Raw genomic sequence first — 72,089 nt, forward strand, 5'->3', positions numbered from 1 at the left:
CTCTGACTGATTCAAAAAGAAGATGACAAAAACAGAGCCTCAGGCACAACTTCTCTGGACTCCTTGTCTCTTCTACAGCTAAATGGATAAAACTGCCTCCAATGAGTGTGCTTCTTTTTTTTTTAATCTTTCCCCACTTCCTTTGGTTACAACATCAAAAATAAAAACAGCTCTCCCTATAGAATTGAAGCAGGAAAAAATAGGTAGGGCAAGCTCTAATTTCTGCAGTTCATCCAAGTGTTTAACAATTAACTTACAGATCTTTGGAAAACAGTGTTGGCTGCAAATAAAATTGAAAGTGGAAAAACTCATGATCTGCCACCTAAACTGCACACGAAAATATCTAAATTGTATTATTATCTCAGTTTAATACCTAACTTTTATATTTAATCACACATGTTTGGGTGCTGTGTGTATCTATGAAATCAAGTTTCCAAGGAAAATAGCCCTTCTTGTGTGTCCCAATTTGTTTGTTAACCACTACTTTTCCAAAACTTTATTCAGGAGTAGAGATTTCTATAGATATAATCAAATTTAATATTCAAGTATTGCCACACATTCTCAATTTAATGTCATGTATTTCAACATAAAAGGAACTAGATGTAAGTCTTCCCATTAGAGCTCCGATTTTATGTTAAGGGTTGTTGTCTTGTTGGAAGATGGACCTCCACTCAAGTCACCATTGTTTGGCCTAGAATAGGTTTTCTTATAGGATTGTCCTGCAGTTTATTTAGCTCCATCTTCCTAACTATGTTTAGATTCCCTGTTCCTGCTGAAGATAGCCAACTCAGCAAAATAATGCTGCCATTATTATTGTTCACTGTGCAAAAAAAAATGTGTGGGGGAGGTTTATTGCCACACATTCAATTTTGCATACTGACGGATGGGTTCTGCTTTATCTCAACAGGCCAGAGCACCTTAACATCTTGCTGTGCACCCTACACATTCTCTAGCAGATTGGAACAAGAGGGTATGCTTTGTCTTACCGCTGATCAGGTTTGGATTGTTTGATACTTTTGTAATTCCTGGACACAATTTAGAGACCCAATAATTCAGCCAACACAAGATGTGTTTAAAAAGTGCATTGAAAGTTAAACTTCTGTTTGACTGGAACCATTGTTGGAAAGAGAAAATGTGTTAATGGCAGAGAACCACTCAGTGATGTTGAAGGTACTCTGAATGAAAGCCATGAAGCTTCTCTGGAGCCAGGAGGTTGCGCCTGCTCTCATGATTGATCCCAGTTGCTCTGTTTAGATGATTTGGATTGACCTATCAAACTCTTGATGGTGCTAGAGAGTACTAAAGCTAGCAGGGGGAGTTGTGGTCAGTGTGGGCAGGAGTCATGCACAGGGAAGCAGTTCACGGGGCAGAGGCTTTGAAGAAGGGCTAGTTAAATAGATAATCTTGGATCCAGGCTAGCAAATCAGTAACAGGAGGCACATTACCTGGGCTGAGGTTTCCAGAGGGATGGAGGCAGGAATGCAGATCATACATGATTTGACAGACAGGAGATTAAAACAAGGACTGCTGGGGGGTCTGCTCACATAAACAGCTTTCAAGAATCTGGCAGGTACCCACTGGGGGAGCCAGGAATATATAGTGCTCCTCCCAGGTGCACCAACTCCAGGTAATAGAAGCTGCCGCATGTGTAACTGCTCAGACCTGGTTGCCAGAGCAGCAGAGGGTGCAGGGAGTGACATCAAGGGACCGCACACAGCAGCTTCTTAGTACTGAACAGACTAGAATTTGTAGTAAAAAACATTTCTTTTATCAATTATAGCTATGTGTGTTTATTTAATGATAAAGTTTAAAGCTTTTAATTGATGTATAAAGGTTGTTAAACAAGCAGTTTAGCATAAAAGGTAAAGAAAATATTTAGGAATAGAAACTCTGTGTGTGATCCTGTAACGTCTGGACTGGGAGCAGAATCAGTCCTGCTGTAAGCTACAGTACGCATGTGCAGTGCGTGCATTTCAAAACGCTTTTTTTAAAGTAAAGTTTATGTAGTATTTTTAGGTTTATTTACAACTGCTATTAAACATTAAATAGTACGGTATAAGGAAATCTAAGTTACTTACTCTATCCCCAAAATCCATGTATTACATAAAAAAAGGTTTAATTATACATCAGAAACTCTAGTTTCTGATGTATAAGTATAAATTATGAAAAATACTAGAGTTTACTGCACCAAAAAGTCACTTTTTTCAGTGTGTGTCAAATGTTTTGCAAGAAGCTGTATCATACTTTATTGTGTGAGATAGATTTGCCAGTTTGATCACTACATGGGACCCAGAGGTCCCCAGGGGTGCCTGGGCTGGACCTTCACGGTGGAGAGGGAAGCCCAGGGGACAGGCCTGTGTGAACAGCTGTGCCCTGTTTTAGATCGCTGTTCTCAGTTACCTCTTACTCTTTGAAGGAGTCTTTTCTTACACACTTTCACACATGCAGCATGCATTAGTGAAGCAAGGCTTGAAAATGACTGCACAATGAAAGCTTGAAATGCCTTAACTTTGATGTCTCAATTTACAAAAAAAGTAAAATTCAATGTGCTTAGAATAAATCAAGTTGTGGATGCATCTGGATACTCAATGTTTAATGTAAAGCTTTAAAATATGAGTCTGCTCAAGATTACTTTTTTTAATTGTACTGTATTACAAGAATATGTTACATTACCTTCATGTGGTCCTGTTGCAGAATATTCTAGTAGGCATGTAATTTTAAACCCTGCCTTTTCCTTAGAAAATCTGCCTGCTTAACATAATTCAACGTAAATTACACATACTGGAATTATGGTTAAAAGTCAAAGTATATTATGCAGCATTACGCAAAAAAAATTATGATTATATTCTTAAATATAAAAGTGTAACTTGTACCCAGAACTTTTTTCCTTTTTTAATTTTATATTAAAAACCAAGCAGAGGAATAGCTGATTTAGGTGAATGAACACTTTATAACATTTTATGAGAAACATATGTTTCAGTTTTTAAATATTTTTTGATTGACAATTATGAAGATAAACTTTATAAAATGTATTCAGATGATATTAATATTGTCAGCCAGGAAAGTACAACCTAACACGCAATTGCATGCCCATCAGCAACTCAATACACAGTGGACTGTCAAACAGCTGATACTTAAACAGACGTCCAAATGAGGTTATTGATTCACAGCCATTACTGACAACAGCTCCAGCTGTCGGCTTTTGCACCAGGGTTTACAATAATGAATGTGCATAATGGGTCTTTATGATTGTCAGATAAAAGATGCATAAACAAATTGTGTATCAAAATGCTGAGTAGCTCAGCCTTCAGCCTTTACATTCTTTACGTCAGAATGCAAAAGACAATAAGGAATAGTTGTTAGAAAATAAAGCTTTAAGAACCTTTATCAGATTTTTTTTTCTCCCCAATTACAGTAGTTGCATTAATAAAACCTGCAGTCTAAGACAAATGGACCAGACCATCACACCACTAATTTACTAACTGCAGACCTCATTCACTAGTGACTTATTTTAGAAAAAAAAAATTGTGTTTACAGCTTTTTAACCAAATCTGTTCCATATTACCATGCAATATTTATACTTATTAATCCTTAAATATTTTTCATTTATTTTTAACAATATTTTCTACAAATAGATATTACTATGTCTCAATGTTTTATGCTAGATTTTGAGAACAATTTACTTTAAAAAAAATGAAAAGAACATTCTTATATTAGGTAAGGAGAAAGGAGGTTATTTTGAGCCAAACTTACTTGTAGTTTCAATCTTTCTTCTATTTTCTAGTTGCTATGTTTTTAAGGCAAAAATCTTATCTGTAAATTACATTATATTACTCACTTTAGTCTAAAATAGAAAAGTATTATTTAATACTTATATATGAAAAGCAAAAAGTACAAACAACATCTTTCTGTATATTTCAGTTAATCCCTTCCTGTTATCATCGCAGCCCCACCCCCTGCACAGGAGAGTGGAAGACCTTGTCTAGTCAGCCACTTTGACAATCCCCTTTAACGACGGACCTTTCAGACACTTGGGTATGGGGTATTGCAGTCTAACAAAAGAAGCCAAACGACCTCCATACTAAATGGGTGGACCCCTTCGTCTGTTCCAATTTGCATGTTTTCCAAACAAAAACAAGCCTTGGTTGGGCTACTGTATAAAACTTCGAACTCAACGCTATACCTGACATTTTGAATAGAAAAAGCTTCCTGGATGGGAAGCGAAACGTCTTCAAACTCCAAAACCATGTCCAGTGGATTGCTTTTAAATTTTTTTGAATGACTATGACCTGGATGACTGATAACCTTCACCAGCATGTTTCTGTATATATTATTTCTATTACACAAAATATTTTATTTTTAGTTCCCCCTCACTCACATTACTAAGCTTATTTGGTTTTGAATCAATTAGGCTAAAAAATATTTTTAGTTTATTAAATGTCAGAATAATGAATCAAACTTATTTCAGAATTTTTTTTCAACTTTTTCAATTTCAGTTTTTTTAAACATTTTTCTAGTATACGTAGAATTGCCCGAGGATTAAAAATTGTGTTTAAATGCCTCCCAACTATAGTTTGAAAAAAACTAAGTAATTATTCATGACAGATCAGGTGGAGCTAAATCGGGTTTGTAGGCTTCCTTACTCTCACACACTTTTGCAGCTCCCTAATATTACTTTTATTTTACACTAAGAGGACCTGCTTGATCATAAATCTTAACACTCAGAAGATTTTTGAGGTTGCTGACTTAAAATATATTTTTCCTTTTTATCTCAATATGCAATCTATCCAAATATAAATGTACCAGAATCCCCTGCACCATAAATAACCCCTCCAAAAATGATGCTGTTGTAAACCACTGACCAGATAGTGTTCCCGGGTTTGCAATCTACCCTCTTTTTCCCCCAAATCTAAAGAAGATCATTGTAGCTAAACACTTGAAAAAGCATTTCACCGTCAGAAAAAAAGAAGTTGTCTCCAAATTGAAATATTAACTTTAAATTTAGCTTCTGAAGTACTGACTTCTTTCTCACTGAGTGGCCTTTCAGTCCACTGTCAATGGGCTGAAAGGCCATAACTATATAAAGAAATAAATATTACAAATTCAGGCATCTGGAAATTTTACCAAAGGATAAACCAGACTTCTGGAGGTCCACAAGGATGTTTTCTTTATCTTGTTTTAAATGTCACAAAGTTTTTCAGTTTTTTTTTGTTTTGTTTTGAAATAAATCCACACTTGTGCATCTAGTTATGTTAACTCATATTTTGTTAATTAAGCTATAGAATATATGTAAATATCTGATCACATATGCAGAATTCTGTCAGTAAACCAGGACATTACTGTAATATAATTTAGGTATTTCCTTGAAAACATAAAAAAAAAACTAACATTGGTTATAGACAAATGAAGAAGTAAAAGTTGATTAGGTAGCTTCAGCAATTACAACAAGCAAATCTGTCAGTATTTAAAAAAAACCTTTCTTCTTTTTAGAAGAGTGACTGCTAGGAATGGTCATGTCTTAGAGTTAGACAAACTTTATTGTGATTTTGTATGAGTTTATGCAAAATTACATTTTGTTTCATACAGCTTACAACAGTGCAGTAAGATTGCAGTTGGAGTTGGATAAACATTACCAATATAAAGTGCAGCAGTGTTGAGAAGGTAACAATGAAGGAGAAAAAAGTAACCACTTTAAATAATGCAAAAGGGCATTAATGTGAAAAAGTTGGTGCAAAATGGAGTAGAATATTGAGTTGTATCCTATTAAAAAGGATTATAAAAAGTTCAGCATGTTGGTTGTGCAAAATAATGATGCAAGTGTGATGCAGAGCGAGTAAGGTGCAGAGTCCAGTCATAATCATAGAACCGGAAAAGACAAAGAGGTGGATTACTAATCAATGGTTCTTAGCAGCACTGGTCATATTTATTTAACAGTGCCTGACTGTTTTGTTTAAAATTCTGAACTAAGTGTAGGATGTTTGCTTATTACACAATAAATTTCCTTAAATTAAAAGTTTAAGTTTTCATTGTGAGGTTGATCTATTGCAATCAACAGTGTATGATATCACTATGAAAGCAATGGCTCTTTGACTTGGTTGCAGAAACATCCACCAGCAACTTATGTTGTTCCAAATGTAAAGCATCCAATACATCCGCATGCTGCTGATACTGTCAGACATTCATTTCACCCGAATCAGTTCCAGCAGCAGTGCAGTTGGCCTTTTACTACTTTTAAGTCGGTAGCATTTGTCAATCATGTTAATTAAAAACTGCATGATTAAATGAAGCAATTCTCTTTTCCAACAGTTTATTTTCCCTATCTGACATGTGACTGAGTTACAAAGGGGAATGTGTTTGCAACAGGTGCCTGTAACACAGAGCAGGCATGAGGGCATTCATGCTCACCCTCAGTAACCTCCCTCTGCCCCAAAAGTCCTGAGCCTGCCAGGGAAACCCGATTCCAGTTCAGACACTGGCACACTCTGCTACTGCAGCCGTTTCCCTGATGCCACACTGAAAACTACAGGTTCTTATAAAAACTGCCTTAGAGTTATATAGATTTGACGTATTGGGATGCGAATGATGACTATTTAAATGTCTTCATGTTTGAAAACTCGAAATTCAGTCTTGTTTTACATAAATGAACATTATCTATAAAATAACGCTTTCTACCTAAAGAAATGCCAGATTTTTTGGGAGAATGTGTAAAAATTTAAGTTTAAACTTTTTCTTCAGCCAGTAATGTACTGACATTATTCTGCAGGAGATGCGAAGCTGTAGTATGAAAACAGAACAGAAAGGAAGCATCAGTCTAAAGCACCCATAAGCAAGGACATGATGCAGAGTGTACAGTTTTATAAGTTTTGTTTTGTTTGTGGAGAGTGGTGGAAGTCTCCTTGATGACTTTTATTAAAGTCACAGAAGAAAAATAATAGTCATGACTTTAAACAATGATTAATCAATCAAGTTACAACTTCTATGTGTATCATGTGACTAAAACAAAAGAGAAACACTTCCATGCACAAAAACATTATTTTTGGCAGTTAAATGCCAGAGCTATTGATTGGAAAACTTTAATGATTCAGTGATTTTGTAAAAAGAAAAAACAGTGAAATGGGTAGAAATCAGCACCCAAATTAACTATGAGCTATTTATGTTGTTATTGGTGCATTTGCTCAAACAAATGTAACTTATTTTTACAGAATATTAACGAGGAATCAAAGAGAACCAGGCTGGTCTATGTTCCTCCACATTGAAAATACTTAACTGGGGAACTATATGCTGCCTAGGTGCTTCCAATTAAAACACCTGGTTTCTTGAACATATTCCACACTGGGAATGACACAGGACATGTTACAGGAACCATGTCGCTTCTGGAGACAGGAGCTATATTTGGGAAGCCTAAAGTGTGCTGATTGGGAGAAGAATGTCTGGTTTTACCTATGAGGATGTAAAACTCTTTCCTAGTTTTCAGAAAATTGAAACTGAAGCCAAAAAGATAACCTTACTCCTAAGTCCCTGTATTTTTAAACATTGATTTAGCTGTGTAACAGAAGAATGTTGTCTGATACTATTTAGTTTGAAATAAGGTAATTAGAGTTTTTAAGTTTGTCCATTGTTTTCAAGTGTTTTCTACAGTTAGTGAATTTATGCCACTGTGTTTTAGAGGACTTTAAACAGACAATTTCTTGACATTATAGTTCATTTATAGTTAGGACGTGTTTATATTATGCTCAATCTGTCAACTGAACTTGGACTGCATCACCCATATGAAGTAACAAATAATTTTATGCAAGCAAATACAAGAAATGAAAAAATTTATTCAAAACTTAACATTTGAAGAACTGTTAATTTTGTAAGGCCGAAAAGATTTTTTAAGAGGTTTGCATGTGGGGCACTTCTTTTTTTTTTTTTTTACTCGTTCAACTCAGCGACGACAAGTTAAAATCCAGTCACTGATTACCTTTGATAATCAGTGACTGGATGAACTCAACAGAAACAGCAGGTCCATGTTATTCATTGTCTGCCTTGACCAGACAAGAAACTTGAGATAAGGTGGAGACACATATATGTAGATGTCAGTGAGCAAGAATTCACCTGATGTGCATCCAGTCAGTGGGGGAATGGCTGTTTAAAAGTAGGGAAGGTCTCAACTAACGCTTCCATACAAGAAACGCTATGAAATCATTTGAATTTTCCTAAAATATCAGTTATTGTTTGTAGTTGTAGCTCAATATTGTGTATATCTATGTTCTATTCAGACAGCTCCATGATAAATTCCTGGTTTAATAAGAAAATATCTCGGAAAGAAGAAATAACTGACTGGATAGGGACCTAGGAACCTAACAATTATTATTATTTTTTTTATTTGTTGGTTTTCAGAGCAGGTTTCTGGTGAAAGGATCCAGAGACTAAATCATGCACATACCTGAAAGTCTTCAGAGCTTAAGATTTGATATTAATGTTGATATTTCAATGTTTTTGACTCCAATTTTACAGATTTTAAGGTGTATGCCTTTGTGACCATACACTCGTGCTGCAATTAATACTTGGGCCATCCATCTAATCACTGAATTTTAGAAATTCCAACCACTGTTGTGACCTTATAAAATCCAGGCAGTCTGCTTTGATAAAGTAGGTCTCACTCAAGAACTCAGTGATTTCTAGGGTAGTAAATGTTAGGACATATGAACTCCTGTCATTGTGTTGTCTTGCTACTTAAGTGGAATTATATTAATAGAAGTGATTGAGAACATCTTCAAGTCAGTGAGGTGGTGTTGGTCCATTATAACCCCTGTGAGCACATGCTGAAGTGCATAGATTGCAGAGGGCTCCAACTTCCTGCAATGATAGATGCTGCAAAACTGCAGACCTTCCCATGGCTTTCAGATTAAAATGGTAAATGGTGAATGGCCTGTACTTATATAGGGCTTTTTGAAGTCAGGAGACTTGACCAAAGCGCATTACACTACATTCAGTCATTCACCCATTCACGCATACACTCACACACTGATGTTGGTAAGCTACAATGTAGCCACAGCTGCCATAGAGCTCACTGTCAGAAGCGGGGCTGCCGTACACTGGCGCCACCAGGCCCTCTGACAGCCATCAGTAGACAATGCAGGTGAAGTGTCTTGCCCAAGGACACTTCACCTGTTGAAAGTCGGAGCAGGGGCTTGACTAGCTAGGGAAAGGTGGATAGAGAACAGGTTTTCGTGATCATCGCCATATACACAACGTTTTCCTAGAATATAAGAATCCTCTGTATCATAATCTGACAGGGTCAAGGTTTGGCAGGAGCCAGCAAAACCAGACCTACATGATCACATTATGTGAAATTCAACATTTTATACTGCGAGTGTTATGTGGGGCTGATTTTAAGAATTTGTGATTGGTCTTTTAGTTGCAGAGAAAATAAATCTAAATGCTTCAGCGTATCAGGACATTTTGGCTAATTTCATGTTCTTAATATTTTTGGAACGGTAATTGGTATGGTGCCCTGCGATGAACTGGCCACCTGTCCAGGGTGTACCCCGGCACCAGAACCCCTCTCGGCCCCGCTTGGGATAAGCATGACAGAAAATGGATGGATGGATGGATGGATGGATGGATGGATGGTGCTCTAAAATTACTGTGCATCAGCTAACAAAGCAAGGCCAGTCAAGACATAGATGATTAATTTGATGTAGATTGGCCTCAAAAGCGTCAGGAGCCAAGCTTCGTCATCCATCATCATAGTCCGACCTCACAACTACATCTCTGAGCGATTGGTCAGAAATGATCATATACACTGACCTAAACTTAGTGGAAAGCTCTTCCTAAAGAATATTCATATTAAGAAAGCGTGTTTTTATGTGTGAAAGTGGATGAAAGAATACTTTTGGCAACAAAGTATAGAATAATGCCTGCTATGCAGTTTGCAGCACTTTTTTTCTTGAGTAAAAAAAATAATAAATAATAATCAGGATATAAAATAAGAATTAATATTAAACTTGTAGGACTTAACAAATTAATGTAATAAACAATAGATACATTAATTATTTTAAATATTATAAATGACAAATAATTGTTCATTGATTAACAATTTATTATTTATTAATTAGCTGCTAATCAGTAGAAAACTGAGAGGAAAGAAAATTCACTGAAGGATAAGCTGTATAAAACTTCCATAATGCCTTCCTTTCCCTGATTATTTTATGACATATAAAAACATAATGCGGCTCAAATGTAAATTAGTTTCAGTAACTTTAACTTAAAAAAGCGAGAGGTGAGTGTTTCGCCTTTAAGAGTTAAGAAACTTGAAACCTTGTTTGCGCAACAATCAGTGCGGCTCATAGCCGCCAAAGTGTCTAGACTAGCACATGATGGTAGTCAGCCAATGGCTCCACCGCTCTCCTCGGGGGCCCCGCGTGTATGTGTGAGTGTGCGTGTGTGTGTTCGAGTGAGGAAGACTGGGGGAGAAGAGAAAAAGAGCGAGAAACGGAGAAAGAAAACGATCCAGGCTGCAGTTTGGTTTAGATCTGAGCAGAGACGCAGGAGAACTGGTCAGACGCGGATCGAGCCTCTTCGCGTAAAGCTGGAAACTCGCTTGGATGTTTTCTTTCAGATCATTTAGTTTTTGTCTGGATTTAACAAAACATAACCCCATCAAAAAGACGGCGAGGATTGTGGACTTGTGGTGCATTTCCCTGGGATTTTAATCACACCGAAGTGGGCTACCTCACACTCTGCGTGCCGCTGTAGAAAGTCGATCCTAGGCTCTTTAAAGTGTTTCGGGTTGTGACTTTAAAGCGTCTCTGGTTGAAGGGTACATGCTTGGATTATGTTACAGCTCATGTTTATGTTTTATTCGTTCATTTCAAACACATAAACAGTCCATTCCACAGCTAACCGCAACAGTTATTGGTTATTTATTGTAAAATCCGGCAAATGCATGCATTTAAACGGAATGCTGCAGTGCAATTGTTGCATGGTTTTCTTGTTGTAAATGCAACAAAACAACCGTCAGTCTAATGTTGCGGTTTTGCCCCCGATGCTCTCCGGTTGGCTGTGCATGCGACTGCACGGCATTTCAGTGTCATTGATGTTTTGCAAAGACAGGAGTAGTATATCCGTTTAAGAATAAAGCCTCCCCTTCATAATATTCAAGTTGTCGTATGTTCAGGACGAAACGCTCAGGTCTTGTGCGGCGACTCTGGAGAAGCCGTTTGATCCCAGATAAAGAAGGGGAGGATGGAAATGGCAGAATTGGTGAGGGCTGTAGGGACGATCTTTTTGGCAACAACCCAGAGAAAATTCCCAAAACGGAGTTCAGACCGATGACCCTCAGCGGGTCTTTTTTCGGGGACATAGGGGGGGTGTGCGCCGTGGAGAGCGGCGGCGGAGAAGGTGGAGGCATCGGCGACTTGGGGATCACGTCGGACCAAGATGCGGGCGCAGTGTGCGTCCCGGAGCAAGGGAGCCCCCGCTCAGCGCAGGACAGCGAGTGCAGGACGGTGACGTGCTGCTTGTTTAAAGAGCGGGACCACTCCGAGACGGCCCAGAGCACCACGGATCCAGGGCCGTGCCACTTTATGCTGAGGAGCCTCGGACCTGGAGACGGTGGCAGCTCTCCTGAGGCGCAGGAGGCGATGCCGCGCACCGTGTTGGAGCAGGAGCTGAAGACAGCCACATACTCCCTGCTGAAGCGGCTAAAGGAGAAGGGGCTGGATACCTTGCTGGAGGCGGTAGAATCCAGGGGAGGGATGCCCACTGACTGTGTGATGATTTCCAGGACAGAACTCATCCTGGGTGGGCATGTGGCATCCCCTCAGCTGCTTGTGTGCAAAGTGTACCGATGGGCTGACCTGCAGCACACAGCCCAGCTCAAACCGCTCTGTGAGTGCAAGAGCTTTGGGGCCCAGGACAGTCCAACAGTATGCTGCAATCCTTATCACTACAGTCGGCTCTGTGGGCCAGGTAAGGACATATTTTCACTCCAACCGCTTGTCTTAAGCTTCTCTTCCTATCCAAAGCTCCTTAGTACCTTTTTTTTGCAATCAAAACCAAGTTAATTAGAGCCAACCAAAGGTATAAGCGAAACAAGCGGGGCCTTAAGTGTAAGTTGTTTGCAGTTATCCCCATAATTAACTCTGGGTCACTTCCCCTATTTGCCAGTGATTACCTTTACGCTATTTTATCCTCATTAAACTATTTCATTTTGAGTTTATTTCTCCTTTCTACTGAATGTAGATTTTAAAATACATTTTAGGGATAGCTTTTTATAAATGTGCAAATGATAATTTGAGTTGAAGTTTAATGGGGTTGTAAATTGATTAAAAATAGAAAAAAGTATTTTATATTATTCTGTTCTCATTCATTTTGGCCCTGATTCATTTTTCCCACGTAGATTATTATATATGGCAGAAATAACTTTACCCAAACTTATACTTTTGCAGTTCATTCCAATTGTACATTTTTTTTGGTATTTTCATACACTGTATGGTGTTTCTTACTATAGCTCCAAGGCAGGGGTTCTGGTCTGCAGTTTGGGCATCAGAACATTACATTTTTTTTTTAAACGAACAGCTTGTGATCCTTAATTAAAAAACACAATTGATTGAACTCTGCCTGGTAGATATTGTTTACTCAAGTCATACAAAGAAAACTATCCTTAGAACACTTGTCAAACTAGGTATGACCCCAATCAATGGTCTGAAACAGCACATGGTCAGCACAAAACATCAAGCAGGGAAAAAAAATGAAAGCATATGAAATGACTAGCAAACCTTTAAAATGGCATATTTGTTGATCCAACCAATCAGTTGGGTTGTAATGAGATTTAGTGCTAATAGAGATTCCAATAAAAATGGAGTCTGTTGTGCCCCACCCCATCCAGTTGCTGCATGGCCCACCATGACTTTCTCTGTCTTAGGTATTATTTTCAGCCCTGGATATGGAGGGAAGTGCTTAATGCTTGAAACCCCAATTCCCGTTGTAGACTCTTATTTTAAGGTGGAAATGGTTCTTGAGTTTCCTTTTTGTGTTGATGGAGTCGGATAATAAGGACGTCTTTCTGGGTGACGACACTGGCCAATCTTAGCATCAGTGAGGCCCTCATCATCTATAATAGATTCATAAACTGTAACTATTGCTACATTGTAAAAAATGTGAAACAGTGATAAATATACAAAAGTTGAACGCTGTTCAAAGACTGGCTAACTGTTGGCAGCAGATGATGCCTAATTTGGCTTCACAGCTTTCTGTCATTAAAGGGTGACATCAGGTTTCTGAAGGTATCCTGACCACTTCTGTTGATTCCACACCAAATACACAATTAAGTCGTATTTATATGTTGTCTAATTAAATATTCTCCTGTTCTCATTATCTGAATATCATGCATCGTCTTGCCTTTTGGGCTGGATGTATCGTCACACTCTTATGTTTAACATTCCTTAAAATGCCCTAGTAGATAGTTTTAGAATAGCTTATTGTTGAGCAAGATAAAGATTATCCTCATAGATTAACGATTACATGTCTACATTATCATATTCATCACTTAATTTCTATCGGTTGTATCTTTTTTGCTGTCCTCTAACTCCAAATACCAAATACTCAACAAATATTGGCCAGTTTTTTCAGCGTTTCTCAGAAATACAACCAATTTAACTCCACCAGTAGGGAGTTGATATGCAGATAGTGAGGGCTTGTGGCATTAACAGAAAGTCATCCTCTAAAGCTAGATCTGTTTGAGACCCATTTCAACAAAAGGCCTCCTCTAATGTGAAGTAAGACATACTATAAATGCCACAATGCAGCTAAGAGATTAGTCAGTTTATCTCTTTCAAATATTCTCTTGGCTCCAGTCAGCCTTTTGGTTTGGCCTACTTTGATGTACAGAAAAAAAGCAGAGAAAGGCTGGTTTGATTAGATAGGTTTCAATGACCGACATTATCCACCCTGTCACGTGACAATTTAAATCCTTCTTGAAATAAGACATTCAAGTATCATAACGCTGATATGGGAAGGTTTTGATTTTCTCCATTTATGGATTGTTTTGGTATTTCTAAGGAAAAATATACCTAATCTATCTTATCTAGCTGAGATTTTGCTGTCGTGTTGTCTTTTAAGTCACATTTATGGGACAACGTATTAATTTATAGCTCAGAATTGGTGTGTTTAACACAAACATCTGAGGCTAATATGTACAACATGATTTAATTGCTTTTATATTTAACCAGAAAAGCAGCAATTATCATTATAGATGCATCTGACTCAGAATTTAGAATTAGACAGTTCTCATTAATCGATTCTAAATTGTGTTTATAAAGTCAAACACTGAAAAGTCTTCTGTAAAGTGCATCAAAACTAACAGCTACCATTTTCACCCCTAAACACATCAATTAAAAGCATTTGTGTTGATACACTTTCTGAGTTCTAATTCCTCCTTTTCTGTTAAAGCAAATACATCTATAAAATTAAAGAGATAGTCACATTTCTGCCACTCTTTCTATTGTAGTTCTCAGAAATATAAATTCAGTGTTGAGCATCTTCAGACCAAACCTCAAAGGAGAAGATTACAATTCAGGAAAAAAAAAAAAAATAATATTTATGATAATTTTATCTATAGGATGTATTTTTATTATTTTGTTTTCAGTGCAAAGATTACACTTTACAAAAAAATTGTACATTACATATTAGCCTTCAAGTGCTTATCACACAGATTATACTGTACTCTATTACCAAACTTCTCTTTGTGGAGTAACACAAGTATATAAAATTGATATTAACTGATTATTTAGTTAAGCTATCTGATCTTTTAGAGCCTGTAAGCAGCTGAATAACAGATATGCCCAGCATAGTTGGCCAACAGTACTTTTAAAAATGATTACCTTTATAAGAGCTTCTCCATTCTTCAGGATGACTGCTCATGTCTTTTGCAAAAAAATATATATATTCAAAAAGCCCATACTGCATTCATTGTGAGTGTTTTAAACGTGTCTTCAGGTGGAGCACTGTTACTATTATTCTATAGTATATGCATCAAATCAGAATGTATTTAAACTGTAGAAAGTGCTAGACTTTTTTACTTTGGTATATCTTGATACCGCCAACCACCTCATATCTAGTTAGGAGTCTTGATTATGTTTAAAGTTTCAGCATAATCCTTGTTAGTAACCTTTTTAAAAGCATATTGTATGTGTTTTGCTGTTTAGTCTCAGCCGCTGATTTGGACCTGCTGCTCCACAGGTCACTTTCAGTTGGTGTGTGGGTGTGTGTGTTGGTTGTGAGCTCTCCATGGCAGAGCCTCTCTGACCTATATTAAACAGATTAAATTTTGGCAGGGGGAGGCTTGTGATTTGGAAAACCTTAAACGCTGGGCCACTCAACCCCAGTGACCCGATGACAAGGCCTGGTATCGTGTGTAGAGATGCGAGCGTCAGTATTTCTGTCTCCTCACTGGCACATGGGGCGGATTTTCCATAACATCTACATTTATTAGAGCCAGCTGGCTATGACAAGCACTTTGAAAGTCACATGGGCAACAATATTAAAATTTGTAATGAGGCAAAGTTGAGGAACTGACGTAGCATTTGCACACTTGTCCTCACATGCTATTTATTGGAATTAATAAATGCATGAATTAAATGTCTAAATTAAAAGTTTTTTGTTTAGTATCCATCTAGTTATGTAGATGTGTAAGCTTCCTTGCTAGTAAACCATCCAAGATGAGTTGGAAGCAGAGTGAGCGAGGAACATACCCCATATTGGGACTAAAGCTTGTAGTAGACATAGCTCACATGCGCTCATGCGTGGCCCAATAGAACTGGTATTTCTTTCATGCTATTCAAGAAGACCTGCTTTGAATCCTGGCTTTAATCATTACTTTTGACATCATTTGTAAAACAAGAAAAGATAGAAATAGGGAGTGGGAGCTAATGCCATTCAGGAAATTAACTTTGATTTAATAATAATTTCTGGAACTGTCAAACATTCCCAAATTAGCTTGAACCTCAGTTTAATCTACGTTTATAGGATCTCAAAACTAACTAGTTATCAAGGTTTTTTATGTAACCTGGAGGTTTTCTAAGGAATGCAATGCCAGACAGAGGGCTTATTTTACTCCAAGTGAGCAGAAATATTTTCCCTTTTAATTCGACAGGCATTATACTTTTGGAATGAGATCGGTTTCAAGTTGCACTTTAAAAGCTCTTTTTGTCCTGAGGAGGTCCCCTCATGCTATTTAGGTGAAGGAGTGGTGATAATATACAGTTTGCATACTGTTGGCGCCAGACTGACTAGCTGTGTATCTGAGTGACTGAGTTCAGATCCTGGCAATTACTGCCGCCACTCTTAAAGGACCCGCTGCTATTATGCTTTCCTCCTTCCCATTTTCCCTGTAGGCGAGGTCACAGCATGCTCACAAAGTTTTCTTTCCTTTGTGCTCTCCCTCTTGTGCAAGCTGTTCTCTTTGTTTCTTTGCTTTTATTAGATAGGGGCAGGATCTTTGGGTGGAATGACATTAAAAAGCAGATTTGCTCATGTTTAATAAACTTCAAACTTCAGGTTATGGGCAGACAGTGGTCTGCAACTATTTAATAATACAAGATTAAACAACAGCAACAAACGTTTTCTGTTGAGTTTATTAGTATTTTAACTAGCTTGTGAAATAAAAGATTTGTTTTTATATCGTGCAGATGCAGTCTGTTGCTCTGAATTTGATATGTTGTCTTTTTTATAGCCTTTGATGTGAATTGAATTCAGTTGTGCATTTGTTGCCTTTTTCTTTGCTCTTATGAAAGAGAAACAGAACTAATGTAATGTTATTCGGTAAAAACTGCTATAAATGCTAATTGTTATGATTCCTCTTAAAACTTCAATCTTTTAAATCTTTAAAAATCTGTTATTTGTGTTTATTAAACATGCATCTTATTAGCTTATTGAGATCTTTATTATGTGTTGCAGAGTCACCTCCTCCTCCTTATTCGAGGCTTTCCCCTAATGAAGAACACAAGCCACTGGGTAAGACCCAAATACTCGGATAAACTTTTTAGAAATGTCTTTATTTAAATCATATTAGTGTGTTGTTTTTAACCAGTGTAGGAAAAAAACAACAGATTTTAGAAACTTACATTTATAGAAGCTATAAATGGGGCTGCTTCTTCACTTTCTTAATAGTTACTCATATATTGCTGCAGAACAAGTACAAACTATTCCCACAGTGTTGGTAATATTACAAAGTCCTTAATATGATTACAAAATTACATTTTTGTATTGATTTAAATGTAGGCTACTTGTTCACGTGTTTTTTTATCTGGCTTTAAAAAAAGTAAGTTCTAAATACACAAAACGTGGAAGCTTTAAAAAAAACTGCTATAACAGGATAAGGCAAAATACATGATTAGGTTTACACAGAAACAGAGCTGAAACAATTAATCGATTATTGTAACAATCGTCAACTAATTCAGTAAACGATTAATCGTTAACTGGAGTTTAGAGACTCTAGAACATGCCTTTAGTTGACGGGGTGACACACTTAGAGCACAAGTTGAGTCAATTTTTTACCGAGCACTGAAGAACAGTAAACGTGAAGCTCACCCCTGATTTATTCTCTGCAGATCTCTCAGACTCCACATTGTCATACACTGAAAGCGAAGCAGCCAGCTCACCAAACATCACACCAGGAGAGTTTTCAGGTGGGTTTGTTTTTACATTTCCAAATAGATCAAAAAAGATCCACACGTCCAAAAGCTCCAAATGGTGTTTTGATCTAAACTGTTTTTACACAAGGAAGTCATTTCAGAACTTTAAAAATTATAGGAAGTACATTTACAGTACATCGTACTATTCGGGATATGATGAGATAACAATCAAGGCACAGAAATAAGCTTTGTGGCGTTCATATTTTCTCTAGAAGTTCAAAATTATACAGAACCTAAAAGTTGAAATTGTTTTTAAATTGAAATTGTTTTAAAGGTGAAGTTTCTGAGTACTTCTTAGAAGGGTATTTTCTTTCATCACGATAACAGGCAGAGAGTATCTTTTTGCAAACTTTAAACACATAGAGAGGAAATCTTGGTCCAGTCATTCTGTGTGCAGTCAATACTTATAAATGTACCGCATCTTTTCAGTGGTTACCTGTAGTCTGTGATGGTCAGTGTGTTTCTGTTTTTTATGGAAGGGTTGGGGCTGTTTATTTATATTTAGTGGGGCTTTTTGGAGGGGGTTTCATATTTTTTAGTGCGTTTTCTAAGGATTGTACTTTTCCTATGATTCCTTTAATTTAATCTGCATTCTCTATGTCCATTCTGAGCCACAAAATGTCCTTATGGTATCGTGATTTTTTTTGTGGATACATTCTTATTCTTAATTTACTTCTTAAAGTAAATTCAGGTTCTCACAATGTAGTTATTTGTTTATGCTGTCAGCTTTAGCCATATCTGTGTCTTCATGAGTGGGAATAGGTTTATACTAAGGCCTGTTTAATCTAAGAATGGTTGTAAAACCATGTATCCTCAAGCAATTGCATGGTTTAAAAGACAGTTTTATTGGCAATCAGTATGAGTATACTTATTCTTTGTTCTTTACCCTGAGCTAAAATTTTATTTCAAGTTATAACCACAGTTAACTTGTAAAACAGAGTCCATATGTGAATAACAGTATGATCCCTGTTTAAAAGTTGGGCTTTGGTTTTCCTTATGACTTGAGAAGTGCTGATGGAAGTAGAGCAGATTTAAGAGTGTCCTTGAAAGTTCTGGAGTGTAATTTAGCATTTGGGTTATTTATGTGTATTGCTGTAGTTTCAATTTTAAGATATACTTTTTATAATTAAAGGACATTCGCTTTAAAGAGAAAGGTTTCATTTTGGAGGGGTTTGAAGGGGCATGTGCTCTGCCTTTAGCACATGTCCTCCTTTCTTTCCTTTTTCCTTACCGAAATATTGAGGGATCAAACTGTAATAAGATGCAAGACTGCTCTGAAACTGACACACACACTCAAATAGTTTTCCATGTGCATGTGGGCAGACTTACTACTATGTGTAGCTCAGTGTAACCTTGCTGAGACTGGGCCATGGGGAGGGGGTTGGAAATGGAGGTCCTTCTGTGAATGTAACCACACCAAAAGAGAGGAGTGGAAATGTTCCTGTCCTCCTGATTTGAAATAAAACACTCCCTTTCCTGGTATACATACCTTTCATTCGGTAATTCATGAAAGGGTCGTGTCCACCAAGCACAGTACTATAAGATCAGGCAGTAAGAGCCCTTGTTTTGGAGCCGGCAAGGACGGGTATTTCCTGCTAAAGGGTCGTCACGGCATAAGGAGAAGTTGACATGGCTACCTTGCAGAGATGTATTCAGTCAGCAAAACGTCCCCCTCCTCCGCAGCACGCACAGGCTGTCACCACCTCAGCATGGCCCGGCGACACTCCCTGAGTCAACAAATGAGGGGCTTGTCAGAGCGCGCACCACAATTCCTCAGAGGCTCTGGTAAAGGAGGATCAAGACATGCAGAGCTTTGGTTTCTTCCAGCTGTATTGCTGTTTGCAGAGGCCAGTTTAGATCACACTGCATTGACACACTCAGCTACAACGGCTTGAGAAAGGGAATGACCACTTTAATGTTGTCTTTGATGTTCTTTGGTTTAGAATAGAAATGAGATTTGCATTTTGCATTGAAAAGTGCACATCTACTGTAGTTAATGAAAGCATAGTATATTTTTGAAAAAAAAAATGTATCCATGTAAAACCCAGATTGAGAGGTCTGCAAAGCACACAATTCTTTGCAATAGTCTCTTTATATTTGTCAAACTCAGTGGGCTAACCTATTAATAACTTCTATTTTAGTCTATTCAAAATAAAGCATAATTGGGAATTGAAATAAAACCTTTTTTTTTAAAAAAAAAAACCTTTTTTTTTAAGACTATAGACTGAATTTGTTCTTTGTAAAATAACTTAAGCTCAGTCAGCTTTAAAGCATCATTTTAACATCTGTCAGGTCCTGCTAGAGGTGTTTTAAAGGATTTAGGTCTGGACTTTCCTTTGCGCTCCCTGTTGAGAGACAGCAATCCCACATCATGATGCTGCCACCACCTCATTTCACAATGAGCCACAAGGGTTTAGTCTTAGTTTTCCAGCAAACACAAAGTTTTGTTTGTAGCTAAATAGAGAACAGACACCTTTTACATATGTTTATCCACGGGTTAGTCCCTGATCTTTCTGGTGTGCTCCATAGTGTTGCTCAAAAGAAAAACAACAAGGGGCTTTCAAATTGTTATTAGTTAAACAATATATTTTTGTCCTACTGTATAACTGTCCACCACTTTTTGTTGGTATATACATAAATTCCCAACAAATGATACTTATTTGTGTTTGTAATGTAAAAAAAAAAAGATTAGGAGATTAATCATTTTATAAAAACACAGCATTTGAACTGTATTTAATGTTTAACATGCCGCTGCCATGAAGGTGTCTTTCTGATAAAAGTTCACTACAGTGTATATATGCATGTAACAAAAGCTGTTTGAGATCCACACTCCACCCATCATGCAGAAACCAGTAAACCTCTTAAAAAGCAAATCTTGAGGGCATAAGCTAGGTGGGGTGTAGTTAAATAATCATATTCTGTTTTGCAGCCCAGGGCTACAGAAATACCCACTGTGCATTCTTCTGTATCACACAATGGCAAAGAAACAGATCGGAACTGGTTGGTCTTCTAGATAAGCTTGCTCGACCACTTTTCAGGGTATATTCTGTGGAATTTGAATAGCAGTTCTCTCAACTGACTGCCTTTTTAGATTTAAAAAATGTAGTTTAATCAATGCAGAGTTGGGACAATAAAGATAACTTGGCATAGTTCCTAATCCCAATCAGTCCCTGTAAGTCTAGCATTAGTTTTTTTTTTTTTTTTTATATTCCCAACCCTAGTTTCCACACATTTTGTCTATTTCCAGTTAAAGAAATCTATTTTTGGCACCATCACACTGTCTGATTAATAGATCATGTTTTCAACTCTTTACCTTGGATATGACACACCATAGTGTGTGAGGGAATGTATAATACTGTCCCTGCTCTGCTCGCACAAAGCCAAGGCTTAGTTGTGTCGGCATCGAAATGAAGCCCTTTGAAGCACCTCTCATTGCTTCCTGTATGACTGTCCGAGGGGAGGATTATATACACTGACTTTTTGTCCTGTCAAATTGTCTCTGACGTCAGGAGCTCTTTACATTTGTCATTACTGCTCACCAGCTGTTACACTGAAAATAAGATACCTTGGTTAGGTTGTTCTGCGCTATCATAATTCCTTGCAAAAGTATTGAGACCCTTGCATTTATCCCGTTTAATGAATGAACCAGATTTTATTTATTTGGGATTGTTTCCAAGTCTTTGTAAGCATTTTAAGAATTTTGTATGTATTTCTAGGTTTGGACAGGATCATTCTAACACAACTATATGCTATGATCTAAACCATGCAATTGTAGTTCAGGCTGTGTGTTTAGGATTACATCTAGCACACGCCTTAAGTTCTCTGCTGCCATTAACAAGTTTTCTCCCAGTGTTAACCTATATTTTGGTCCATCCATCTTCCAATCAGTTCAGTTGGACAACATTTTTCCTGAAGGGCAAATTGTTGCTCTGTCAGCAGAAACACAGGTAACATGCAATAACAATCTTTCACCATAGAGAAAAATGCTTCAGGGGAGGCCTTGCTAGCTGGATTCATCAGTCTGACAGCAGTTGCAATGAAAGATTTGCTCACTCTTTGGGCTTTACAGATTGGCATTCTGTAAGTCTGTCATGATGGCAAATTTTGAAAGTCAGCCCATTGTGGTTAGAAGAATCAGATAAAAGAATTATCTTGGCTTTTTTGAGGATATGATGTAATAGAGGTTCCTGAGATTGTCAAGAGGGATGCCACAGTGTTTCTGCATCTTTCAACAATGCCAGACACACAGTTGTTATTCACGGGGGATATTCCAGATTTAAAGTGACCCCTGCCAAAAGATAAAAGCAAAGGTAAGAATAGACTAAATGGAATTAGAATAAAACAGAAAAAAAAGACTGACATTAAAATTGAAAAGTTTGAGATAAAAGCGCTAACACTTATTAGCTGAATTCATCATCATTAAGCTTCTAGGAATTTATTTACTATTTGGTTGTCTATCACTACTGGAATAATCAAGCTCAATACAATTTTTTTTTGTTCTTATCTACATTTATGTTTTGAAAGGAAGCTTAGCACTGTTTTAAAATGTCGTAAACTACCATTCCATGTTTTTTTTCTGGTTAAAAGCTACTCAATAACAGAACTATCTGCAAACCTGATAATGCTCTGAGTGTAATGGCTCTGGTGTCTTCATCTGTATAAAAACAGTCTGATGTGTTTATGATTTTATTACTGTTTGTTTCCTAATGTTCTTTGAATGTTTATTTCAATATTTTCTAATTAGCTGATTTCTGACAGCAGTTGATTTGACTTTATTTCTTAGACTTAGACTCACTTAGACAACTTTTATTGTAATTTTGAATACACAAAGTATATACAAAACTGGATTTTATTTTGTACAGCTTTCATGACCTTTCTATTTCTTAAAGTGTAGCAGTGATTTCAAAAGGTTTTACAGATCAAAAAGGGCAACATGAAATTCTTTGCAAATATTTAAGGGTTTTATTTGTAAAAAAAAAAAAAAAAGAATACAGAAACCACAGAAACTCTTGAATTTCTTTATTATGAATTATTTTGTACTGGTTGGAAATTTGATGCATCAAAGATGACAATAAATTGACTCCACCAAATTGTTGTGTAAATTCACCAAACATTGTGATTTATCTTATTCTCTTCCCTTAAAACCTCTGGATTAGTTATAGCAGATAATCAGTAAATAAAAGTTAATTGATTTGGAATTAATTAAGACAGAAGCTTAAGCAAGTAAAGCAGAATCTACTACATGATTCATATATCATCCTTACACTGGTTAAAAAGGTGTCACAGACTTTCTACAGAGTCCCTCTGTCAAGTCTATTCAGGTTTAAAGTAATTCTTTCATGTCAAACAGGGTTAGTTGTCGGATAGATCAGAAAGACCTCAAATGGTTATGTAGCAAATAAGTCTGAAAATTAGTAGCGTGCATCACAGTGCAGTGAGACTGTAAATAGGCGTCTGAGATCCTTTTGTTTATAAATCTGCAAGACTATTTATCTTCCTCTGTGTCTTCATATGAGTCCACATGCATACATTTTCACTGTGGAGCTAAACAAATTAAGCTAAGCAATCAATACTAATCACACTTGCCTGTCTGTGTTAGGAAGAGACTATCACTCCCCATCAAACCATTCCCTCCGTCTGTGTCAGAGACGAGTGGAAATATTGTGAATTATCAGCCAGTGCAGTCCAGCCTTGCTATGTTTCTCTTTATAAAGCCAGATTGGAGTTAGCACATTTTTTTCCTGAATTTCCTGTGAAGACTTTAATGATCTGAGTAGATGTGTTAATTTATATTAAAACAAGTCTCAAAAAATCTTCTTTCTAAAAGCAAGATCCCTTTCCTATGACTACAGACCCCTGAGTGATATTGCTCTTCTCTAGAAACCTGGCATATGGCCTCAGGTTTCTACCGCAGCCCCGAAGCCTTCCCAATGCCTGGCCGCCCACACTCCCTCAGGAGTCCGAATGCTGCAGGATACGGGATGTGGAAATAATGTGACTCGAGTGCTTCCACTTGGCCTCCCGAAATCAGGTTTTGCGGATTGTTTATTTGAGGGGAAGGAGGCCTCAGACAAACATCCTGTTTTAAAAAGCTGCCTGGGTTTTGTAGCAGTGTGAGGCGGTGAATTGCCCCTTTGACAGCAGGGGGAGAATGAGGAATGTTAAAGAGAAGGCCAGTATCTCAGGGGACATAAAGGGGCTCTCCTCGCCAGTTTGTCATGTCCAGTTTGGAGCGTCTGTTTGGAACTGTGAGCGGAGGGTTGTAACTATACATCCTAAAGGGTCTTGAGCCGTGTTGGCTCTGTGGCTGTGCAGGATTTGTGCCCACAGTCCTCGTCTCAAGTATCCGTTCCTGTCCTGAGAAGCTAGCTTCCGTTTCCCCTTACGTAACGCATACACTCAGAAAAAAAGCCATTGATAAAAGTGATAAGTCCATTTTTCATTTTCCCTTTCTCAGCATTGTTAGACTGTATTGTGTCAGATATCTGGCCTGTTCATTTCTGGCTTGTGCTGGAACATCCTCCACAGTGTTGTTGTTGCCTGCTGTTCCTTTAATATCTGCCTTTTTTAACTGTTGTTTAAACCTTTTTCAGTGTTTTTTGCTCTTTGGCCATTAGAATTATTCTTAAAAATATTTAATCCAGCATTTTCAGTGGCAAAGACTTAAATAATTTAATAAAATAAAAACCAATGGATTTTTGGGAGAAACATTTTATGGCATGGCATTGCTATCTATTGAAATGCTCTGATTCATCATCATTGTAAGACTGTGTCATACAATAACGTTTTGTGGCTGTATTATTACCAAGGGCCTGGATCTAATGGTGGGAATTTAAATCTTCACACCCTGGAACTGAGTTTAACAGTTTTATTTTCTTAAAGAAGGAAAAAAGCTGTTCACATACTGTGTAGATGGACACAACTAAGACAGCTGCTGTTTAAGCTTGGATAAAACACACAGTTATAACTTGTTTATATAACATTAAACAAATTGGCTTACTATCAACCACTAATGTTGATTAGGTTAGCATCTGTTCTGCAGTTTCCTGTTAACACAGCATGCTAACATTAAAGGCTTTTTCAATGTTTATTGTGGAAGAGGCTCTTATTTATTTATTTATTTTTGTTGGGAGTAAATATCTAATAATTAATCAAATAATTATAAAACCAGAAAGTTTGTTTGGCTGAAAATTCCCTTTTAATAACTCAAAAGAATCCCTTACCATCTTTAAATCATTTATCTGACAACATTTTGACCATCAAGTACAAAGAAAATTCAGAAAAAGTAGAAATGCAATAAATGAGCTGCATGATGAATTAAACTACCAACAAAGAAGGCTTGGCCGTAAGAAGAAAATGCCAAATATTTTCCTAAACATCCTATCTATGCTAACCAAATAAAACTCACCTGTCACTGTTTTTCTTAAAGAAAATGTTTTTATGCTGCAGTAAACAGGCTTTTTACTAAAAACAGTAAGATTAAGCAGGCAAATTTCTTTTCAAATAAATGTTTTCATCCGTTGAATCTGTTTTATTCCTCTTTTAATGTTAACTTCCTATGAAACTCTCCTTATTTTTTGTGCCTTTTCTTCTATCGTGACCTATGTCATGCAGGAGAAACATTAGCTTTAAAATAAACAATTTTATCATCTGACTCAGACCCAGCTGGAGAAAATGAGTGTATTTGTCACCATGTTGATAGTTCCTTAACACTGATTTGTTTTAAGAGGTAACTGGCAGTCAGAGCAACGCAGGCTCTCTATGTGTTGCGGGTAATGTGACCTCCGTGCAGACTGAAAGCCAGGCTAATCTAAAGCAGTCCTCGGAAAGAGCCCTGAATCTCCTTGCACGTCAACAGAAACTATTTTTTTGGCTAAGTATTTATCTGTTTCTGTTTGGTGAGCCTGAATGGTGCCAGTGCTAGTGTGTGTTTGGATAACATCTCAGAAGCTAAGCGGTATGGAGAAATACTCATATGGACTGCAAACTTTTTCAAGACTCTACAGCACAAAAAGAAAGCGTGGATAAGAATATTATGGGGTATGCTATTATTTTTTGCCCTAAATTCTACCACAGCAAATAGAAAAAAGTCAGCTTATTTTGTGCTCTGGGAGAACTGCAGTTGCCATCTGCACTTTCCTCACACCACAGAGAAACACCCTTCTGCCTCCACCAAAAGGGCCATTCATTCATCTCAGGGCACAGGGTTACAGCAACAAATAAAGTGTGTGCAGTGCCATTAAATATGTATGGAATGTCCAACTGTTAGTTTAGCATTTTCGTGTGCCTGTTCTCAAAGCGAGCAAGGGAACAATACTCCATTTGAGCCGGCCTGTGTAAATGTTTTAGCCTTGTGTCGCCTGGCATGGTCATGTGAAGGTGGTGCCAGTAGTGGATGCAGTTTTTATTTTCTGACCATTTTACCCACATTATAAATCCAGGCACTGGCCTTGGCTGACTATGATTTAGACCCATGGCTTGATTGCAGGCAAAAATAGATTTAGGTTTTTTGGGTTGTTTTTTTTTCTTTCCTTCCTCCCAAGAGGACCATTGACAGTTGTGCCTCAGCCTATGGCTGACAGTATTTTTAAAACTCAGCATAGCCAGGGCATTCTTAGAGTCTGCTGAATGTTTTGAGTGGCTTAACTGTTGAATCCACTGTAGACTACATATTTGGGCAAGCATCTTACAGCAAAGGGAACATAATAGAGATTAGAATAAGTAAACCAGCAATGTTTGAAGCCAGAAGGATTCTACATTTTCTACAGTTGTAGTTATGACCATATTTTTCTCTCTCTTTAAATAAAACCACCAGTATACTGGAGATATTTTATGTCATTTAGTATGGTAAAACCCAAAATGTAGAGTGGTGACTCTCATATGCTGTTATTTTGGGTGATGGAAGTTAAAAGGTTTTGGTACCAAAGCTACAGAGTACAAACTAATGCAGTGCTGCCTCGATCTGCTGGTTATGCGCACTACTTGTCCAATAGATGAAAGATCTACAAAAATTTACTAGAGATGCACCGATCGAGTTTTTTCCAATAAATCCGAAACCTGGGCCAAGCATTTTAGCCGATATCCAATACTGATATGAATCAACTGTGGAATGAATTAATCCCATATCTTGCCATGTGAGTGAAGGCTTTAGCTTTGACATAAACATTGTTAAAACGTGAAAAATTAACAAAGATATAAATTTACTTTATATAATTCATAAACAAACAAGGTCTACATAACCAGTAAAAAAAAAAAAAAAAAGTTTTATGTAAAGTAGAGTAGATTGGATCTCTGATCCAGCAAATTTGCCAATAATGGAGCCAATATTCGATCCAGGTATTGGATCGGCACATCTCTAAAATTTGCGTTAAACATACAAGAAAAAGCATCTGATCAAAAGGTTTGTTGTTGTGAAAAAGTAGCAAATAGCCTCGCTACAGAAACTAAAGAAGATTGAAACTATTGAGCTAGGAATGTTTTAAAAATATAGTTAACAAGCAATTATTATAATACTGTAATTAACAAGCAGTTGAAACAAAACTGCTAAAATGAAGAACATTTAACATGCAAAGTAATTTACTATAAAACATTTAGGTTGCAGTATTTTTTGGGGGGCTTTTTTGGTCTGAAATAAAAGAGATTAAAACTTGTCATGCATTTTCTGTTTGTATTTAGTGGAACTGATACCGTAATACCATGACATGACTTTTGTATACTTAAGGTAATCTCATACTGGCCTGGGCCTGAACAGGAACTAGATCTTCATTCCTGTGTCTTGTACTAACATTGGGATTGTTAAAGAAGACATATCCTAAAGCCACAGATCTTTTTCTTAAAGATAATTCCCTTCAAACAAAGCTAGAAATAATTTTTTTTTACAAACTCTGTACTGCAGTTATGTTGTTGCAAATGGTTGTTATTACTGCTTGCAAGCGTGCATATGCTTAAGCTTGCAATGATTGTGTTCCTCAGGGGAAACTATATCTACTGCTGTCATGTGTGCTTTGCTTATCTTTTATTTGTGTACATTTCTAAAGTTTTGCTGGTCTGAATCTGTCTGTGCAGTCAGACTGTCGCGTTTTACTGTATGGCTTAGATTAGAGTCCTGGCGCAAGCTTTGCCCAGCTCTTGTCTTCTGCTGCCAACACAAAATTTACTTAATGAAATCCTGCCATTCCCTGTAACCTTTGTATTTTACTCTTTTAAAGATGTTGACAAGGAAGAACTTTATGAATAATTGGAAATGTTCACTCTTGCATTTTTAATGAATGTCTCTCTTGTTGTGAGCGGGCTGACTTGGGGGAAACAGTTGTCTCTGTTTGAGGAGCTAGTGTCTTTATGCTCGCGGTGAAGCAGTGTGGGTTTCAGTAGAGCAAGTGTTGTGATTGAAACAGAAACTCTGGTGCCACATTATCCTGACAGAACACATTCTTCTCACAGACTCTGATCTACTGGGCCAATCAATAGAAAGCCATTGTTTGAACAGTAGCTCTGTCCATCAAAGCCACCTCTACCTCCCAGCTTGGCCGAAACAAAATACCTGTCTTTCACCCTAAATTAGTGGGAATAATATAATTACTTTAGATGTAGCAATTCTTTTAAATCTACACATGTTAGGCTTTTAAAACAGCATTTATCCAAATCTTGATTCGGATCCAAACAAAAAGTTAATTTTATAGGTGGGTGATAAAGCTTTGCATGTTGCACTTAAGGTGTTGTTAGAATCTCTGTTATCTAAAACAGCAAAAATAATATTATTTGTTTTGGAGCATCAATAGGACTGTCTCCATCTACGGGGGAAAAGAAATAAAATAAAATAAAAAAAATCAAAACACACAATTAAAAATTTTAAGTAATTTTTAAAAATGTTCTTTCATGTGAAATGTGCGTATTTTTAAATTGAAAAACACTTTGACCTAACAAACAGGTAGATTTTTGAGAGATTTACCAAAAAACTAAATAAGACCTGTTTTTCTGGTATTGTTTATTTGTGTGTGTCTGTGGGTTTATATTCGATGCTAAACATGTAATAATTTTTTTTGTAAAATACAGATTAAAAAAAAAATAAAAACATGAACTTAATAATAATGAAGAAAGATAGGATTTTATATTTTCCAAGGTTTAGGAAGCTCATACAGACAAAAGGTGACATTTTTGATAGTTTACTATAACTATCTCTGAGTACTTTAAAGACAGGCAGTTGTTTCATACAAATTTCTTGATCTCAGCTCTGAATACTTAAACCATTTTCTAGCAACAGATTAAGAGTGGCACAATTCAAGGCAGTTTTTAAATATATATATATATATATATATATATATATATATATATATATATTTATTTTTTTTCAGTATAGAAATACCTTAGGCTAGGAATGACTGCTTTATAATCAATGTTGGCTTTTACCAATGTTTTATTATGGATTACAGAACTAAACCCCCAGTTGTCCTCGGCAGATGGCTGCTCTCACTGAGCCTGGTTCTGCTGGATGTTTCTTCCTGTAAAAAGGGATTTTGTTCCTCTTCACCTTCGCTGCATTTATGCAGGATGCATGAAGCAGGGCCGGCGATTGCTATAGGCGAGCTAGGCAATTGCCTAGGGCGACAAATGTGTTGGGGGCGCCCTCTATACTTAGCGTCGCCCTTAGGCTTACTTCCCATTAATCATAGAATTAGAAAAAAAAGCGAATTAAACCGGTTATGAAGCGTCCGTCAGTTTGACTTAACCTTACGTATATANATATTAGTCTAGGAATGACTGCTTTATAATCAATGTTGGCTTTTACCAATGTTTTATTATGGATTACAGAACCAAACCCCCAGTTGTCCTCGGCAGATGTCTGCTCTCACTGAGCCTGGTTCTGCTGGATGTTTCTTCCTGTAAAAAGGGATTTTGTTCCTCTTCACCTTCGCTGCATTTATGCAGGATGCATGAGGGATTGCTGTAGTGTCATTGCAAGCAAATGTTTATGTTGCCAGATACTCATCCAGTAGGAACAAATCCTGCAAAGTCAATGAATAGCTTTGGGAATTTGATTGTATCTTTCAATATTCAATGTGTTGTAAATTGATACTATCTAAATTACCTGAACTGAGATATATTCCAGATTTTCTTAACTGTTTAGGGATTTTTTAAATTGATTGAAACTCCAGCATCATCAGGCCTATGTGCTAACACTGTAACAATGTTTTATTTTCCACTCTGAATGGAAAAATATGTGATCAAATATTAATCAAAGCTTGTTTGTCTGAAGTGCTTCTGCTGCTCCCTGGAGGAATGATGCCCTGGGCATTGAGCCATTTCGCCTTCTTTGTTTAATTATATTGTCAATTTGCTTTTTAAGGAAAATTTCATTTTGTTTGTTTTTAATTTATTTGTAATGATTGATACTTTGCATGAAAATGTAATCAGGCCACCATCTATCATACATTTGTGATACTTATTACACTTTAGTAAAAGAAACATTCGTTGACATAAAATATAATTTCTTTTCCTTGTAAGTTTATTACAAGCAGGTTCAGACCTTTGATTTTATCAGAGAGAAAAAAAAATAATTTGTCTATGGGCTTCAAAGCCTTCAGTTGCTGTATTGACGTGAGTCAGTGCAAGGTTAACCCATTTAAAATGAGACAAAAAGATTGAAAATATGAGTAGAAACATTAAGCCCTTCTCTCTACATCCAAGGCCTTGGTCAGGAGGTGCAGCGTGGAAGGGTCTTAGAAATGCATTGGGTCTCCCCAGTGCAAAAGCTCCAGCTTGTTTGGCTCAAACCTCCTTGACACACCAGCAAACAGACATGTTCACACTTCCCTACAAGAATACACACAGAAAGAAAGATTGCATGTGGAGGTGAAGAAGCGTTTACACCCAGCAGGACGTTCCTTGAGTATTTTAGCTTTTGATGTTCTCTCATACTCCGCCGGCTTGTGAAGCTGTCTGTAGATGTGACATATTCACAAACAACCCCCCGCAGTTTTCAAAGAACTTTTCTATGCCATAGAAAAGTCCCTTTAGCCTCTCCGGGATAACTTTACTTGTTTGAGTTCCCTCTCAAACTGATTGCCTTGCTAACGGGGTCAGGGAGCTCCACCATATTACCTTTCTGAGGCTTCCTGTGCTTTTTACACCCTCTGTTGTTTATTGATTTAATTTATGGATTCTGTTAGTTATCTGCTATCTGGTGCACAGCGCTTTTCCTCTCTCATGGAGTCATCATCAAAACAGAAACGGAGGAAAAGTGAGGAGGAAGCGGATGACAATGTAAGGCATTCCCATTGTGACCAGGAAGGTTTAGTGACTGGATTCTGTTTCTTGGGCTCCCACATTGTTTTCTCTCAGCACATATCTCTATTGCTGTATCTTTAGCTCTCTTTCTCTTTCTTGGAAGAGAAAGACCAGACCTCAGGGAGAAAAAAATCCATCGACATGTAACAGCAACTCCAGTTAGTATGTCCATCTGATAAAGCCCAATTTGATGGCAGTGATAGCCCAGACGCCAGCCTGAATGTGGCCTGCTTAGAGTGTGCATTAAAGCCTATGGGAGCCTTTGTCTAAATTAAAGCCATGCCATACCCTGGGGCAGGAGGCTTTGGGCTTTTGCTTTTCCCCCACTTTTTGTGTAGTGGTATATAAAAAACATTCTCACACATGGGCATGCTTGTAGCTTTCGATAAGATTGCAAAGATACATATTTTCTCCAGTTTAAATAAAGCTCTAACCTGAAAATACTGAATTTAGACCATTTTCAATGCTTTTAAAAACTAGGATGCAGGGTAAAGGAACTGCATTAATATTATTAGAATAAGTAGTCATTATTATCAAAATGAAAGCCTGTGTAAGAGATATTAAACTTGTTTTTTAATAGGGTTTTGTCATGTAACCGGTGGGAAGAGACCCATTGATTACAGGGCGAACCCTTCTCACTTAAGGTTTCAGTTATTTTCAATTCAGCTGCATTAGCTGCTGTTGTTAGTTCTTGGTCAATCAGTGGTGCCGATATTATGGCAGCCTCATTTCTCCTCACCTCTCACTTAATGCTCGAACCTGCTGCAGACACATTATTGAGCCCAACCCAATATGTAAATAAGAACACAAAAAACCCAGTGCAACACAAACACTAAACTGCTTCAGTCACAGAAAATAAACCAGAGGAAAAATAAAAAATGGTGCAAATACCAAAAACATTAGCAAGTTTAAAAAAGCTGCAAACTTGCTCTGGGAAAATGGAAGTGTGCCAGACTACTAGCGGGAGTTGCAAGTACAAGTTTTTTTGTTTTTTTTTGAAGGAAACTTGAATCTTTGCCACTAGAAGAATACATTGACAATGAAGGGTGTTGCTCTTAGTGTTTAGGTATGTTGCGCTCACTGATTGGGGAAAAAATGTTTTTAAACTTTGGATTGTTTTTTTTTTTTTTCAAACCAGCCGATCATCTCTGAGGCTAAATTATGACTGGTTAGAGTCAACAGCCAATTTCTTGATGCATACCTCATTGTTGGTTATCTTACCATTCTCTAAGTCTTTAACCAGTTTGCTGGAAAAGACAAGCATTTAGGATACGAATCTCGGGTATGTTAGACCATGCAATGTAAGGATACTTTTAGCAGCTTTTTATTTGTTTCGTTTTTTCCACTCTTATTCAAAGTTTCTAAGGAAGCGGTGCTTTTCTTGTACCCACTCTCAAGCTACAGAGAGATGAAATGTAATGGAGGGTAGGGGGCGGCCCCAGAGTCTGATAGGGAGATGTTAGCACAGAGGGGAAGCTGTTGTTTGTCTGCCTGTCCCTGACACTCGGCCTCCCATTCATCTCACTCCAAGGCTGCAGAGCTGTATTTACCCTGGGGCAGTTCTTCTCTGATTCTCCTTCTGTACTCACCCATCCCTTCTTGTGATTCATGCTTTCTTTAAAAGCATTACTGGATGATCATCAAGGAAGCTCTCAAGCACTCATTTTTGTGTACTTAACAATAATTACCCTAACGCACCTTTGAATGCTAGCAACTATCCACAACGTAGCCAGGATTTTTTTTTTACTTCTTTTTAACAGACAGTTATTTGTATAGGTGAGATTTGTAAATGATTTAGCTCATTTTCCCAGTGTAGAACGCCTTGGCAGCACAATATGTCTAATATATTGCATCTTCATAACAATATCAGGGTATGCAGAAATACTAATGAAAAGAACTGCTGCAAAAACTGTGGTGTAATACTCTTTATTTCAATTGCAATGAATTCTAATTTTTAAAAGATTTTTAGCCTGTTGGATTATTTCTTATTGTAGCAGATATAAATAGATGAGACAGATTATGCTTTCCTAGATGTATAAAGTCACATAGATTGGTAAAAGGAGAAATGACAACACAGCAGCAAAAAAACTACTACTACCATTGTTTTGTATTGATGAGCTTTCTATTCTCGTACGGCTGGGCTACACTACTGTTTGTAAGTGGAATGAAGGACCAAGGACAAATCAATCAAACAATAATCAATCAATATTTACTTAGTCGACAGGAATCAACAAAACAAATCCTAAAAAATGTAATTGTTTTAAACTTAGTTATTAAGCGCATAAAAAATAAGACCCCTTAAAATGTTCTGCCTAAAAGAGTTTAATGGCAAAACTTTTATCTGGTCCTGAATCTCAATGTCTGACCCCTGAAGAAAATTAGAGATCAGTATATTATTGGCCTGAAAAAGTCTTATTTTTCGATATTTACTTTTTACAATTTATAATAATTTTTACAGGAAAAAGAAAGGTAAATTCAGTGTGTGTCACTTCATGTTTATGAATTTTTTTTGGCTCATGATAATAATTTATGTCCGAAACATTAATCAAACACACTCAAGAATGTGTCGACACTTGATGTAATTCTTTAAACACTACTATTTTGTCTAATCTCTGAGGGAGACTAAGTTTGAGAAAACAAAATAAAACATATTTTCCATTAAGATCATGTCATGTTTGTGATCTTTGTACACAAAATAAATGTAAAAGTATTTAAATGTTTTAATCATATTCCTACTCTCTTTAAGGTACAGCAAATAGATACTGGCCCAGTCTTAGAAGTACAACACTGCTACCTGCTTTAGACCATTTTTTTCCTGATAAAAAAAAACAACAACAAAAAAGCATCATCTAGTAAACACTTAGCAAATATTTTTAGGCTTAGATCTCTTCCAAGTGTGCGGATCCTTGCCTTTGGCTGTACAAAGAAGAAAATACAACCAGGCTGCGGCCAGGCCCTACATCCCTAAGACTGACACTAAGAGGAGAGGCTTTTGAGAATAAAATAACAATAATAACATGCGCTACAATTCTAATGGGTAAACTGAGCTGTTAAAAGGCGGCAGGGTTAAATGGATGCAGAACTCCAGTAATTGCTCCCAGCCGTCATCGCTCCGCCCAAAGCAGACCTTCTTAAAAAGCAAGACTTGGAGACTGGGAGAGTTGGGTGTCCGTGTTGTGGTGAGGAAGGGGGAGGAGGACACGCCCTGACTTCTCCTCCTTGTGTCAGAACTTTGAATTTTGCTCTCGGCTTTTCTTGGATCTGTGTCTGGGTCAGTTTATGGTCCAGCACTACTAATTAAGGTTTCATACCCAGTAAAATTAGTTTGTGAAATTAAGTTAAAGGTTCTGCATTGTATCCAAAAGGGCTCTAAGTTATTTCAGTTTAAAAACACAGTCTGTGTTTGGGAAAAAATGTAACCTTTAAAGAGGTCTCTTGAACTTATTAAGACAATAAAAGTGCTTTTTGTTGTGTGAAATGAACAAGAACATAGTCAAGTTTTGGCTAAATTATTGGCTGATGGAGCACTAATGCGAATTACACATCGAACTTTGCTCTGCTCATACACCTTCCAGCTTTTTCTTGCCTCTGGATGCCTGATATAGGCTAAGTGTCGAAAATAGGTACAATTAACAAGCCTCTTTTAGACATTAACCATTTGGCTCTTTTTATCTGTGTATTGTTTCAAAGTGAGTTTACCTTGATGTGTGGGCTCCGTTTGATTTCAGACAACAGCGGGCCATAAATGAGTTGAAGCTGAGTTCTTTGTGTGGCCAGGCTGAGCCGCAGTAAAAGCCAAACTCAGAGTGGAGAAGCTGGAGTGAGGAATTCACTAATGGCACATGCATGTTGGGGCCCCTGAAGAGAGGGGGTCATTTCAGCCATCAGTGTGTGCGCAAACACACAGAGAGCCTGTCTACAGCTTCCCCCCACTGCCCCACTCTACCCTCTGCACGTCATTCAGAGTGCCTTGGACCAGCAGGCATTTTTGTCTGTGCAAGCCTGTTCAACGTTTCTGCTAATCTTTGAATAAACTTTACTAGTGTGGGTCACTCAGCAGAAAGCTATAGTTGGGTAGGAGGTGAGTGAGGCATTCTGGTGCTCTGTGGATCCACTACGCTCCACCTTAAAGGCGTTTGTTAATGGGGCGGGCGGTCATTAAGCCCTGAGAGCAGAAGGGCTGAAAGGAATGGGGCCACAGGCCCAGGCTTTAAATCCTCTGTGCCAATAGACTCTCTGAAGCAAAATAATGGCATCACTCTGTGTGTGAGTTAATGGGAGCTGATAGCATGAAGGGTGGGGGGTCAACGGGTCACAGGCTTGTGCTAAGTTGTCAGGGAGCTGAATGCCGTCCCTGGGCCCACAGAAGGGGGAAGAGCTGGGTAAAAGGGGGAGGGGGACCCCCTGCCTGGCCTACTCCCATCACCCCCCCCAAACAGACACACACTCCTGTGGAATGTGACCAAGAAGAGTGGAGCAGAAAAAGGGGGTTCCTTTACTTTTTAGGAGAGGAGGGAGAAGGAACGGATGTGAGATCATGGAATTCTCCCTGAGCTTCATTCCTCTTTCTTCCATGTCCACCGGCCCCTCTCCCCTAGTCATACCACAGATTTTATGAGCTATATAAATGTAGAACAGCTATGGGCAGAGTGGACTGAGATTGTCTCTGGGAGCAGTATGTGTGTCTTATGCTAAAGATCGAAGTCTACCTTGGGAGCAGTAACTCACTGTGGAGTGCTGAGGGCTGTCACTGAAAAGACCTCACTGACTGCAGCCATGAAACTGAATTAAGAAGCTGATTTACTGGGCTTAGATGTTTAGGAGCAAGATGCCAATGTTGTTCCATTCGAACCAAATGACACATTATGAAGTAACTGTTGGCTTTAAATAAACTTTTCGAAAGGTTTTAATGCAGCTTTCATGTCATCTCGTGTAAGTAGTTATACCTAATTTTATTCGAGTGAACATGATTTATTTTAAAATTGCATGAGGTAAAAGAATTGGGTAACTTTGTTGGGTGGCCAGTAGTTAATAATTGCAGTGCCCTCCTGAGACAGAGTGAGGAAGTGCAGATTCTTAGCTGGACTTACCTCAGTAGACCCTTAGGGTATGCATATTACTGTGTTAGTGTGATATGATATTGATGCAAGGATTATGTTTCATTAGAGTATCTCTTTAAGCCATTTTTGTAGGGTGTCCATCTGCTAGAAACAATAAAAGGGCAGCTAATCCCTTAAAATGTAAGCTTTTCTTGTGAAGTGCTCTGTTTACATTTGTTTATATCTTAGTTAATGACTGTCTCTGTCTCTTCCAGATGCCAGCATGTCACCAAATTCCCCAAAGCAAAGCCACTGGTGTAACGTGGCATACTGGGAGCACCGAACACGCGTGGGCCGCCTCTACACAGTGTATGAGCACTCCGTCAGTATCTTCTATGACCTACCTCAGGGAACAGGCTTTTGCTTGGGCCAGCTCAACCTGGATCACCGGAGCAGCACCGTTCTACGCACACGGGGCAAAATTGGATATGGTATCCTTCTTAGCAAAGAGCCCGACGGCATTTGGGCTTACAATCGAAGCGAGCACCCTATATTTGTCAACTCTCCTACGCTGGACATGCCCAACAGCAGAACTCTTGTTGTGCGAAAAGTGATGCCAGGATACTCCATCAAAGTGTTTGACTATGAGCGCTCGTGCCTCTTGAGGCACTCCCCAGACTCTGACTTCCTAGACGGACCCTATGACCCCAACAGTGTGCGTATCAGCTTTGCAAAGGGCTGGGGCCCCTGTTATTCAAGACAGTTCATCACTTCCTGCCCCTGCTGGCTGGAGATTCTCCTCAACAACCATAGATAACACAAACGGATCCCACAAACTATCCCAAATATCATCTACCTAGATTTAATATAAAGTTTTATATATTATATGAAATATATATTATACATGTAAATACAAAGTCATTTTTACAATGTCATTATTTATGTATGGTGCAATGTGTATATGGACAAGAGGAAAAACAGAAAATGCACTTTGGCAAGTTTTATATATATATATATATATATATATATATATATACTTGTGAAATTATACAGCAAAATTAGGATGAGCCTGGATTTGGTGTATAGTTTTCATATACTATTAATATCCAGATGAAAAGCTAACACCATTCACACATTGATAATAAAGTATTCGCATATTGATTCTGTTTGGTCTCCATTATTGGTTGGTCACATACATTCCTGTCGTCTCTTGCTACACTTTACAGTAGCCTTGTATAACTTATAAAGCACTCATAAACAGCCATGTTTTAATGACATTTTACAATCTTTACAAACTATCAATAGTGCTGCATTATTTAAAGAGTTAGTAAAGACATGTTCAACCTATAAAGTCTCTGGACCTAGTCTTCTCCCTATGAAGGTTTTAAAAAGTGGTAATTATACATATATTATAAATAGCCTATAAAGTGTAAAAAGCTTGCTTAACAACCCAAATAGTATCACGATTATGAATTTTTTTGCTGTTTTTTTTGCTATTCTCTTATATTCACTATTTTGCTTTTTGAGATGCTGACTTAACTACTTTTAAAAGTTTACAGTGCTTTAACCTCTTACAGCTTATGTTGTTAATTATAGTGCTTATTTTTAAAAAGGTTTTGTTAAGGTAAAATTGTTGCAAGCTAAATTCTTTTGGTATTCCTGCCGGTTTAACCATTTCAGTCTGACCCATATCATGTTGCAGTATTATATTCTAAGTCAGGACGTATAGCTGTGATAAAACATGAGGTGCCGAGCACATAATAAGCATCGCTGTGCATGAATACATATGTGTAGCTTTTGCTTTAGCATTTTTTTTCTCAGAATTCACAATTTCATTTGTGAATAGCAAGAGCATAAAGGCATAAGCCGTGGTTTCCCATGGAGTCTGCTGCTACTTCATTTGATATTGTGATTGGATAAAACCAAACCTTTGTTGGAAAGCCACAGCTGTCACTTGGCCCAATCAGCTCTAAAGGTTCTGATGAATGTCCCTCCTTTCTCAGAACAGAATGGATTGGAGAAGAGTTCCAGATTGATAGTGTGTGTACTGTAACTAATCCTTTTCACTGCGCATTATCAGTCTGGTTTGCCAGGTTATTATTAAGTTAGTCAAATTTTAAATTGGAACCTCACCTTGATTTATGTTGTTTTGTGTTTAACCGTGCAGTTGAGTAGTTTTTTATTAAATTGTAAAGGTTTCGATAATACTTAACTGCCTCAGTTTAAAATATATGTGATCTCCCATGCTCATATGGATCTTTGCATCCGATTCTACTTCTTTTGCTCAACCAAACAGGAATAGGCCATGGTGAAAAGTTGTGTGATCCCTTTATTTGTTGCAGCTACATAAGAGTTAATAAATGGAGGCATTGGATGATGGCATCTTCGTAACATTTATAGCTTCTTTTTTTTATTACATTTGAAGGATGAGATAGCTCCACTGATCCAGATGTCCTTGAGGTCCTGAGGAGCCTGAGTAATGACAACTATGAAGAGCCAAAGCATTTGGGAAAATGTTGAAGAAAAAAATTGGAATGACTCAGTCTCAGTAGTTTGGCCATAATTCCAATAGGTTCTTCGTCGTGTCTTTGCTGTCATGTCTTATAATGGACCATGTTCTAAACTAGAAATGGATATGGCACCCCTAAAACCTTCACAACGATTCTGGAATGTCTGCAGAGAAACCAGGAAGTTTTACAAGCCTGCTGGAATCTTAAAAACCGGAGCCAAACTGGATGTGGTTTAGCTGGCTTCCTTCATAATTGCTGGTGTTGGGTTGTCAGGTTGGCGGTGATGGTGATGAGAGGAGGGGTGTAGAGTTCTTTGCCAGCATTCAGCATTGGAGGCATTCAGAGACACTCAGATTCTTAAAAGAGGCCGATAGAGTGTGTACGTTTATGCTTATGTATGTTTACACAAATATCGGTGTATTTTTAAGTTGTTTGGAAAGGAGTCTTGTTTAAATGATAGTGTATCAAATATTTTATTGAAAACAGTTGTCTATGGTTATTTGTGCTTCTGAGTGCATGTCTCTGTCCTGCGCCTCCTCCATAAAGACTATCAGTCTCCGATGTCCCTGCTGCCTGTCTGGAGCCAGAACTATGAAGAGTTCAAACGACAGAGAGGAGTGGCTCCACTCTACTTTAGCCTCTCCCTAGATTCTCTTCCTTACAACTGGGGGCCATTATCTTTCTCCTTTGTGTCTTTGCTATGGGAAAAAGAGCCCACATCACTGTTGGAGAGGAACTGACACTCTATTACACTCGGTGCTGAGGAGTTAAGACACAGTGAGCTGAGCCCAGAAGCCGCCATAAGAGGTGGTCCAATTAAATAGTCTGGGGAGAGGCCAATTGACAACACAACTTCCATCCTGGCTGCATCTCTTGTAAGGCGCCTTCTCTGCCCTACTCCTAAACTCAAATAGTTGTGGCAGGAAGACTGTAACAACGGGTAAAATGCAGAGAAAGGGAAAAACCATATAAGCAACTCTGCATGCTTCATGAGCTAAGGAATGGTATTTATTACTTATTCTTTTGGAAAAGAATGAGCTTGTCTCATGCACCTCACAAAATAAGGGGCCATTTTGCTTTACTATTCACTAAATTGCAGGTTAATACTAAGAACCTTTTTATCTACTTAGGAAGTAAAGAAAGCATACTGTGTCTGAATCATAGCGATTCCAATAGGTGGCAAAACATTAGCAGATGAGTTGCACAGTAACCTTGGCCTCCAGCAAATGCCATTGAGAACATAGGGAATGTTTTTCTATGGGGTTTTTTCCCCGTGAATTTTCAAATTGAGGTATTATGGTGGCAAAGGAAAAAAGATCCTAGTCATGTGATAGTTATGTTCTTTTTGTAGATATTATAATTCAGTTGCTGTCATTAAGGTAAAAAGTTCTATTTTTATTTGAGCAGTTATAAGCCCAGCTAAGATTTTGCTCCTCTTAGCCTGAGATGATGAATCTCAAATAGAAAAGGTGGATCACATTTTTCACTTTGGGGCCCCAGATTAATATTCAGATCAGGGCCAATGTAGCAATACTAAAGTGACATAAAATTAAGAAAGAGGACTGAAGAAAAGAAAAAAGCAGCCAGTTTAACAGTGCCTTCCCAACACATTAAAAGGCAAGAATTAAATGGCTTTTCAACATATCCATATGTTTCACCTAAGGACTGAAATGAACAGAAATGTTACTTATCTGTATTGAAGAGCAAAGACAGAGGTCACACTTGTTGCTTGCAGTTATACACAACAGATCCCTGGACTTCAGCCAAGAGTATTGTGTATTCCATTCGGTACTTCTTCAGCCCCAGGATGCTATCTTATGCCCCATTTACACTCCCGTTTTGAACCCGTGCCGAGATCGATCCAAGCATGGTAACTGAGATAACTGTTGAGTGCAAATGGCACGCAAAACTGAACCGGCCCGCGCCAGACACAACCGAACCGCACTAAACTGGTATTAGTTCATCAGTAGTGCGCGCCGCGGTTCAGTTCTGGCACGGTTCTCAGATAACAAAGATCACATGAGCAGAACGCGTCATCTCCTTACAGTCAGCATCTGTAATCATGAAATGTCAGACATTCATAAAAATCCTACCTTGCCACACAGTCTCCAGTGATGATTCTGCTTAGCAGTGTGATAAGCCTCAACGTCTGTCTTTGTTTCCTGCGTCTGTAAGCCCTAATAAGATAATCATTTGTCGTATCCACTTCACAAAGGCCGACTCTGTTAAGTAAATTAACCAAACACTGCCTTCTTCCCCTGACTCTTTCCTCTAGAGAGCAGTAGTATGGTAGAAGGAACCAAGTTCGGCACAGTTAACTGATCCAAGCCATCAGCGGTCGGAACTCGGCATTGGTTTTCAGAGGGTAGTGCAAATTGGGCTATAGTCTTTGACACCTTACGTGTCTACGGTATAGGGTTAGATTAGTGATTTTCGACCATTCAGTGGCAGCTCAGAGAAGTACTCTTCTTTGCAGTTTCATGGCAAAAGTATTTTAAGAAAGAGGCCCCTGTCATCAAATACAGATCATGACTGAAATAACAAAAATCTAGATAACAGTAACTTTAATTAAGCCAGAATTACACTGTGCGATTTTCGAAGCAACTTTCCAGTCATGTGAGAATTTTCAGGGGCGATCAGCCTCTTACAACCACCTCCCGATCAGGAATTGTGAGGTCGGGAGTAAATTAAACATGTTTGATTTTCAGTCGACCGTCGTGGGCAAATCGCTCAGTGGGTAATCGCAAACAAGGACTCTTTTTATTCTTTCTCTCAGTTGAAAACACAGAATCATGGCGGGGGTGCGAGTAAAATTGAGTTCTGTCTGTAAAATTGACAGTCTGTAGTAGCCACGTTTGGTCAGCCATGCATTTGTCCAAAAATGTTGCCGCCTTTTCTTTTTATTTAATTGCACAAACTGCCAAGGCAGCGCGTTTCACTCTAGTGATCTTCATATTCTTCTTCTACTCGCTTGGCTTCTGGATAGATGAGTCCAAGGAGCGCAATCTCACTAAGGAGCTCAGTCCGACGTGGATTTGAAAAATCATACAGTGTATGCCTGGATTTAGTTTCCTTGATACGGTGGAGAGAAAGAGCCTTTGAGATCAACCTGCAGCCACAGAGTAGCCAAACCCCAGCTCTGCATGCTCAGTCATTTTGTTCTTGGTAAAGACACTTTACCCACTTTGCCTATTGATGGCTGTCAGAAGGCCCAGTGGTGTCTGTGAATGGCAAACTCGCTTCTGTCATCATGCACCAAAGCAGCTGTGGCTACAGTATAGCATTCCACCATGATCGTATGTGTCAATGGGTGAAAATACTGTATAGCGCTTTGGGGTCACACTTAAACAGGAGCACTGTATTCAGCTTTGGTTCAGGTATTGAATCAGCACATCTCCTGAATTTGTATCTTTTGAGATATTCTAGGCACATCCAATACAATTTATTTTAGGTTATTTACATAGCACTAATTTAAAACACTCTATACAAACATTATTCCGTCAGATTGGTTTAAAAGATTCTGTCAATAAAAACCAGTTAAAAGAATTGAGCACTTGACTTTCAAGACAAGCTCCTCCTGGAGGCGAAGATTTTCGCTTGCATTTTGTTGTAGACTCTTCAGTAGCCGCTTACACTGAGCATGCATGTAGCGACAATGGAGAGGAAAAATTCCCTATTAACAGGATTATTATTATTAGGATTTTTGGCTCTGTTCCGAGTTTCACTTTGGGCTTTCAGTTACACTTTGATTTATGTCTTTTTGTGTTTTCTAAGTCATTAGTTTAATATCTATTTAGCGTCATCTAAGTTGTTTTGTAGTTATATTTAAGCACTGTTGTATTTCTGAGTTACTTCCTGCTGCCCTCTCTAGTTTCCTTTCCATTAGATCCCTTCTAGATACTTGTGTCCACACTAAATTTATTGTTCTGTTTGGCTTATAGACTCCTCCTCTGCCGTTACTGTTTGATGGATTCTCTTGATTCCTTATGTTTGTTTCCCCAAGTTTCTATTTTTTATTGTTCCTGAGTTCCTTGCCGTTTGCTTCTGGATTATTGCTTCTTGTAGAAGTAGACATACAATAAGAAGCAAATATACAAAAGTTATCTGTTAACTAACTACACAGATGGCCCCGTTCATTAAAAATACAGCCTAGAAGACGAGTTCCAAGCTAGTTCTCATCTTTGGGGAAGAACATGCTAAACTGCATTTTCCTTTGAGCATCCTTTGAGCCTTGGGATGGTTTAAAATGAGGAGCACTAGCAAAAAAGAATGTCTCAGTCCCCAGCCTTGACCTGTTACCCCTAAGACCTGATCTCAGATAAGGCAAGCAACAATAGATGGATGGATCACTTACCTGGGAGCAATGACTACAATATAGATGATTCATTTAAGGGGCTGTGAGGATTTTAAAATACTGCTTTGAAACAAATGGTAGGAAGACAGAGGCATACCCAAGTTGTTTGTCATCACAAGCTCCTCCTCCAATGATGCAGCATAGTACAGCTTCTCAAGCAGGGCTGCTTTATAGAGTAGATTTCTCCCACCTGCACTCAAATTATAGATAGGAGGATACTCCAAAAACCTACTTTTTTTTCCTGAAAGCACACCTTGAGATCATCCAGCCTTGTGACCATAAAAAAATGGCATCGAGCTTTGTTGTAGGCACTTACTCGTTTTTTTTAAAGCTTAGACAAAATTTCAAAACCCCGTCATTATGGCTAACTGTCCCGCCAAAGCCTCAGTGCATTTTTCTGGCTGTAGATTCTTGTCTGTAAGCTTCCTCAAACCTCTCGTTCTCTAGGTTCACTATTTGCACCAAAGGATATTTAAGTGATATCACTGAATTCTTCTAGAAAAACAAACAAGCAGAAGATGGAGGTCAACTTAAACTGTGCAGATCTGGACATCAGGCCCCAGTCAAGGCACACTGAGATAATAGCACATTTTGAAACAAAATAGGTACTACACAGAGTTGCCTGGAACACTTCCTGTTTCTCTGTGTCTCAGGAATGACTGAAGATCTCTCACCTCAGCTCAGGGTGTTAATTATGGCCCCTTGCAGCTGCCACGCTCACCAGTTACTGAACATGCTAGCACATGCAAGCACAAAGGGGATCCACGCTCTCTGAGGGGGATTATGGGCTAATGTGCAGTGCAAGTTGGGGATACAGAGGCTTACTCTTTTAGGTACTTTTCCACATCAGATGTGCTGAATTTAGGCCAGTAAATGATACCCGGTGGGACTGTTCTATCAGTCATGCTCCAAGGTTGGTAGTGTGTTTTTGTTCAGGTATCAAACATTATATTTGGTACTTTGTTCCTAATGTTATGCTGAGTCTGGCTGCCAGAGTTGTATTTTGTCTGTGTCTGCTAAATGAGAAACCTTGGTTCTACCTCTTTGCCTCCGGGCTCTAACTAAACCTGGACTAGGTCCGAGTAAGCATTTGGGTGGCTTTTCAGAAGCCTGAAGCTGCCCCGTCCTGATGCTCCACTACAGATTCTCCCCTCCCCTCGGTAATTACAGGGTGTAAAGGGGCCTCTCTGACGTATGAAATGGATTTATTTTAGTGAGTTTCCACAGAGGTTAAAAGAATGCCACAGCTTGAGCACACGCACACCAGGATACACCCATAGGCTCAGTTGTTGCTGCCTCTGACTCAAAGTAAAAAAGCCTCAGGGTTTTTATGGTGGTGAATTTATTCAATTTTTTTTAAAAGCCTGAATAAACATGTTAAGATATTGACTGTTGTAAGTAAGTTTGAGTTAAAGATTAGAAGCAGTTGCAATTGAATCTGTTGTAGATCTGGTGTCTTCATTTTGTTGGACATTGGGAACTAGAGCTAACTGCTCCTGCTTTTAGACCCAAACCACAGCAAACATCTGAAAATCTTTGATACAGTTGAATGTAATGTAAGAATTGTCACTTTTGCATTGGGTGGTTGTTTACACAGAAGCTGCTGATTATTTACGTATTAACATAGTTGTTGCACCACCATTTATCCAAGATAGCATACTGAGAACAAAACATAAAAAGTTAACGGATATTAGAAATGTTTGATATAACACAATGTTGTCAATAACACAGATATTTTTCAAAAGAGTAATGTTCTGCTTTGTTTGCAGTTTCTATTCAAATGTAGCCATTTTTTTTGAGAAAAATAAAAACCTTTTTGCCTGAATATCTTTAAAAACCTGTAGTGTATCCACATGGACTAGAAACTGAATGCTTAAGACAAAATGCTACATGCCGACAGAGGTAGCTGTAATTTAGAAATAATCAGGGTCTTTTTTTCTTTAGATTTTTTGGTTAACGGTAAATGGCCAGTACTTATATAGCTCTTTTTCAAGTCAGGAGACTTGACCAAAGTGCTTTATACAACATTCAGTCATTCACGCACACACTGATGGTGGCAAACTACATTGTAGCCACAACTGCCCTGGGGCTCACTAACAGAACTGAGGCTGCTGTACACTGGCGCAACTGGGCCCTCTGACCACCGTCAGTAGGCAATGCAGGTGAAGTGTCTTGCCCAAAGACACACCGACACTGAAAGCCGGAGCCAGGGCTCGAACTGATTGCAGGGCAAACTCCTGTTTTCGACACCACTGTCTGCATGGTATTATTAACATGACCACTGCATACTGGTACAGAATAGGTAAAACTTGACACAAGGGACATGATTGAGCATCTGATCCAAAAAAAAATCGCATCATACATAGTCGTAGGAATTCTGTGGCCGAAACAGATGGGGCTTGCCAGACAGCACATGTTTCTCTGCAACTACGCTGGCATAGGTCTAACAGAGACAAACCACTGGTCTATTTTGGTTGGACCTACCCTTAAATTTCATAGGAAGGCCATTTTTCGGATAGGAAGAGAGACACAATGAGAGTAAAACATATCTGCTTTAAGGAAATAAAAATTCAGATCTTTGAATCTCAAACAAAATGAGCCAGATTTATTTCATATTGGTTTGATTGGATATGCACTGGTATTTGCATATCCAAAATAAACAGGTACTAATGTATTATAAAATATATTTTTACAGCTCATCTGTTGACTGCACACTTTTTATGAGGCATTACATCTATTTTGTAATGTGTTACATATACTCAGGCACCTGAAAAAATCTATGGATTAATATAATTCTAAAAAAACAACAACCTCATAATGAAATATTGGAAGTTAGATTTTATTTGAATTCTAATTTAATTTCACAAAACAAGTAACCTGTATTAATTTAAACATGTATTTCAATCTACAGTATATGTTAAGTTTTTTTTTTATTTCACATGCTTAATTTTGACTACATTTAACATTATTTTTAGATTTTTGATCTGTTAGATTTTTAATCAATCGACAGGACAACAGTTTAAGGTCTTGGAATGTTACTAGAGGTTATTTTAATGAGTATTGATACAGTAACAGGGTTAAAACTGAAGTAAAGGCTTGTAAAAAGTCATAGGGTTAAAGGAAGGATTGTAAATTGTGATATAACTTGGACAAAGGAATACTCAGCATCACATGAATAATCTATAAGGTATTTGATATATATCTCCTCCTAAAGGATAAACAGTACGTGTTGTATAAAACACTGACCATGTCATAATAAGCACAGTCCAGATTTGGTCAAAAACTTTTATAAAATGAATGACTATATCATCAACAGTCATAAACTAAGAATAGCACAAACTGGGAAGGTTGAAAACAAAACAGATAAAAATTTAATGACTAAGAAGCCTATGGAAAACATAAACATTATGGGTTAGATGTTACATGTCAATGGGTAGGTAAGCATTCAGTTCTTATCTTTAATAAACTTTTCTCTCTTTTTAAAATGCCACTGTCCTCACTCTCATCTGTAGAGCCTTTGCTTTTCACCAGTACTCACTGATTTATGAGAACTTCAGTTCAGTTGAAATTACTATTTAAATGTCTATAAAACTACTGAAAATTATCAAAACATGATTTCATCACCTTGAGTAAATTACGACATCCAGGAAGTTGTTACAAATTCTAATGGTAATGAAAAAGTAGTTATAGTCCATAAAAACGTATCAAGAATGGTAAAAATTAAACATTAAACAAAGAAATATTGTATTTCAACACACTGACTGTAAAGGGATACATCCCTTGACAGTCGCAAATCAAAGCAAATGTAGAACAATGATAGTAATATGTATTTATATTATAATATAAGTAATGGTTTTCACTGCTTTGGGTGACATAAGGGCAGAAAAGATTAAGAATATATGAAAAAAATTATCAGAGCAATCAATCTTACCATGTAATTTCTGCTGAGTCTTGTAGTTGACTTTTTCCTTTTCTTATCTTCCATATGGCTTTAAACGCTTTTGTTATTCCAAATATCATGAGGGGCATGACTTTAGAGCATAACTACTAACATATAGAGTATGTTTAGTAATGTATCAACAAAATCATATCAAAAAGATCTCAGTAAAATTATCTTGTTTTGCTAAATTTGATTTGTATCTTTGTCATCATGAGGGAGAGACCAGTATCAAAAGCAATTTCTGTCGATGCTCAGAACAGAGGACTCAGTTTTCAAAGCAGACAGACAGTTTTACATCTTAAAGAAGCGTTTATTAAAAGTAACAGGTCTGCAGTGAACAGTGAGGTCGTCTAAGGCAGGAACCTATGCAGGATGAGAACACAGTTTAGTAACCACGTCTATCTGGTGGAGGATGATTATGAACGTCACTAATCTGTTCTTAAAGTTCAAACCGGAGGGCGAAACCAAAGCCACTGTTGAGGAGGTGCTCAGGAGTCCGGGCCAGAAAATCACAGATCCGCAGAGGTACCGCAGGGAAATCCAGGTCAGTGTCAGGAAACAGCTCCAGATTTGGTTAACAAGCAGAAACCAGCAGATGTCCAAAGACAGGTCAGGCAAATGGATTATAATGTGAACAGACAGGCTCAGAGGTCCAAAGGCAGAACGGGTCAGAATTAGGCAGTGATGGGAGTAACGGCATTGAAAGTAACGGCGTTACTAACGCCGCTACCTTTTTTTAGTAACGAGTAATCAAAATGATTACTCTTACTGTAACTATAACACAGTTACAATTGCCGACACACATTACTGCGCGTTACTCAGGTTGCACAATTAACCTTTTTTCATGATAGGACTTGTGCGCGCGTCATGAGAGAGGGGAGGATGGAAAGTGAGGAGGACTCCAGCGGCAAACAGCGCTTTCCAGATGGAAATACTGGTGTTACGTCGAGCTGCGTTTCCCCATCAGATACGGTTTCCCCTGCATCTCCGCACAGCGCGGCGGCACGATTCAATCACCGCGCAAGCAACAGGAAACGCGCATGNTGAGGCTGCTGTACACTGGCGCAACTGGGCCCTCTGACCACCGTCAGTAGGCAATGCAGGTGAAGTGTCTTGCCCAAAGACACACCGACACTGAAAGCCGGAGCCAGGGCTCGAACTGATTGCAGGGCAAACTCCTGTTTTCGACACCACTGTCTGCATGGTATTATTAACATGACCACTGCATACTGGTACAGAATAGGTAAAACTTGACACAAGGGACATGATTGAGCATCTGATCCAAAAAAAAATCGCATCATACATAGTCGTAGGAATTCTGTGGCCGAAACAGATGGGGCTTGCCAGACAGCACATGTTTCTCTGCAACTACGCTGGCATAGGTCTAACAGAGACAAACCACTGGTCTATTTTGGTTGGACCTACCCTTAAATTTCATAGGAAGGCCATTTTTCGGATAGGAAGAGAGACACAATGAGAGTAAAACATATCTGCTTTAAGGAAATAAAAATTCAGATCTTTGAATCTCAAACAAAATCAGCCAGATTTATTTCATATTGGTTTGATTGGATATGCACTGGTATTTGCATATCCAAAATAAACAGGTACTAATGTATTATAAAATATATTTTTACAGCTCATCTGTTGACTGCACACTTTTTATGAGGCATTACATCTATTTTGTAATGTGTTACATATACTCAGGCACCTGAAAAAATATATGGATTAATATAATTCTAAAAAAACAACAACCTCATAATGAAATATTGGAAGTTAGATTTTATTTGAATTCTAATTTAATTTCACAAAACAAGTAACCTGTATTAATTTAAACATGTATTTCAATCTACAGTATATGTTAAGTTTTTTTTTTATTTCACATGCTTAATTTTGACTACATTTAACATTATTTTTAGATTTTTGATCTGTTAGATTTTTAATCAATCGACAGGACAACAGTTTAAGGTCTTGGAATGTTACTAGAGGTTATTTTAATGAGTATTGATACAGTAACAGGGTTAAAACTGAAGTAAAGGCTTGTAAAAAGTCATAGGGTTAAAGGAAGGATTGTAAATTGTGATATAACTTGGACAAAGGAATACTCAGCATCACATGAATAATCTATAAGGTATTTGATATATATCTCCTCCTAAAGGATAAACAGTACGTGTTGTATAAAACACTGACCATGTCATAATAAGCACAGTCCAGATTTGGTCAAAAACTTTTATAAAATGAATGACTATATCATCAACAGTCATAAACTAAGAATAGCACAAACTGGGAAGGTTGAAAACAAAACAGATAAAAATTTAATGACTAAGAAGCCTATGGAAAACATAAACATTATGGGTTAGATGTTACATGTCAATGGGTAGGTAAGCATTCAGTTCTTATCTTTAATAAACTTTTCTCTCTTTTTAAAATGCCACTGTCCTCACTCTCATCTGTAGAGCCTTTGCTTTTCACCAGTACTCACTGATTTATGAGAACTTCAGTTCAGTTGAAATTACTATTTAAATGTCTATAAAACTACTGAAAATTATCAAAACATGATTTCATCACCTTGAGTAAATTACGACATCCAGGAAGTTGTTACAAATTCTAATGGTAATGAAAAAGTAGTTATAGTCCATAAAAACGTATCAAGAATGGTAAAAATTAAACATTAAACAAAGAAATATTGTATTTCAACACACTGACTGTAAAGGGATACATCCCTTGACAGTCGCAAATCAAAGCAAATGTAGAACAATGATAGTAATATGTATTTATATTATAATATAAGTAATGGTTTTCACTGCTTTGGGTGACATAAGGGCAGAAAAGATTAAGAATATATGAAAAAAATTATCAGAGCAATCAATCTTACCATGTAATTTCTGCTGAGTCTTGTAGTTGACTTTTTCCTTTTCTTATCTTCCATATGGCTTTAAACGCTTTTGTTATTCCAAATATCATGAGGGGCATGACTTTAGAGCATAACTACTAACATATAGAGTATGTCTAATAATGTATCAACAAAATCATATCAAAAAGATCTCAGTAAAATTATCTTGTTTTGCTATACTGGATTTGTAACTTTGTCATCAGGAGGGAGAGACCAGTATCAAAAGCAATTTCTGTCAATGCTCAGAACAGAGGACCCAGTTTTCAAAGCAGACAGACAGTTTTATATCTTAAAGAAGCATTTATTAAAAGTAACGGGTCTGCAGTGAACAGTGAGGTCGTCTAAGGCAGGAACCTCTGCAGGAAGAGAACACAGTTTAGTGACCACGTCTATCTGGCAGAGGATGATTATGAACGTCACTAACCTGTTCTTAAATTTCAGTCTTTCCCCAGAGAACAAGTTTGGTTCCAGCCGGTCGGCTGCCGAGAAGACCCGACAGGGGCCGACCAGAGAGTCCCGTATGCTGAAGTCACGGAGGTTGAAGGACAGGCAGAAGATCAGATCTAAATAGATGAAGGAATGCATGATAATCTGCAGGGCGAAACCAAAGCACCTGTTGGGGAGGTGCTCAGGAGTCCAGGCCAGAAGATCAGAGATCCGAAGAGATACCACAGGGAAATCCAGGTCAATGTCAGGAAACAGTTCCAGGTTTGGTTAACAAGCAGAAACCAGCAGAAGTCCGAAGACAGGTCAGGCAAACGGATTATAACAGGAACAGGCAGGCTCAGAGGTCCAAAGGTAGAACGGGTCAGGATTAGGCAATTAGAACACACTTAGATTTGCTAGAAGACTCTCACCAAGGGCTCGAATAATCTGGCACTGAATACTGGAAGAGGACGGGTTAAATAGAAAAAGGAGCAGGTGAAACAGATGAGTGGTAATGACAAAACTGGACGGCGCTTGTTTGCAAGGTAAATGAAATGAGTAATCAAGCCATACATCAGTGCCAAGATCATGAAAATTTCAGGGTTATATTTAGAGCTTTGTGGTATCATAAATGATATTAAGGAATCAAATAAATTTTAATTTTTGTAAGCACAACTATTATTTACATAACAGGGATCATGCCTATGATTAATTTAAAATTTTAAGGAGGGGACTTTAAATTTCCTCCAATTCTGGAATGTCTTATAAGAAGGGCAACCTCAGACATAAAAAATCAATTAAACATTTCAATAAACAGTGTACTTACACATAATAGAAGCTCAGAATTAAAAAAAAAAGATTAATGAAACAATGACCTTCTCTAAGCTTGTTATAGCAACAACCACACATAATGTATACTACCTGGCTTTATGGAGGAGGAAATTCTAGGACATACTTTGCCATGAATGCTCAATCTAGTTCAGTCAGTGGTCCATAGAGGGAACTTTTATGCAGCCAGTGTGACAAATCATTAAAAAAAAACTATCCAAGGTTGTAGAGTCGGAGGCAAGTGATGTGTTTTAGGCTTAAATATTTCAGTAATCATGAGTTATCACTATCTTAGGAATTTTTCTCTTTTTTCCAGTTTTATGTAATTTTCCTTAATTAAAAAAAACAAAACAATATAAGGTTTATTAGACCTAGCTTATGTATCCAGGGTATTTTAGTAGTGTGCCAGAAAGCTTTAAAGCTGGTATGGTTGTGGTTTTCGCTGTCTGTGAGTCAGATTTTTTGCATATGCAAAGCAACAGACATACTAACATGCTGCCTTCTAATATAATAATCTTGTAGAATAAAGCATCTCATGTTCATCAATCTCCTCAAAGTTTCCACAACCTCTTTCATCAAAAATAGTGTGTTTATTTGGAAGACCCAACAGAATTATTGTTTTGCCTCCTGAGCGGTTGAAAAAAAAAGAGAACATCTAGGAACATTGCGCCCCCTTCTTTTCTCCAGAGCCTCCTAATATGTTCCATATTGTGAGTTGAAATGGGTTGGACTCAGGAAATGCAGTCACTCTGCTATACCTTCCAAGCTTCCAACTTGAGGTTTGGCTTGTAGGGATGGTGGTTGCGCATACTGGGGCTGATTGGGTGGCGGGAGCTGGCAAAAAACCATCTCTAGGCCCGACCTAACGTTCTTTTCCATGGGTTTTCTCTTTCCTCCCTGTGGGAGCTAAGACGTTCATGTTAATGATTCTGTTTTGTTGTATTTCTTTGCTTGCAGAGGAGCCACATCTCTTTCAAGGCTCAGTTAAAAAGCTGTATTTTCTCATTTCAAAGCGCCTCTTAATCCTAAGAACATCATTATATTTATTAGCATCATTATATTTTTATGTGCAATTCGAACAAAAACCTAATGTTTAGACATAGCACATATTATGAAAGCCAAACCGCACTCTGTCATGTAAGATTTTCATTAAGCTGGTGCCAAATCTTGACTCACTGTAGCTGCTGAAGCCTGCTGGACAGCGTAAGGCTAACCCTGAGAGCGCATATCTCTGAGAAGAGTAAGGATGAGTGAGGAGGCTCGAATTCCAGCCAACAGGTCAGGTTTCGCATTCCTGGGGCACACACTACTGCCTGTCTCCACACTGACATGCCTGTTGAGTGTATTTGTGCCAGCAAGGGGCCAGGAATGTGTGTGTGTGTGTGTGTGTGTGTGTGTGCGTGTGTGTGTATATGTGTGTGTGTGTGTGACCACTTTAGTTTATGTGTGTGCTTTCAAACTAACATGTCAAAGTGGCTATAACATGTGTTTTATGACAAATACTACAGACTCATCAAAACATATGAAGCACAGCAGGAAATTGTCTTGCAGAGAGAGATAGCTCTACTCACATTGTTTGCAATGAGCTTGGAAAAAAATAGAAAGAAAGAAAAATCCTTCCAACCTCATTTGAGCAGATTTGGTATTTTGAGAAAGGAGGAATCTGGGGACTGTTGCTTTTTATTTGCAAATGGGGTATTTTCCAATTTCATTTCAACTTAAAAGCCCTGCAAAACAAATACGGCTGATTTTTGTGATAGTTCAATTGTTTTTTTGTTTTTTTTGTAAGGGCAAATACCAGTGCAGCTGCGTACAATAGCTTTCAGTAATTTAACAATAGTGCTTATTTTATTATCGTTGTACAGGGTGCACAAACATTTCATGGGAGAAATGTAATCACTAATTGGATGTAAGTGTTGCATTCTTTGTTGCAAACATTGTTAACAGCAATTGTTTCTTACGGTACTTTCATTAAATGATATGTATGGTAGGTCACAGTCCCAGGACCATTCAAACCATTGGTCCTGTTCAAGGACTGTTCCAGCGATTGATAACAGTTTAACTTTACAGAGACTTTTTAGATTTGACCAAAAAAATTATGTAATTGTAAAAGATAATTTTGGTGGCAGTATTGCTCTAGTGTTGCTCTGATTGAGAATAAGCGAGAAGCTCAGTCATTTGGGAAAGTCTGAGCAGAACAGCTTCTTTTATTATTAGAATTAAGACAATGCACATTAATCAACATGTCAGCTTAATGCATCAATATAAATATGCCAAAATTAACACAAAAGCTAAATTGCATCTGGTGTCCTAAGGCAGGTTAAAACAATAAACATTGAAGTTGCAGGAGAGGACAGAGTAGACACATACAGAGGAAATGCCAATAGCTATCACAACTCAGAGCAGAAGGATCCAGTAATTCGAGGTAGACAAAACAGATTTCTCAGAATGTTTTGTTAACGACAGAATCAGGTGGATGGCATCTGTGTTTTGAGGCAGGAACCTCTGCCGGTGGAGACAGCAGGTTAGTGACCACATCTTTCTGGAAGTGGATGATCACAAACGAGTGGGTCACTAACCTGGTCTTATAGTTCAGTCTGAGTCCCGAGGTAGAGGATTGTTCCGGCCGACTGGCTGCCAACGTGGCCCAGCGGTTGCCGCACTGCGAGTCCCAGACGCCGGTGTATTGGAGGTCAGAGGACAGGCAGGCAGAAGATCAGAACCAAGCAGATGGATGCAGGCAGCATAATCCAAAGGGCGAAGCCTTAACCGATGGGGAAGCTGAAGGAGAATCCAAGACAGAGTCTGGTAACAGTTGCAGGTTTTGGGGCTGACAGGCTGGATGAGGGCTGGCAAACTCAGTGGTCGGGAAACAGTTCCAGTCTGTACACAAGCAGGCAGAGATCAAGCAGGAGTCAGAAGACAGGTCAGGCAAATGGATCAGGCAGGGACAGGCAGGCTCAGAGGTCGAGAGGCACTGATGACTGGTCTGAAGGCTGGTTAAATAGAGGGTAATGCAGGTGGATCAGATGAGCAGATAATAAGAACTTGGATGAGCTAAGCAGGTGTGGGAAATGAGAGATCAGACCAGGTATCAGTGCAAAGATAATAACAAAATAACATAAAATCACAATAAGATTGGGTGAACAGCCCCAAGGAAACGGATACATTTACTTGTGAACACGCGTATGGTGTAAGGAGGTTTTAAACTTATATAGGTTTTACAGCTCCAAACATGGACCAGCAGTGTATTCCATGACCGTGTTCCTCTGATGGACACAGACATTTAGCCAAATTTGGTCCAACGCTGCTGAACATTGTCAGCAATGTCTGAAAACTATCAAGACTTCAATGTTGTATTTACTTACAATAATGATGACATAAAGGCTTTTTATCAAGAATTTTCAATTTTCTTGAAGAGAGACTTGAGGGGTTTCAGAATGGCCTCTGAAATGTTAGACTTCTCCTCTCCATCAAGAGGAGTCAGCTGAGGAGGCTCGGACATCTTGTTCCTGGTGCATCCCATTGAGAGGAGGCCTAGGGCACAGTGGAGGAACAATGTCTCATGGTGTTGTTTGTTGAATAATACCATATTCTCTAACTCACCCTTGAGGTAACTAGCCTTACATGTTGGATTTTTATGTGTAAAAAAAAATATATATTTTTTCTTCCATTTAACAGTTGGGCATATTGAATTCTTTTGGACTAATGCTATGAAATGCTTTTCAGATAAATATACCAAAAAAAGAAAAAAAAGGACTGCTTGAAATGATGGGCCTCGTCAGTCCAATTGCTGTAGATAAAGCAGCCTTTGGTAAGGAAGTGTTGTTGCAATATTAAAAATGTTCTCACCCAAAAGGTCTCTTAAAAAAATAAATATGCCCGAGGGGGGCTACCCAACAAACCAGGTGGAGCCATTCCTAATATAATGTCTAACATCTCAGCAGCTTGGGAACACAGTCTTAATCTGAAATTCCTGGGCTTTTGTTTGTATCGCATTTCAGCTGCTCTCTAGCCCCAACTGCTCTGCTTGTCCGTGCCATCCCATATGAGGCAGTTTAACATCTTAATCTGTGTTGTCTTTCATCTGGCTCCTGTTAAAGCCTTAACAGAAAGATTCTGAATGCAAACCTCTGTCAGCACCTTGCTTTAAGAGAGCAAGGGTGTCATAGGGTAATGGGGGAAGCAGACGGAACAGAAAGAGGGGATTTGGAAAAAGATGTTGGAATTTCTTTGGAATAATTTGTTCACAAACCTGAAAAGTTTTTATTATCATAGAAATAAAAAAGTGAAAAAAATTATATTAATTATTCATGTTATATGGTTAGAAAACTTCAAACTTTTAAGTAGCATTTTTTTCTTCAAATGACTAAATAAAATTCTGCTCTGGTAATCAGCTTGTATTGTTAGATTATTGTTGGTGGACCTCACTCAAGAAAGAAAGTTGGTGGTTCATTAAAATTTAATGTTACTGTACAAGACACTGTATACTCTAAAGCTATAAGACGCTAAAGACAGATACTCAATAAATATAAAGAAATCTGTGCTTTTATTTAAAGTTGCAGAAACTGAAAGAGCAAAAAGAACATGATTATTTCCTGCTACCAAAGAAACCAAATGCTCAACTCTAATGAGACTGAGACTCTTATTGGCCCTTCAATCCACCGTATATTTATATTATAGGTGTCAGAGACCTCATAAGAAAATGGAAAATGGTCCCAGACTCAAGGACAACCTGCAAGACTTTATCATCCAGGGCAGCAAGAACAGAATATTTCTTTTTGGTGACCAACTCCAGGTGAGAGAACAATACTTTCTGTTCTTACTGTCATAACCTTGAAGCTTATGACTGACTTAATTTTTCATTCCGTTCCCCTGCCTAGCTCCACCCAGTTTCTCATCACTGTTCATGTGTCACCTGCTCTATTTAACCTGCCTCCTCCAAGTCACTGGTGCTGGATTATTTGAGCATTTGGTGAGAGTTATCTAGCGTACTTGTTTTTGTTCTGATTCTCTGATCCTGACCTGCTATGCCTTTGGACCTCTGAGCTTGCGTATTCCTGCTCTGATCTGTTTGCCTGACCGGTCTTCGGACTCCTGCCTGATTCTGCTTGCTTACGACCCTGTCTTCTGACATTGACCTGGATTTCCCTTTGGTACCTCTTCGGATCTCTGCTCTTCTGGCTCGAACTCCTGTGAATCTCCATGAATCCAGCTTTGGCTTTGCCTTCTGGAAAGTCCTGCCTTCCCTTGTCTACTTGGATCTGTTTGTCATCCAGTTCTTCAAGGCTTCAGCATCTGGAACTCTCTGGGAAGAGTTCGTCATGTGGTGCTAGCAGCCGTTCTGCTGGAATTCACCTCTCCCCCTGGAAACGAACTGAACTTTAAGACCAGGTAAGTGACTCACACATTCATAATAATCCTCCATCAGATCTACGTGACCACTAACCTGAGTTTTTTCCTCTTCAGAGGGTCCCGCCTTAGACATCCCTGCAGTTATGGCACATCCTTTGTTTTGAATAAAAGCCTTTGAGAAATCAGTCACATTGTCTGTTTGCCTTGAATTCTGGGTCCTCTGTTCTGAGCCTTGACACAGACCCTCTTAATCCTCCTAATGTCCTAATATTCTATTGGTACTTATAGAAAAGCTTTGTAAATTGTGGAAGTAAAATGCTATTTAGACATGAATTCAATATTACTTCTAAAGGCTAATAATTTACCATTTATAAAACTCAAAATTGAAATACTAAACCATGGCAATCTATTAGAAACAGGCAATGTAAGAATTTGTGTCACTCAATCAGAGTGTACAGCGGGAAAATCTATCCCTTTACAAAGAAAGAGCTCTGTTATCCCCCTTATCCGTAAAAAAAAGCATGACTCATAAATTACGTGAAGATAGATGCAATGACAGAAGTTAAACATATATGCCTGCAGCATTTGTACCAAAGAATACACTGCTTGCTCTGTTGAGACCAGTGATATACCAGTGTGGTTCATTACATTGCAAAATGCTGCAAACTTTAGAGTGATCTTCTTCTTTTTCCTGGAAAACATTTAGAACCAGCTGTTAAAAAAAAACATCATTAAGATGTTTTAAGATTTCTGTAGTGTTTTTGGCTTGAGTTTAGAAGAGTCTGCTTTTAAATTGGAAAATTGGTAAATAAGCTTCCCTATTCAATTTCTTTACAGAATAGTTTTAAGAACTGAATATGCAAATGCTGGTCATACATTTAGGCCAAATCTTATTTTCCATAAGGGTCATTGCATGTGACTTGAAAGGACTGCAAGAGATTTGTGAAAGTGTTGGGGGGAAAAGGTCTCCAGATTTTACGTCAGACGAGAAAATTCCAGTGAAAACTGGATTCACCTAAAACAAAACATATGGAAAATTTCAGATTATCAAGTGGTAAAGTGCTTCAATTCTCTAAGTACCCCTTCCCTCTATGTTAACTGGCAACATTGCAAAGCAGCTTGTGTAAATTCTAAGTCATCTGGTCATGTCAACTACATACAGGATTGAAGCTGAGGCAACCAGACTCCCCTCAGTTCTTCTGTTTTGACACCTATCCAGTAGTCTTTGTCAATTCTGTTGGCTCACAGCCTGAAAACGATGCATAGTGGAGATTCAGGTCATAGTCATTCCAAAAATAAAAAAAAATAAAAAAACAAACCACTGGACTTTGTTTTCCAAGTTTGAAGATGTTTCGCTTCCCATTCAGGAAGCTTTCTCAATTCAAAATCTCTGGAGTAGTGTTAAGTTCCAGGCTTATAGGGTGGCCCAAACAAAGGCTTTGTTATGAATTAGAAAACATGCAAATTGAACCAACAAAACAGGTTCATCCCTTAATACTGTATGTATTAAGTACATGCCTTAGAAAACTTTTATTTTTACATTTTGTTTTCTACAGCTTTCAGACTGTGGACGAGCAGGAGCTCAGCAGAAAAATGAACATTTTCAGTACATAAATTGCAGGAGTGATCAAAAAACATAGTGCAAAAACACATTAATATGGAGTATCCAAAAAATCCATCTTGAGCAATAAATTTTCGATTCTTTGCTAGGTTGGACCCTTTTCACATGGAAGCGCTTTATGTCACTTCAGCAGAAACAGCGCAGGAAGGTTCGATCTAAAGTAAATTTGGGGAAAATAGGCATTATCACTGAGGTGTCAGTCTGCTCATCAAAGAATCTCTTAGTCCATACATCCATCATTTTCCATCACACTAATCCCAAGCAGGGTCACGAGGGGTGCTGGTGCCTATCTCACGCTGCTTACTGGCGAGAGGCGGGGTACATCCTAGACAGGTCCCCAGTCCATCGCAGTGCAATGTTTTAGGCAAGGCAAGGCAAGGCAAATTTATTTGTATAGCACAATTCAGTACAAAGACAATGCAAAGTGCTTTAAATGGTTAAAATACAGGAAGATAAAACAGAATCAAAGCAAGTAGGAAACAAATAAAAAATAAATAAAATAAAATAAAAAATGCAGAAACAAAAAAGAATATTAAAAACAGTTGGACTAAAGAAAATATGTTTTCATAATACATAGTCATAAAGCGTCAAATAAAAGGCCAGAGCTTAAAGATATTTTTCAGTAAAAACCTACATAATGTCTCTTTAAGAGACCTCGTGTGTAATGCATTCTCTGAGTAAATGTGTCTCTTGGAAAAAGATCTGTAATGTACAAATAGTAGCAAATCCAGCTCATCTTGTATATTGTATTTCCTAAACTGTTTCATAGTTTGCAACCAGCCGTAGTTTTAAAACTCATCCCTCTTTGGCGTCAGCTCCCAAACCAGGTGCAATTATGTTGTTATCTGCCCGGCTCTTGGCAGCTTGTTCCATGATGTTATGGTTCTCAGGGATTCTTTCGCAAATCTATGTGAAGGAAGGCCCACCCCTTCGCTTGTGGCTGCAGGTCCGAGTGGTGGCAGCCAGTCAGAGCCTCAGGGACTACCGATGTTCTTACAGCCATTAACAAGATGAGCAACGACTAATGTGAATGAACAAGCAACAAGAGCCATGGCTGCCTCAGTACAGAGGGACTTTATGTATCCAACCAGCAGGGATTGTTGTGAGGGGGAGGAGGAGGCTTAGCATGAAAAAACAATCAAATCAATTCACAAAGCCATCTTCTCTCTCCACAAGAAGAAATGTAATTGCTGAGGTTTTTTTTTTTTTTCATTTTCTTCTTTTGCGTGCATGAACAAAATGAAGCAATCTATGGGAATTAATATAAATGCTGTAATAGCTGCCTTGAGGGCCGCTGAGAATTGTGATAATAGCCGGCGCCGTGCAAGCAGAGAAAAAGAAAATCCAAAATGCTCATTACACTTGCTTATGCATTCTTACTGAATGGCCCACATGCTGCAGCTTGCCCCTACTGCTTTCAAAGAGTGCACATTCATCTGCATTGAAGCCTGTCATTTCTAAATGAGCAACAAATCAATGCAGCAGGGATCTGTTTGGACTAAGTATGAGGAAAAGGATGCAAAACCTTTTTTGTTGTCTATAGTTTGTTAATATTTATTTAGAATTAGTTTAGATATCTTACCATTACTGATGGGTATGTCAGGAACTAATCGTTTTTTATTGAATAGCCACATTTTAGGTCTTTGCATATCAAAGCGTTAAAAGATTTAGACTTAGACAACATTTATTGTCATTTTTCATACACAGAATGTATGAAAAATGAAATTTCGCTTTGTACAGCTTTCAGACAATGAATGAGCAGCAGCTTAGCAGTAAAATTAACATTTCCATTCCATAAAGTGCAACAGTGATCAATTGTAAACAGTGTGGGAGGAAAAAAACATGGTGCAAGAACGCAATTGAAGTTCAGAGTGTTTCAAGCAAATATATATGGTGCAAATATGTAGATTTCCATTCTTGAGCTCCAATGCCAAGCCTTCGCCATCTGTTGCAGGTTTAAATTAAGGGCAGGGGAAAGTTTCTCTACATTGTTTTTAATTTTTTTTTTTTTTTTGTCTAGCATGTGCATGTTTTAGACACTGACAGGCATTTGCTAGTATTTGATTGACAGGGCAGCAGTAGATGATGTACTGTATCATGGGATTTCTTCTCTCCATACAACAATGGCTCAGGTCTAGTCTGAAAGAAGGATTCAAATCTCCAAGGAGGCTCTGCATAAGTGTCTGTGTGATCACCATTCAGGAACACAAACACCAGGAGGTGGTTTTAGCAGGGCATACTGCTGGAGGCTAATCAGACTTACTGTACAGTACCAAGAATCAAAGAGCTGTTTTATTTTGTTATTACTGGATAAATATTTGGGGGTCCATTATGAGGTTACACCTACAGACATGGATTATTGAGACAGTGGGAGTTTGTTTTTTATCCTTTTTATCTTTCCCTCCCTACTCTAACTTTCCCCCCCTCCCTCCTTCAGCAAAGTTTTTAATATCAAAGTGTGCAGTCTGACAGGAGTACTACTCAAACAAGGGCTCTTTTGTTGGGGCTCCCTCCAACCGGCCAGGAACGACAAGAACTTGTCAACCCTTATTCAGTTAGAAAGAAAGATAAAGAGAGGTGAAAAGGGCTGGGGCTGAACCGGCTCTTCTGCAGCATACAACAGGGATTATTTAGGTGTCTAGCAGCGCATATGAAACTGAAGAACATAATTGGGGCTTATTAAGGAGTTGACATACTGGAGATATATATACATTAAAAAATCCTTTTTCAGATTATATTACAATCTGAGAGATTATAATTATAATCTTATGTTTAATATGATTATATATAAAAAGGACCAACTCTGTCTGACAGTGGGAGATGGGAAAGAAACCAAAAAAAACATTTTGGAGGTTCACACTTCCCCTGCTCACAAAGTCTTATGCAATTTTAATGCCAAACCAAATGTTTTCTTTATCTGTGTGTGTTTGAGCCATCGGATCTACTTTTGAAAATATTTTCTTCTTTCTATACTTTTTTTCCTTTCATGATTATTTATTTACAAGCTTCTATTAAGATGAATTTGAATTAGAGAGTGCTAGATAGTGCTATTTTATGAGAGTAATGTACAACAGTGTTTGTTTTTCCAACAAAAGTATCTTTGTTTTATGGGGCCATAGTGGGTTTAGAAGTTAAGTTTTGTTCTGTAACTGGTAGTTTGCTGGTTTGAGGCCCTATCCTGTCTGTCTCAGTTGTTGTGTCCTTGGGCAAGACATTCCACTGACCTTACCTGCTGTTGGTGATATGTGGGTTGTAAAGGAGCCTCCCCTCTGTCAATCAGCTGAAGCTCCAATGTGCTTTACCATTATCAGCATGTAAATGAATGAAAGTAGTGTAAAGTGATTAAGGGTCCTGGGAATAAATAAAATGATATAGAAGTACAAATCATTTTATTCCTAAAGGGAAAATTTTGTTCGTATAAAACAAAACTTTTTAAATATGCATAGCACCTTAGACTATATCTCTTTTAGTGACTTATTCAAGCCTTTAGAATATTTCAACTCTGACTCACCATCAAAGCCAAATAGCTGCTTAGCTCAGGGAAGATCTAAATTGTTGACATATTACCCTACTTCAGGATAAAGGTGTGTGCAAATCATTCCAACAGTACTGTTAGACAAAATCAGGTGTCAATTTAATGTTTCTCATGACCATTTGGCATAGTAACAGTCTCCTACAAACATAGGAATACTGCTAGCTTCAGTTGTGAGGCAAATGAATCAAAAGTGTTAAAACAACAAAAAAGAGCACTTAACAATTATTGTGTCATTCCATCCTTGCAAACATTCTATGTGTTAATAAACCAAATAGCCTCCCTTTGTTTAGACAATGCAAGCCTGGAAAAGTGAGAAGACATATCTGTACAAGAAAATACATTTTCCAGATTTTGTGCTGCTGAAATCATAATATTTGTCTCACGGTGATCTGATGAAAGCTGCATGTCTGCCTATTGATAGCAGAGCAAATAACTGAATCTGTATTTACTGAAAAATATCACGTAGGATATCAGAACATGTCCAACAGATCTGTGTCTGATCTGCGCTTTTTTTTTTGGCTTGGTCACCAGTACTGAAGGGACCCAAAGCTTAATTAGATAATTTTTATTGGACAGGTTGGAAAATAAAAATACTCAACAATTGCAAAGTTGGTTGAATTTAAGTCATTTAATGAACAGCTCATTTGATTTGTGAGTAATGTGAGAACAACAGCACGCAGAATACATTGAGTTTTTACCACTTAAGGTTAAGTATTTTTAACTGTATAGGAACTAAGCTACAGCTTAGATCCTATACAGTTAAAATTAACAATGTAACTGTATTTTTTACAATGCAGCTTTTTACAGCATGGAGCTGTTTAACAATTAACAATAGGAGCATGTTTAAAGGGAATTGGTCATGTACTATGCTTTTATGGTACCCTACAGGCTTATATTTTATTTCTGCATTGTATGCTTTCTGTTTGCTGTATTTGTCAGTAAACAAAGTGCTTTGTACAATATTTGCCATAACTAGACTGTCTAAATGGAGGTATAATATTGGGCATGTGCAAAATCAGTAAACAAGGATGTAATAGAGTCCAGCTGGTCAGCAACGCCCAAAAGAGGTATATGCTGTGCAATGCAGAGAGGGATGCTCTGATCTTTATATCGGATGAACCAAACAACCTCTCCACAGATGCAGGGCTCAACACAGATGGGCTACCTCCTCCGGACAAGACTTATGGGAACAGAATGTTTACATTTCGGACAAAGAAGACAGGTAGTTTGAAAGGGGTGTGAAGAAAGCCATTTATGTTAAGGGATAAAAAACAGCCTTTAACAGAGGGGATGGACTCAGGTTTCAGCTCTCAAAAACCTACAAACGCAGCAAGAGAGTTGATTCCTTCCCACTATCATCTCAATCTTAAGCCCCATTTACACTACCCTTGAAAAACTGATCCAGGCCGAGACCGGTCCGAGCTTGGATCGGTAACCAGGCCAAGCTCAGTTTTGACGACCGTTCACACGTCACACTTATCTCGGTTATCTCGACTCCTCGCCTCCTAGTGACGATGTGCGGTATTACTGCTAGGATTGAAGGAGGGACTCAAGCAGCTGGTGGCGGTAATGCACCAAACGCTGTTTGTCAACCGCCGTAAAACCCAAGAAGAAGAAGACGAAGGAGGAGGGAATCAAGCAAATCAAAATGGCGGCGCCCGTCACATTCAGAAAGTTATGATTGATTATTATTGCTGTACTTCCGTGTTTGCGGTGGGTCAGGCGAAGACGGCAACCTTGCGCGGATGTACTTGAGAAAGTCGGCTTTTGGGAAGCCGACTTTCTGGAATGGAGTGTGAATCGGCATGTTCAGCCAGTCGGCGATGACGCGTTCTGCTCATGCGCTCTTGTTATCAGAGAACCGAGCCAGGAAAAAACCGAGCCGAACCCACCTCGGGAACTGGTCTGCAGTTAGCGCGGTCCGGTTATGTCTATCTCGGTTCAGTTCAGGTTGTTTCCGTTCACACACGACAAGTTATCTCAGTTACTGAGCTCGGACCGGTCTCGGCTCAGTTTTTTAAGGGTAGTGTAAACGGGGTATTAATCGCCATACAGGGGACCAAAATATCTCGCCTTGTCAGCCAGGCCAACAATGACCCTAACGGCTCCCTTTTCAGAGACATAGACATGTATCGGGTATTGCAGGCTAACAATGACCTCAACGACTCCCCATTACTAAAGTTTTCAATTTGCATGTTTTCTAGGCCATAATAAGGCTTTGTTGGGCTATTGTATAAAGCTTGGAACTCAACGCTAATCCAGACATTTTGAATTGAAAAAGCTTCGTGAATGGGAAGCGATATTCTTAAAACTTGGAAAACAAAGTCCAGTCTGTGTTTTTTTTTTTACTTTTTTTTTACTTTTTTGGAATGCCCAGCAGAGGTGCAAAAAGAAAAGGTGCAAAAGCAAAAAAAAGGAAAAAATAAAAATTAAAAAACTGATGCCGAGAGGTACATACCTGGTAAGGTACATGCAAAAAAAGTTCTAATCTTTTCAGGCTCTGAAATTATACATTTTTACTCCTTCAAAAGGATTGAAAACATTTCAAATCAAAGATTTTCTTCAGCTATCACAAACAGAAGTTGAAACTTCAAACAGATTAAACGAAAAAACTTTGTTAAACTCATTTCAGTCTACTTTGAGTGTCTTTCAGCCCAAACTGCAGCTTCTTTTCAAAAGGTTTACATTTTCTGTCCTTAATCCAATTTAAGTTTTAACCTTTTCACTGATATACCGGTAAGTATATTAATATTTTTATTTTACATACAAATACATCTGTTTTGCATATTTTGAATGAAATTATGCTGTTGTGTTACTGTAAAATTTTTCTCCTTTATGAAACCTTCCACACTTGAAGTGTTTCTGTTACCGCAAGCTGGTCATGCCGAGGTTGGACTTAATGATAGTGAAATATAACTTAAAAATAAAATAGATAATTGACCTTTATTTATCTCACATTGGAGAAATTTACCTCTGCATTTAGCCCATCCCCTTGGGGAGCAGTGGGCCGCCGTAGTGGGGCGCCCGGGGAGCAGTGTAGGGTTAAGGGTCTTGCTCAGAGACCCAGATGGCAGTCTGTGGGAGTGGCCCTCGAACTCCTAACCTCAGGATTCCAATTTCTATGCCCTAACCACTAGGCCGCCACTCCCCGTTTAAGCTACATCATAACAACAAAAAGTGATATAAATTTCCATAATCTCATATCACTATTATACATACTGTACGGCATGATTTGTAAATTAAGGTTGAGAAAGAAATCATTTACCCTTATGAACGTTTTGAAGCAACATGATATGATCAAAAGAATGTGCTGCCACTTTTAAGGAATCAAAAATGCCCTTAGCACTTGTGTTTTCAATACAGTGCCTTCATTCTAGTGGATATGATCACGACTTTGACATGGTTGTCCACAAAGATTTTCAGGTTGTTTTAAGTTCTCATGGTGATTTTGTATTTTTTTTCCCACGGCTGAAAACCAACATTAAAGTCCAAACTTAGCGAGATCTCGAGTTTTGTCAGTCTCTGCTGTTTTTGAGCGTTTCTAAAGCAGCACTTGTTGACCTTGAAAATGTCAGCACTGCGAAACAACTTCAAACAAATCAGCATTAGCAGGAAAATGTGACAAACAAATTAAATGTAACCCCGTTTTTTTTTTTTTTTTTTTTCCCAACATTAGAATTAACACACAAGACGTTTTTCAAGCCCTGGTATGAAGATTTACGTTTACAGTGAGCTGAAATGTACACATGGGGGAGAAGTGGGGATGGCTCATGGCTGGTGGCCAGCTCGGGCCCCAGATGTGCAGCAATGTTTGGGCCTTGTTCTATGCAGGGAGAAGCCAGCTACTGGACACACACTGAGGGATCTGGACAGCAGATGGATCATCTCTATTGAGTTTTAGGATAATACTTGAAAGCTTAAAAGAAGACAGTAATGTATATATAAATGTATAAAAATTTTTAAAGATAGTTCTTTTATTTGTTTCTATTTAGTCAAAATGAAAATAATGAAAAACTATCAACTGATTACCAGTACTTTTTAAACCAAGTGTCTTTTTTTTATTTAGCTAATTTGATTTGATCGTCATATATTGATGTTTCATATTTTCATACTTTTAATGTTAAAGTTTAGTGGAGCAGTTATTAATAAGCTGCTTTTAGTTCTGTCAATCACTTACAGCTTCAAGCACTTTTATAAAGTTATCCAAACCTGCTGTCAGCACCCAATCAAATAAATATGTTTACTTTACATGTTTTTGGCGCACAGTTACTAAAGAAATGGAAAAAAAAATAGTTCATATGATGCTGTTGCATAAATTCAAACATAACCAGAAAGTGATGATATTATAATTACAGTGTTTTTATTTTTTTATTTTTATTTTATTAAGGGCAATCTTATTACAGAAGAAGCGAAGAAGAGCCATAAATTCTACCTTCAATTTAGAAATGAAAATCAATGATAACTGTAGTCTCTGCTTGTGTGTTTTTCGTTTTGTATTTTTATTTCATACTCTGTTGTGACTTTTGTGTTGTGCAAACAGTGCATCTAAGTCATAATAGTATAAATATTGTTTTTACCATTTTGAAATGAGCAGGATGGGTTGTAATTGTTAGCATTGTTCTAGTTTTAATTTGCCACACAGATATCTTGGTTTGGAGTTTGCTATCCAAAATAATTTAAGTAATTAAAAATGTATGTCATGATAGGAGGAGTGTTGGCCTAGCTGTTAGAGCAGGGCGCTTGTGCTGTGAGAAGGTTGCAAGTACCCAGTTCGATCCCAACAGCCTTCACTCTGGGTTCCTGAGCAAAATCCTTAGCCCCACACTGCTCCCTGGGTGCCACATAATGGCAGCACATGGCTCCCCAAGGGGATGGGTCAAAATGCAGAGAATGAATTTCCCCATTGTGGGACAATAAAGGGATTTAGATAACATTATATTTTGGTTTGTGTGTCTGTTTGTGCTCTGGTGAGAGCTCTCTTTCCGTTAGAGGATCTCTGTTGGAGAGTGGGGAATCAGCTGCAGGTTGCACACCTGGGAATCATTACTCATCTGCAGTACTATTTATAAGGGCCGGCTGGATGGTCATTCTTTATCTGATAGTCTATGTTTGTTGGTGTAAAACCTTCACTTTAAAACCGTTCTAACAAGAAATGTTACATCCTTTGACCAACCTGGCCTTTATGCTCCTTCAGGTCCAAACTATCTCCTTGCTTCAGTTTGCCACTGATGAAGCCTTCTTTCATGGAAGAGAAAACAAATTGAACCTTAAATGTTCCTGGTTCTGTAATCAACAAGGAAATTCTGCCATTACCCCTTCACTTTGTGGCTAAATCCCGTTTCAATTGCATGCTTAGATGTAATTGTTTTAAGCACTGCCACACTTATTAGTAACCCGGACAATTCAAGTAAAAGCACATTTGCAATTCAATACTAGATAACCTTAACCCTTTCCTTAGGGTGTACATATGTCATGACATTTTTTTCAGTTGGAAGAATAAGAATAATTCCTTTTGAAACAATGGAGATGTCAGAGGATCTTTATCATTTACTCTGCCATAGCCTACCACATATTTACAGTTCAGGTAATAATTAAAATGTTTATTAAAACAACTGTTACTATGACAAGCAAAACTGGATGTGGATTTAAGTTTATCTTACCACTACTTACAGTTAAGAGGATGGAAAGTTTCAATAGGGGTTCCAGTAATTGTGAATGCTCTGTATATATAATACCTTTGTGCACCACTCTAGACTTTGAAATTAGATGGGATACAGACGGTCTTACAGATTTGGCTCCAAACACATTCCTGCCCAGACAGTTGGCCTAAAGAGTTGTAGCTGCTGCACATAAAGTGTAAATGAGACTCTTGAAGTTTCTTACTATTCAGCACTAAGAATGCACCCACGTTCAGGAAAGTACATTTATCATATTCAATTAGAGCTGTAGATCATTATCAGGGAGGGTGGATTCTGTTAAATCTAATATGAGGGTTAAAATCTATTAGACATTCTATATTTCACACATAATAGCTGCCTCCTGTAAAAACTTTTAACTTGGCTTCTCAATCATGCGTTCTCTCACTGTTTTCTTATTTACTTGAAAGATTTATTTTTCTCAAATCTTTCTCTTTTTCCTCACCAGATAACTCATAGTATACACATCTTTTAAATATTTTAAGATCTTATAATTCTAAATATGCTTATGTAAGTTGCTGTTTTTTTTTTTTTGTCCAAAAATTTACCTAGTAATAATCTGGGCTGCACAATAATTTTCCCATTAGTTTTGTACTTTTCCAAACATATTTTAAGTATAGCAACAAAAGTTCACAATCGCTTTATGGATGGATGGATGGATGGATGGATGGATGGATGGATGGATGGATGGATGGATGGATGGATGGATGGATGGATGGATGGATNGATGGATGGATGGATGGATGGATGGATGGATGGATGGATGGATGGATGGATGGATGGATGGATGGATGGATGGATGGATCAATACTTATATGAAATATAATATTAAAACAACTTTTCCAAAGCTTTTTTTTTAATCAGTCCTGACTCCATCAACTCTTCTCCTTATCTACAGAAACCTGTTTGTTTTACCTTTACACTGATCCCAAACATTCCATTTTTAAGTATTTTACCTCAGTAAGTTCTGTGTTCTTTTCTATTCCTTTTTCCTTTGAATCTTTGCTCTGAGAAATCTGTGTCCTTTTCCTGCCTTGTCTTTTTTTCCCTTTTTCCATGCAGTCATCAATATCACCGCCTTTTCCCACAAAGACTGGAAAACACTAAGATTAAGCAGAAGTGATGTTTCACCACTTTCCCACTCAATTTCTGTGTTTCTTATTTTTCTAAACACAGGGACATAAAAGCCCTTCGGTATCCCTGAAGCTGGGGAAAATGTTACGTATTTCATTCATAGGCTCTAAAGAAAAGGAATGTCAGGAGTTAGTAAAAGGTAATCTGTGTGGAGGCTGTGGATACTCAGCTCAGAAGGAGTGAAAGTGTTCTGTCATGGCTGAAGCTGGATGTCTGGAGATGATTAGAGGCAATTTGTTTCTGTCAGAGCACAACATTTCACCCTTCTGTGTTTGTGTGTGATAGATAGGATGGGAGAAAGAGGACCCACTTATCAATGAAATGCTTTTACATGGTGGTCCTCTGTAATTACTTGCTTTGGAAAGTATTTCCAAGACAAGATCTTTTGGACATTTTTCTTGTATATCTTTAATCCTGGGTCCTCGTATCCAAACTTTACCCTCATGTTGTTTTCCTACCTCCCTCTCCCTCCCTCTCTCCCCCTCCCTCCCTCTCTCTCGCCATACAAAATAAACATGCTAGGCGATGACCTGGCTGATGCTTGTTCTTTGCCTAAAGAGTAGAGATAAAGACAGAGAGAAAAGCATAGAGCGTTGCAGCAGACCCCCCCTTCACCTCCTCCCTCTTCTGTCCTCCCCAAGGGGATCGGATGTTCTCAGCCGTTATAAGCAAGCAAAGCTGGCGGCCGGCAGACCGTCTGGCTCCAGTGCAGCCCAGGCACACAGACAATGCCAGACCTTCTGTCATGAGGTTTGCTTTCACTGAAGTCAGCTAAACAAGCCTCTAGGCCCTAAACAGAGCCATGTGCGCACACTCCATTGAGTGAACACACTTCTTTAACTTACTTTTCCCCCCTCTACCTTGGACAACCGTGTCAGACCCTTGTTTGTGTTGTCTGTGTTTGCAGTGTCTCTCTCTCTCTCTGTCCTGCTGTGTGTGACCTCCTCCTCAAATACCCAAGAGGATGAACACTGGAACAGCTGGGCTAATTTTACACAGGCAATTTTAATAAGAGCATTTCAACATGTTAAAATAATGCATTCATAAAGACTAAACAGCCATGCAACAGTTTAGAATGCTTTTGGGAAATATTGTTTGGCATACTTATAAAATGCAAGGAAAATTATGATTCGTTTTTAAAATCATCTATGCATATCTTAACAATATGAAAAGTGTTAAATGCATTTGCATTAACCCCTTTTATTCCCAAATTCAATTCAGAGCAACCAATCATCTTCAGAATTCACCTTATTGGGAAATAATCCAACAGTGTGTAATTTAATCTTAGTATCAACACGGCTGCTTTGTAAAGGCTGCAGAAGTTTGTTGGAGTTTGTCATGTGAAAGAAAACAGCACAAGATTCCCTGCAAGCAGGTTGTGGATAAACCTGTGGGTTAATTTTAGGATTAGATTATGTATAAAAAAGTTTGAAGATTTTAGTGATTACTATTCAATTACTCAACAAGAAAAAGACATGAGCATTGGCCGTTTTAGCATGCTGGGCACTGAGAACATTAGTCAGAAGCAACCATAGGTGGATACTTTGGAGAAGCAGTAGAAATTCATTTCTCATGCGTGAGAGACAGTTGAAAAGAACAACTGTATGTCTTGTTCTACAGAAATGTTGCCTAGATAAAGGAGTGGAAATACCTTCTAGCAGAAAAAAAAACACTAACCAAATCTTCATGGGAAGAGTCCTGATCAAAGCATATTCATGTATGAAATTAAGACCTTAATCTAATTGACAATTTTTGGGAAAGTGTAAATAATGCTGTTCACAGACACTTTCCATATAATCTGACTAAACTTGTAAAATGAAAAGAAATTTCAATTTATTTTCATAACTTATCAATTCATAAGAAATAAAAGATCCAGACCTTATCAGTGGGTTGCTATTGATTTCTAAAAAAAAAAAAAAATTGTTTATGATTATTTCAACTACCTTGATTTCAAGTAAATGGAATCACCACATCTAAGATTAAAATGTAGTACCTTGATTTGTGTTTAATTAGCTGAGGTACAGAGTAAATCAGAGTTAAAAGTGACAGAAGTAATATTAGAAAATAGGATTCTAATTTTGGCAAGAGTTGCTAAAGAAACCATGTGCTGCTCTAAAGTCAGCGGATGGAGTCAGCTAAAGGCAACCTTCATTCCTGTCATCTCAATTATACAAAGCCTTTGAATAGATCTTTTCAGCAAAAGCTTTAAGTCACAATGAAAAATGTGGAAAAAATGTTAATTCATAGCAAAGCATTTAATTATTTAGAGAGATATTCTATAAGCTTAATCTTGCTGAAAAGCAAAGTTTTAACAGCAAAGTTTTATAAATAAAGCTTATGTGCTTTTTATGTTTCATAGTAAGAAAGTGATCTCTGTTGCCAGTGTGTTTTATGATAGTCAAATGCTCCTCTGTGAAAGGACAATCAGAGGTGAGAGGAGATTGTGTCTGCAGAGCTGAAGGATGCAACAGTCTGCCTGCACTTAGGAGAGTAACATTTTGTGAGAGTTATTCCAGCTGGGGTTTCTTTGTTGCCTGCTGTTTTAGATTTCACAGCCCTTTTTTTGGTTGTCACTCCCAACAAGGATCTCAGGACACCACCCTGCCCCCTCCACCTTTACCAATTGGCCAGATTCTCTGGCCTTATACCAATATGCACCACACCATTTACTCTTATTCTCAAGTCTATCTCCACGGGGACTTAAAGGAAAGGAGGAAACTGATAAACTCAAGCTGGGACCCCACCCCTGCACAGTTTCGATCAGTGGTGGCTTTTTCGTGAATAGTCCTTAGGATAACCACTCCCCTTCTGCCTCTCCAAAACAGATGAAATCTTGTAAATTATCCAAATTCTACCATGGGTAAATTTTAGTGTTGTCCCTAATAAAGCCTTTATAATAGATTCATCCTACTCCATTTTAACTGCACAAGTATAAAAAAAGTACAGCTGGTATATAGGTTATATCTTTTTTGTTTATGTTTTTTGTGCTGATGAGACAAAAATCGCCTCTAGCTTTTTATGAATTAATTTACCTTCCTTCTTGTTTGTATTATTAGGAATTCTCTATAAAGACGCCATGAAAACAAACACACACAAAACGGGTATTCATTTTCAAGTAAAAAATGTATGGCAAGCTTTCATTTTTATATTGTTTATTTAGTTCTTTTTGGTCCCTTTTTGAGTTTGAAAAGAATATTTATATGATCAGTGCAAATAAACATTGCTGTGCATCATCCACCAGCAGTAGCCTACCTTCTAATGCAACTTGCAGCCAAATTCGGAATGCTAATGCAGCTTTAGCACTAGCATTCAGTGAAAACCAATGTTCAAAATTTCTTCTGCTATAAATATCTTACCCAAGTTGGCATCAAATTATTTTGCTTTTTTTTAACACTGGATCTTGGATTTTTTTTTTTACTTTCTCTTTGCAGTGGGCATTGCTGACTAGCTTGGCTCCATTGAACATTTGTTCACTCGTCGTGCACACACCACTCGTCATTTAGCCTTCTTATGGTGCATATATAAACTTAAGAGCTTTTGAGTTTTTTTAAGAAATAAAACAGAAACTAAAAGAAAAACACAAAAATGAAACATAATAAGCCAACAGCACTTGATTATTTAATCGGAATGCATTTTTATGAAACCACAGTGCCGTACTGCTGTAGGATTTTCAGTCATCATGCATAACAAAGCCAATTTCAAATGCAAAGGGAAGATTAATGAAAAAAACTAAAGCGATCTAAAACATTTCTTACAGTGCATTTTATGCTGCTCATGCTACAAATTACAGTTCCTG

The 72,089-nt window shown here is 38.0% G+C and overlaps 1 protein-coding gene across 1 annotated transcript; it reads left to right on the forward strand.

Annotated features, from left to right (window-relative positions):
- Positions 1 to 10,445: 10,445 nt before the first annotated feature.
- On the forward strand, positions 10,446 to 37,028 carry smad6 (SMAD family member 6). Its single transcript, XM_015399438.1, has 4 exons — positions 10,446 to 11,958; positions 16,945 to 17,001; positions 17,598 to 17,675; positions 36,280 to 37,028. Exons 1-4 carry the CDS (start codon positions 11,157 to 11,159, stop codon positions 36,819 to 36,821), a joined length of 1,479 nt encoding a protein of 492 aa, XP_015254924.1. The 5' UTR covers positions 10,446 to 11,156; the 3' UTR covers positions 36,822 to 37,028.
- Positions 37,029 to 72,089: the final 35,061 nt, after the last annotated feature.

This window comes from Cyprinodon variegatus, unplaced genomic scaffold, assembly GCF_000732505.1.
Source record: "Cyprinodon variegatus isolate N-32 unplaced genomic scaffold, C_variegatus-1.0 Scaffold1012, whole genome shotgun sequence".
Taxonomy (NCBI): Eukaryota; Metazoa; Chordata; class Actinopteri; order Cyprinodontiformes; family Cyprinodontidae; genus Cyprinodon; species Cyprinodon variegatus.

Coding starts and splice junctions, on each gene's coding strand:
- smad6 (XM_015399438.1), top strand. CDS start 11,157: ATGTTCAGGACGAAACGCTCAGGTCTTGTGCGGCGACTCTGGAGAAGC. Junction 17,002..17,597: donor TGAAGAACACAAGCCACTGG/GTAAGACCCAAA, acceptor TATTCTCTGCAG/ATCTCTCAGACTCCACATTG. Junction 17,676..36,279: donor CACACCAGGAGAGTTTTCAG/GTGGGTTTGTTT, acceptor TGTCTCTTCCAG/ATGCCAGCATGTCACCAAAT.